This window comes from Cibotium barometz, chromosome 50 (genome assembly GCF_041138505.1).
Source record: "Cibotium barometz isolate CiBa-2024 chromosome 50, ASM4113850v1, whole genome shotgun sequence".
Taxonomy (NCBI): Eukaryota; Viridiplantae; Streptophyta; class Polypodiopsida; order Cyatheales; family Cibotiaceae; genus Cibotium; species Cibotium barometz.
Genome location: NC_141095.1, coordinates 12130280 through 12202368, shown reverse-complemented (window position 1 = coordinate 12202368; position 72089 = coordinate 12130280). Strand labels below are relative to the sequence as shown.

Here is a 72089-nt window from a genome sequence, read left to right as displayed (position 1 = left end):
AATAACAACATCCCTTCATTGGAGTATACCAACTACCTATCTAATAAAAAATAACATCCCTGCTCACTTGCATCTCATGAGTCATGGGGTTATAGCATCTTTAACCTTTCTGCTCTCAAGGGAGTATCCAATAAAGAGACCATTTTCTGCCTTGGGATCGAGTTTTTGCTTCTCACTAAATCTCGCACATGTACATAGGCAATGTGGCGGCTAAACACTTTCAAGTGTGCCAAATTTGGTTTTCTGTGTCATGCCATAAACTGTTGCAAATGGGGGTTTTGTTCATAATATAAATTACAGTTGCTACTGCTTCAACCCAAAAATAATGAGGTATTCCTTTCTTATTATCAATGCATACACAATTTCTACAATATACATGTTCTTCCTTTCTGCAACCCCATTTTGTTATGGGGTGTACCTACATGTGGACTGTCTCTTTATCTCATTCTCTATTACATACTCACTAAATTAATTGAAGATATCTTCTTCCCCACCATCTAATCTTAGGCATTTTATGTATATACCTTTGTCTTTCTTAACCATTACCTTGAAGCTCTAAAAGTGTATAACACTTCACTTTTCTCTTTTATGAAGCAAACCCATACCTTCCTAGTGTGGTCATCAATAAACGATACATAGTAGTGGAATCCTAGTGTGGTCATCAATAAACGATACATAGTAGTGGAATCCTTTGATTGATGTCACTTTTCTTGGTCCCTAAACACTAGAATGTACCACATCCAAAGGTCTTTGACTCACATTCCTATCATGTGGAAATGTATACTTAGACTATTTTTCCAATTGGCATTATATTCCATCTGCTTAAAATTGTTAGAATTCGTGGTGCTCATTCTAGATCAACTATGTGGAGGAGAGAGACACAAAATATAAGAAAATATCTTGCTTTTTTAAGTTTCTCAAATACAACTAGGCTTCTTGATCCATACCAAATGCCTTCTAGCTCCACCTTTAAATAGGTGAGCTAGTGGACCATAAGTCCATTCACACACACACACCCTTCTCTTCCCCTTTTACATAACCTTAGTCTCTTAATAAAAATTTGGCAAACTTGTAACAATGCTTTGGGCCTACATATTTTTCACCACTAGATATCGACATGACCAGTATGCTTATACCAAATGTCAATGTCTGTAAACATCACACATGTATAAACATTAAAGCCTTTACATGTACCATGTACAAACATTAAAGCCTTTACTTGAAGCATATTTACATCCAATATTAACATTTTGCCAATTAGGTTGCCCTTTGTAACCTCACGGCGTTGGTTATTAAATTCTTCTACATAATATCCATGAGGGTTAAACCTCACTTGTAGACCTCACTTAACCATTTGTCCAACAGACACCAGGTTCTTTGGAACATGAAGTACATCAGCTAGGTACTTCATTTTTCCACTTTACATAGATAATGGCACCTTACCAACATGTGCAATAGGATGAATAGTATGGTTTTTCCATTTTTTACATTTCTCTAAACCACTCTCCACGATTGGTTATGTACTTAGAAGCAACCAAAGCCACTCTCCACAATTGGTTATGTAGTTAGAAGAAACCAAAAAATTATCCACTCTCCACAATTGGTTATGTAGTTAGAAGAAACCAAAAAAACATACCATATATCTTTAATGTTAGGTGCATTTGTAGTCATGGAACTAAACATATGTTGCATCATAAAAAGCTCCTCACTTCTATCTTATGCTTGCTTGCTTAAAGGTGCATGGTTCTCTTATTGTAGCTTTTTAGTTTTAATGTTATTTTGCTTTTTATAGCACTCCTTTACTATATGACTTGGTTTGCCACAATAGTAACACTTAATGCTATTTCCACTATGATTTCTTTGCCATCTACCTCGGCCTCTCTGGCTCCCCTTGGCTCTAGAGTGGCCTCTTTCTCATGTTTGTATGTTAGATTCCTATTACTACTACCACCCATGATTTCTCTTTCAAAAATGGCTTGCACCTTGACCTCTAGATGATGATCTCCCTCTACCTCTCTACCTGTGTCCTATGTCTGTAGTATAGAAGGCCTGCTCTTACATATTTCTAGAAGATGATTTACTCTTGACATTTATCTCCTCATCAATAAGAAGGGCTATACCATCCTTGAAGTTTGGGAAGTTTTCCTACGTAAATGTCTAAAACTGATCATGCTCTTTAGTAAGCCCATGCTCGTCCATCATTAATATTCATCTCATGAGCATGAGTTTCTCCAATAGAGATGAGGGAATATATAAGCCCTTTTACTTTCAATGAGTAATCACTATTCTCCTCTACACATTTTGCAGCTCTTACTTTAACTATAACTTCCTTACCTTGGTACTTATGTTATATAGTTTAACCAAGGTATCCCATGCATCCTTAGGTTCACTCCTATATATGATCAATCATAGCATTTGTTGACATGCTAAAAATATGCAATATGCTACTTTACTAGCTCTTTCATACCATCACTTAAAGCCTATGCCTGTGAGGAGTGACATTTTTTTCCGGAAGCTTCGGCTCCTTCTCATCACCTGAAATAATATCCCAGTATTCTTTTCCAATGAGGAAGTTTCTCACCATGAACTTCCATGATTTGGAAGTCATTCTTATCCAACTTCTCGCTCACAATCTCGGATAGACTCGAACATGATTACTTGTAGCAACTTACCAAATAGTGGTTGTAAAAACTTCTACACTTATAATAAACATGCAATCTCCAAGACAATAGTACTATAAATCTATTATACCCCGCAATTATATATGAACAAGTCACATAAACATACATAAACTAAAAAGCTACAAATCTCAGATTCTCTGCATAGACTACCCTCCAACCAAATTTCTACAATAACTTTGCATTGAACTAGAAATTGGTCATACAATACAGTCAAAATCGACATTGTAAGAGAGTGCCTCTAAAAATCTTGCCAGAGCCAAAACGGCCTCAAATCCAAATTTTGAAATCACAAGGCCTCATAAACCATCGCCCATATAATATAATATCCTTTTGCTTCACTGCAAAGGGTGGCTTAAGATGTGATAATGCACTTTATTGTTGTGCCTGCTTATTACTCTTACCTCTACAGAGATTTGCTTCCAAATCAAAGGGAAAGAGATGGAGTTACCCTTACCCATTTACCACTTACTTTTCTTATCTCTTACTTGCCTCTTGAGCTCTTTACATGAACCAATGCTCAGATACCATGAGAAGAATGTGGTGGAGAGTGTGAGCTTGAGCTTCTTTTTGCAAGCAAACATACACACACAAGAGTAGAAAAGCACACAAGAGAGATGAATGGCTGAATTTTATTCTATTCTCTTCTCTTCTTTACAACCATAACATAAAGATAATAGTACATACTATAAGGGAAAGTACTCTCCTACTATAAGATACAAAGTTTGGTTCATAGTGTGAACCCAATTACATCTGTTAGCACCATAACTATGCCACAACTCTAGTAACACACATCCTCTAAACCATTGGTGGCATATCACCCATAATTTTACCATAATACCCCTTTCACCAGGAAGGGTGGCTCAAGATGTGACACTGCACCTTACTCATGTGCCTATTGTTCTTGTCTAGTAGCTACTTGCTGTAGAGATTTGCTTTCAAATCAAAGGGAAAGGGATAGAGTTATGCTTACCCAAGTACCACTATCTTTACTTGCCTCTTCAACTCTTCACATGAACTAATGCTCTGATACCATGAGAAGAATACAGGGGAGAGGGTGAGCTTGAGCAAGAGCAGCCAAGAATACAAGAGAGATGGATGAGACTAAAATTTCTTCTATTTTGTTCTCTTCTATACAACCATAATATAAAGATAAGAGTACATAGTATAAGGGATAGTACTCTCCTACTATAATATACAAAGGTCGGTCCATAGTGTGAACCTAACTACATGAGCTGGCATGTTATAACTATGTCATAACTCTAGTAAACCAAAATGGTTGTCACATAACATATCACCCACCATAACCCCACCAACCATGCCAATGGCGTAAGTGCGGAGCTATCATTTTGGAATGTAACCCATATCCATGCTAGTTGAGCTCGATATCTTAATAAGAATGCATATACAAGAGTTGTGATCTCCAAACATGAAATAAAAGAAGAAAGCAATACATGCTAATGGGAATAATCCATGGAAAAAGAGATAGATGTGAGGATTATAAATACAAAGTGGGCAAGCTTGGCATCATAAGAGATGGGAGGCAAGCCTAGCACTAAAGGTACACATGAAGATAAGGTCCATAAGTTGTGTAGGGGGCTAAGAATCAACACTTATAAAAGCAAGTTAGAAGCCATGAGGCTAATAATGCATCAAAAGCAAAGACTCAAAAGTAGCATATAGGATATAGGAGAGGGCTCGTGGGTATCCATAAAACATTTGGGGAGGGAGGTTTGTCCTTGTGTATGGTCATGTGAGAAGCCCAAGTATGGGGGTTGAGGCTCATCACATATAAGACTTTGGGGCAAGGCTGGTCGGTTAGAAATAAGTGTATTGGAAGGTGAGGTGGGTGGAAGGAAGGGTATTGGAAGGTGATGCCAACCACTATGAGGGGGGCCCATGCTACTAGCACATTGGGTAGCATAAGGCATTAGGCACATAATCATGGCACCCAAAATGTGGATGTGAGGGTAGCACCGAAGAGTGGTCATCATCAGCATTATGTATACAAACAAGGATCACCAATCTGAAGGCCATATAGAACAGTGGAAAAGTGGTGTGAAAGATGCCGAGGGAAAAAGTAGTGTAAAAGATACCAAGGGGCAAGGTGAGTGATTGTCACATGGCATTGTGAGAATTGGGCACGATTGAGGGTAGTATCGGAGAGTGGATGCAAATGTATATACAAAAAAGGATCAGCAATGTGGAGGCCACATGGAGAAGTGTGGTAGAGTGGTGTGAAAGATGCCAAGGGACAAAGTGAGTGGTCGTTAACGTGGCATCTAAGAAGATGGGCATGGTGAGGCTACGCATTTAAGGCTAGCTAGTAGGTTGTGGAGTGCTACGACTAGACATGGCATGGGAAACAATATGGATGGGCCCCCACTATACCCCTATGGGCTAGGGTGGCATGAGAGTGTGGTTGAGTGTGGAATTTGAAGAGGAGGGTGGGATGCCAATGTGGTGAGAATATTTTTTTTAAAAAGTGTGAAAGAGGGGATGAAAGTGGCACAAAGGGTGAGGATTTTGGCACAAATTGGTGGGCAAAGTGGGTTGAGTGTACCACACTTTTATGGGAAACGTGGGATGAGTGTGCCACACCCTCCACACCTTTTAAGGGGTAGGGTGGGATCATCACACCTTTTATGCAAGAGTTATTGAGTGTGGCACAAAATGTGGTGAGGTTGGTATATAACGTGTGCAAAGGGTGGTGAGGGCACAATGTGCCACTAAGTCAAGGTTGAATGGACACGAGGTGGGAGTAATGTGGTGTGCCACACTTACTAATGGGTACATAAAGCTAAAGGGCATGCTAATGTGGACCCACCATAAGGTAGATGGTGACCCATAATAGATAAATAGGAGCAAGAGTGGTCAAGTTGTGACATGTTGGGTGAACACTTAGGGATCCATGTCAGAGTGGCATGGATCCCTAAGTGGCATGGGGTGGCATGGTGGTGCCACAATTGCTAGCAAATGCCATAATTGGCATGTAAATAACCTTTTGTGGTGACAAGCTTGTCGAAAGTTGACATGCAAGGTGTAAGATGTTAGTGTGACTTAGGTAGTATCTTGATGACGTACTAGTGCAAGGTGGTAGAAAGGGTGGGAGGAAGGAGTAGCCCCAAATAACCTCAAATAAGAGGAAGGAGAGACAAATGTAAAATTACATTGCTAGAACCAAGTATCTCCATATCAGATGTAGTCCCCATGAAAGGCTAGATGATTTATCACTCTTCATCGATCCTTTATAATTGGTCTTAAGAACAAGAGGATTCATGACCATCATAGGTCTACATCTTTGATGAATGTTGCCACCAGGAAATACACCTTGTAGACAATTTACAAGATAAGGATGTGTTGTCCACCCAAACCAAGAAATGGAGAATGCATATAGCAAAGCTTCAATAGTAAGGATGCCCAACCAGAACCAAGAAGAGTCCTAGTCAAGGACATAAGCATGGACGAGTTGGTAGAAAATATGCTCAAACACTAGTAGTGGTAGAGGGGAACCTCAAGGTCAGCCCTGGTAGCCAGTTCCTCAAGCTGGACACCCAAACTTATTTCCAAAAACGAGATATGGTTTGGTGTGCAATTTACCGTCAACATTGTACACATTACAGAGTCAATGTTACTAAGGCCTAGACATCAACAATATTGTGCTCATTACCAATGCCACGAGAATCATGATACATAGCTCATTATTGGTACCAAGGAAACCCTGTAGGGTGGAATCTAACACCATGCTCCCTACACCAAGATAATTATTAGCCTTGCCAACCCACCAGTCACTCCTCATCTAGCATGAGCTTTACTAGTTCTTGCCTATCATAACCACCACCCTTTACCAAGAGGTATGGATAGATCCCTTTAATTTCCATACCCACCTCTAGTCATACCACCTCAACCAGTTCCTCCAAGAAATGCACCAGCAGTAAAACAATACTTAATGACTCTACTTATGGAGATAAAAACCCAAGAATAAGAGGAGTTATGAGATCTTATGAACATCAAGACCCATATGAGCAAGCAACAATATGCTCCTTTATGAATATCTCAAATAGGCTCCAACTTTACATTGTTATACCTCCCTATTCAAAGCCATGGTGCAACAAAGAGCATTTGACCAGAGCATTTGACCTCAACAGTTATGGCATGTAGGCCCCACCCTAATGCTTTTAATGTAAAGGCTTATACCATATTACGGAGTGTCCTCTCACAAGGATTGTGCACTAAATCCCCCGAGTCAGATCCAAGCACTTTGAATCTTGTGCCCAATCCCAATATTATTCCTTTGGAGGTATATGTTACAAGTGAGGATTTGACCATGCTTATAAGGACTATCCCAACATAGTGATAATCACCCTAGTTGGGGAATCCACTTCAATAAACCTTAACTTGTTGAGAGTAAAAGGTGGACCTTTTCATATAGTCCCCCTTAATCACATCACAAAGATCCATTACAAGGTGAGGGCACTAGCCAAGAGAACATCCAAGGCTATCAATAAGTAGAAACCTCAAGCTTTACACCTAAAAGCAAGTAGCTAAAGACCCTTAAGTGCAAGCCCCAAAGGTTATAGTAGTAGCCCTTGAAAAGGCTAAAGAACCACAATCGAAGATAGTAAGTGAAAACATAATGCACAATCAATTGTCAAGGACAACAATGTCATGACTATCAAAAGTAGTTCAAACAAGGGCTTCGAAGCATCCATTATGGAGAAAGCGAGCAATCTCCCACTTAGACTAGCTCTTCCCAAATAGGGGAATTCCATTGATTACGTAAACCTTTTGAAGAAACTCAATGAGTAACCCAACCCATTGTTGGAGAAAGAGCAAATAAAATAAGCCCAGGAGCTTGTAAATAAGTAAGGTTAGGCTATTCTTGAGCACATGGTCAAGTAGTATGAACTCTTGGATGAGGGAGTAGATGCGCTGTAGACACACATGCACACATAGTCGTATCGAGCTCAGAGAGAGAGAGAGAGAGAGAGAGAGAGAGAGAGAGAGAGAGAGAGAGAGAGAGAGAGAGAGAGAGAGAGAGAGAGAGAGAGAGAGAGAGAGAGAGACCAAAAGCGATAGCTGGAAGTAATGAATGATAATAACATGAAATGACTGGAGTACATGAGTACTAGTAGCCCTAACCCTAGGACACATGCACACATAGTCATATCGAGCTCAGAGAGAGAGAGAGAGAGAGAGAGAGAGAGAGAGAGAGAGAGAGAGAGAGAGAGAGAGAGAGAGAGAGAGAGAGAGAGAGAGAGAGAGAGAGAGAGAGAGACCAAAAGCGATAGCTGGAAGTAATGAATGATAATAATATGAAATGACTGGAGTACATGAGTATTAGTAGCCCTAACCCTAGGGCTGATGTGGCTTACACACTAGAGTGTGTTCACACGGGGAAAAAACCCCTGCCAATATAGGGTAAACAATGCCCATGTGTAGGGTAAATAGTGCCCATGTGGGTGTAGGCACTAGGACTTCCAAGGCTAACAAAACCCCCTGAAGTGAATGGTGTGAACGTGTACATGGTGTAGGAAACTACCCTGGTAGAGGTAATAAGTTTAAAGATTTGTGAAAAGCCTCAAACTTTTCCCTGGAAAGGGACTTGGTAAAATTATCTACCCTATTGGCATGTGTAGGCACATAAGTCAAGGAAATCTCTCTTGCATGGAGGCAATCTCTCTCTCTTGCATGGAGGCAATCTCTCTTGCATGGAGCCTTTCCCTGACATAATGATAATGCACCTCAATGTTCTTTTTTCGTGCATGAAATGTTGAATTTCACACGACTACTAATGCGCTCTGACTGTCCATGAAATGGTGGTAGAAGATGGCTGTCTAACACCAAGATCTGCCAATAGATGGTAGAGCCATACACACTCCACAATAGTTGTTGTGAATGTTGTTGTACTCAACTTGTTGTGAATGTTGTTGTACTCAACTTCACAACTTAAAGTGGCTACTATCAGAATAAAATAGTTACCAATGTTGACACCTTAGTGTCAAAACATCATGCCCATTCACTGTCAGTGTAGGCAGATAAGCATAAAAAAGACGCAAACATTTCACTGCTTGCCAATGCTGAGTGCTGGGGTAATGCTAAAATCTGCTGAACTATGACACTACATACTGAATATCAAGACGGGTAGTGCATAGATAATAAGGCATCCGACAATTCTCTGATAAGGGGCAACATCAAAAGCTTCTCTGAGATAACAGTATTCCCCCTTGAATTGGTATAAATTGGATACCCAAATAGTGCAAAAGCCCAATGTGTGAAACAGCAAATGCATGCTAAACGTCACAAGAAAATCATAAGGGCCAATTTCTACTAAATCTGCTGATGATTGTCAATAGAGAGAAAGGCTAAACTGTTAAAACCCCAAGATATCTCTAGATAATTGTCATGCATAAACATGCATAAATCAGGCATAAACCCATCCACCCAACCACCCCCGAGCCCAAGGGATGCACACATGAATTATAATGAAGTACCTCATACCTTAACCTTGATATCCCATACCACCAAGAGGTATGACTCCAATCCAGCAGCATGTAGCTATAGTGTGAAATGGCATGAGAGTAGATACAATCCTCTACACAAGAGAACATAACATAACCTAGCCTCCATAACCCCCCTTGAGTGTGCCCCATGCCCCTATTATATAGGAGGGCCCTCAAGTGACTCTTGACTCTCCATTTCCCATGTGTGACCCTTGGATGCCTGACCCTAACCTCAACCCTTTAGGTTAGTCCTAACCCATGCTCCACTAGAGCTTGTTCCCATGCTCACAAGCCTAATGTGGGTTAGCCTTCTAGTATATGCACATATAATGTGTACATAACATACTTCCCCTCTTTCAAAACATTGCACTTTTGCAATGGTCTTCCCGGAATACGAAAAGCCAATAGTTTTGGGCAAATGAAAAGACAAAAAAAAAACAGAATGTGAAAGATCAAAAGTTTCTGGAATTCGAAAGGTCAAAAGATCCCCAAAATTCGGAAAGGTAATAGGTTTCCCGAGAAAGCGGAAAGCCAAAAGGCTCCAAGAAAATAAAATTTCAGAGAAGTTTTTTTCCCCTCAAATCTCTTATTTTTTCTTTTTTCAAGTTTTTTTGAAAAGCATTGAAAAGCTTTTTTAAAAGTAAAAAAAAACTCCTTTTTTTAATAATTATAGCTTTAACAAGCTTTAAACTTCAAAGCTTTTATAAAAAAAATTAGGGGGAGGGCCGATTTTCTCTCGACAGTTGGCAGCGCCGCCCACACCCCCCCGGGCGTGTTGCGATTAGCATGTAAGATAGAGGAGAGCCTCTCTCCTCTCTCCTCTCTCCACTCTCCACTCTCCACTCTCCTCTCTCCACTCTCCACTCTCCACTCTCCACTCTCCACTCTCTCTCCACTCTCCACTCTCCTTCTTCTTCAATCCAACCTTCTCTCTCTCCACCCCCTCCTTCTCTGTTAATAAAGAGGAGGATTAAGCTTTTAATTAAAATAACTTAATCATAATTAAAATATAATTATGATTAATATTTAATCAAATTGTGCCTTTTAAGAGGTGTTCACACACGCGGGAGAGGAAAATAAAAGAAAATTTCAGTTTTGAGAGGAGAAAAGAATCCCACGCACACGGGAGAGCACTCAATGCATCAATTAGCTACCCCATAATTTCAGCATAAATTTGGCACAAAAATTGATAGCATCTCCGCGATGAAAAACCCGCCAAAATGCATAAAAATATATTTTTAACCAAAAATATGCTCTAAAATTTTATAAAAAATTCCCAAAAATTGTAAAAATTCAGGGAATTTTTACAATTTACCACAAATATCTGCACTAAAATGTGCGGTATTTTGGTAAAAATTTCATAAATTCTTATTTTAAACCAATTTTTTTTGAAAAAAATAGCATTGCTCACGGAATTTCCCTGCAACATCGATTCGTCCATTGAATAGAAGAAACACGCGTTCCAACTGCCATATCAATGATCCACGTGTGTAATCACCAAAATGAACCAACAAAATATTTTTTTAGTAAATATTAAAATTTACTCTAAAAATGCTAAAAATTAAAATAAGAAAGTAAAAACAACAACAATTAACTAGAGATTGCTCTGATATCACTTTTAAAACCCTAAGATCTCTTTAGATAATTGTCATGCATAAACATGCATAAATCAAGTATAAACTCATCCACCCAACCACCCCCGAGCCCAAGGGATGCACACATGAATTATAATGAAGTACCTCATACCTTAACCTTGATGTCCCATACCACCAAGAGGTATGACTCCAATCCAACAGCATGTAGCTGTAGTGTAAAATGGCATAAGATTAGATACAATCCTCTACACAAGAGAACATAACATAACCTAGCCTCCAGAACCCTTCTTGAGTGTGCCCCATGGCCCTATTATATAGGAGGGCCCTTAAGTGACTCTTGACTCTCCATTTCCCATGTGTGACCCTTGGATGCCTGACCCTAATCTCAACCCTTAAGGTTAGTTCTAACCCATGCTCCACTAGAGCTTGTTCCCATGCTCACATGCTCACAAGCCTAATGTTGGTTAGTCTCCTAGTATATGCACATATAATTTGCACATAACATGAACACATGGCTGTAACTTGATTAACATGCTCGAAAGAAACAAAAGGAGAAAGTGGCTCCTCATGTAATGTAAAAGCAACAAGGGCTATATTAGCCAAATGAGATGCATGTCCATAAGCATCCTGTGTCTAGGTGCTTTCAACAGAGCGGGAAATCACAATGGCTGCATTCTCTTCAATTAATACATCACCCATGGCATCCTGATCAAGTGTGGCTACTGACCTAGAGCAATATGGAAAAGTTGGGTTGCTGAATTGACTGATTGTCAGCACAGCCAAAGCAGGCTCAATTGAGTCAGCAATAAGCAGAAGATGTAAGCATTGTGAACAATAGCAATGCAAAGGCTATCAAGGTCAACTAAATGCCAATACATCATCAAAGAAATCTTCAATGGGGAAGCCGACAAGGTAGAATCAGCAAATGGAAAGCTGATATAACAATCTGTGGGGGGGGTACAGCCATACCATGAGAGTATAAGGCAACCTCTCAGTATGACAATATACAAGAGGTGTAATACCACATAGATTGATGTAAATAAACCTTGATTTATGCATATTGACAAGGCAACCAAGCTAGAGACAATGTAATAATCTAACTCCATTAGCATCCATATAAATAAGTTACAAAGGTGAGGTAACTTGAACAAGGAGTTGGGAAAAACAGTAATACATCTCATCAAGTAAACATCATTATATACATGTATTTCTCCAAGACATAGCACAACTGAGAGGTCAAATGCATAAGTGACCACATACATCACCATCAGTAATACATGTGTTCCCTCTCAAAATGTAATAGCCATAGAATCAACTCTGTTAAAATAATTGCTATAAGGCATAATTAGCTTAGGATGGATCATCACCAAGATTAATGTCATGCATATAGTAGAAACCGACAATCCTAATTCAAAATACCAATGAGCATCCGATAATGACAAAGAAGAAGGAGACAAATCATTTTATGTGACTGTTAAAGCATAGCCATCATGTGCAAATTTGGCTTCATCTGCAGCATTGTCAATTGTGGTGGTAGCAAGACCTTGCTGCTTCTTCTGCTCACTCTTTTTTGCTTCTGGAAATCCTTAATGACATGACCAAGTTTCCAATAATAGTTGCATCTCTTCTTAGATTTCTCTTCTTTGGGCTTAGAAGAATCTGAATGGGCAGGTGCTTCCCTGAGGTTTACGAGAAGAAGCGCCAAATTTTCCTTTGCCATAATAGGAGGTAGAAAAACCTTGATCAGAAGCAAGCATGTTTTCAAACATTTTACACACAAAAGGAATGTGCAAACTAAAGTATATTTCAGTGTCACCGAGTTTTGTTGTTTTTGCTGTTGTTGCTATCTATTGGCTTTCCTTTTGGCAGTGGACTACTATGTCTATCGATTGGCAATTGGAGCTTCCCTAGCTCTTGGAGAATGTGTTCCTCATAGTTACTAGGACGAAAGGTCCGGAGGAAGGTGTCCTTTAGAGTGGTCCAGTCTATAAAGTGGTCGATCAAAAATTGACTGAACCACTTATTTGCAGAACCTTAAAGAGTGGATGGAAAGAGTACCAAGAAGGCATCCTCTCGCTCAAGACCTTGGCTCTTACAAATGGAGGTGAACTATCGGATGTGGTCATCCACATCCTCAGTGGATGATCCTTTGAATGTGGGAAGCTTGACATTGACTTGACCCAACATCGTGGAAAGGGGTTCTATGCCAGGAGGATTGGCTGGACCAAGAGGGGTGGCTTGGCCTCCCGCATTGCCAAGGGTGGGCTTACCAAGGTTAGCCGCCATAGGGAGGGGTGGAGGAGGTTGCGTTCGTTAGCTTTGCCTGGATAGTTCAACCTTTGGCTTTCCTCATTCAGCATTCAACTTCAGTTTTTCTCCATCCGCCATTCAGTTGTGTCCATCAATTTTTCCTAGTTAGCAATTCACCCTTTAGCTTTCAACTTTTGGCATCAGACTTCTGCTTCCATTAGTTGCACCAGTCGACTTTGCCTGGTCAAAGCCGTCGTTCCATCAGCATTTGGATTTCTGCATTCAACCATTTAGGTTTAAGCAATCCATATTAAGCATTCGACTTCAACATGCAAGCCTTTCAACTATTCACCTTTTAGCAGTCAGGTTTCAGTGTTTGGTTGGGTTTACTTTCTTGGCCAAGTTTACTAAATTTAGCGTTCTGCGTTTGGCATTCGGATTTTGGATTTTCACATTTTGGCATTCGGCATTCTGCCTTTCTCGGTCGAGTTTACTTTCTTGACATTCTATATTCGACATTTGGGTTGCAGATTCAGCATCAGTTGTTTTTGCATGTAGATTTTGATTTGGAGATTCAACGTTAGCCACTTTCGCTTGTAGGCTTTGATTTACAGAATCTACGTTAGCCCATTCTGCCCTATTGTTTCCATGCCATCATACTTTGCCCTATTGATTCCATGACATCAGCTTCCATCAGCTTTTGACCTACTACTGATGCCACATTATCTTCCGACCTACTAATTCCACAACAAAGTCTACACCTGCATATTCTGCATCAACTGACTCCACTTGCAGCTTCCAGGCTACAGATTGTTGATTTGGTAAGTTTGCACATACATTGAGCAGACATTTGAGGTACTCTGAGTCACTTGAAGCTACTACTTGTGTCAAAGCTTTTGAAAGCATGTGTAGTGTGCGGGGTTGCCCAAAATGTACGGCAACATAAAGGAAAGCTTACCGATGTACAAAAGGAGGCAAAAACCCTAGACTTGTGGAAGTTGCAAAGTGCAAGAGCTTACCCAAGCTTAAGGTGGCAAAAATGAATAATACTACGAGAGTGTACCAGTTGCTTCGCTGCCTCAAAGATTAATGGTGAGGAGCTATTGGTTATGCAACCAAGATCTGAAAAGCATCATAGGAGGCCGTGCCAATGAGGAGGGCGGCCAAGTGAAGGAGCAGTAGGAGCCAACACCAACATATAAAAGGCATCAAGGCCAATAGCAAGAAGTCAAGGTGAGAGCAAGTGCAAATGTCGATGGGCTCTGACAATCAAATACAAACACAGGCTCTAAAACCAAGACTCTGAATCACTACTTTGATACCAATGTTGGATGAGGGAGTAGATGCTTTGTACACACACAAACACATGCACACAAAGTCATATCGAGCTTAGAGAGCGAGAGAGAGACCATACGCGATAACTGGAAGTATTCGATGATAATAATATGAAATGAGTGGACTACATGAGTACTAGTAGCCCTAGCCCTAGGGCTGATGTGGCTAACACACTATAGTGTGTTCTCACGGGGAAAAAACCCCTTGCGAAAATAGGGTAAAAGTGAGGAATTCCAAGGCTAACATGAACCACTCACCTTGCTCGAGCATTTCCTTGATCCTACTCTAAATCCAAGCGTAGAACCTATGAGGGATCCTTAAGGTGTGCCAAAGACCTTGACCAAATCTATAATCATTCTTAAGAGGTCATAAAAAGAGTCAATTCTAGAGCTTCTAACTTGAATCGATTTACCTAGCTATACATTACTAGATGTAGTGAAGGAGGATTTAGTGGGAGGTGAAAGTTGGCATTCCATGCGCCATCATAGTCCTCATAACATTTTCTTTGAAGTGATTAGCTATAACTTCATATCATCCCCTTTAGAGGCACTGCATCTAGGCTCCTAGGCAATGATCAATGTTAATACCCAAAATATCCTTTATTTTTAACTTTTATTTATCCATATTCAATCCATGTAACACCTAAATATACCTTATTTCATTCCAATTTACCTATTTTACATATCTTTCACAATCCACATCATTATTTCTTTTTTTCTTAATAGTCATTAATTATTTTAAATAATTAAAGATAATTATTTTTACCATTCAAAATATGATCCACATGATTTTTCCACTCATGCCAAATAATTTTCAACCATTTTCCAAACTCTTATAATATTTCAACAGCGTTGATGTTTTTACTATTTTTACCATTAACATTGCTTAGCCCATTGGTGGTGGTAAAAACAAGCTAGGCACCGTTGATGTTTTTTTTGACATCATTGATTTTTTTTCCAGTTTTTACTGTCAACATTGCCTAGCCTGTGCCAAGCATGTTCAAAGCCAAAGTTGTGTTTCCATATTCCTCAACATTCCCTTACACTTGGATGAATATTTATCCATCTAATCACACATCATTCATTAGCATATTTATCCATTACCAATCATACAAGGTTCATTAGTATCTTTCCCTAGGCCTAAAGTTTTAAGTGGTGACACTAGAAATGGTGACAATTGAAATGTGGTATGAAGAGTCATTATATATCATGGGACACCCCTTTACATGAAGTGGAGGTTATGGGACATGGGAGTCATGACTTTTGCACGTTCTTGGATGTGGTTGAGTGTGAGATACACATACAAGGTTCATTAGTATATTTCCCTCGGCCTAAGGTTTAAGTGGTGACATTAGAAATATGGTTATGAAGAGTCACGATATGTTATGGGACTGGCCCTTCACGTGAGATAGAGGTTATGGGACATGGAAATCACAACTTTTACACATTCTTGGATGTGGTTGAGTGTGAGATATGCATACAAGGTTCATAGTATATTTCCCTAGGCCTAAAGTTTTAAGTGGTAACACTAGAAATGTGGTATGAAGAGTCATAAAATGTCATGAGACATCCCTTTCACATGAAATGGAGGTTATGAGACATGGGAATCACAAATTTTGCACATTCTTAGACATGATTGAGTGTGAGATATGCATTCAATCCATTACCTTGAGTGATTTTTCCCTCTTTGAGCCCAAATCCTATCAATACTATGCATTCCTAAGGTAGATTTAAAGGTAAAGCAATGGAGAACTGAAGAATTTCAATGCAAATACCAATCATTTAAATCCAAATTCATGAAGAAGATGATCAAAACTATGATTTGTGAAGTAAAATCATAAACTTTATTGATTCAAACAAAAACTATAATTCCAATGCAAACCCATTGTTTAATGAACACAAATCCATGGAAGGGTTCAACAATGATGAAGATAGTTGTGTTCTTATTGATAATTGTAATTCATCCTTTGAATTTGGCTATCAATATAATTTCTCTTGATTGATTATTGGTGAATAAGATATACTTTCTTACATAAATGTTGCTTAAGAGAGTACTAATCAGTGCACATCCCCCTTACACGTGTTACCAGGCCCAAGCCCACCTTCGAGAGAGTGCAAACAATGTAAGTGTGAATATCAACCCGTAGCATATATCATAACCTTATTTTTCTTGGAGGTTTGAGTCCTAATAAGTTCTAAGAAAATTCTCAACTTTCGAGAGACTTATCCAACTAGATGAATGGGAGTTCAATTCTGGAGCCTCTAGCTCTAGAACCAATTTACCTACACCCTGCATTGCTAGATGTAGTGAAGGAGGATTTACTAGGAGGTGAAAGTTGGCATTCCATAACCCATCAGTCACCATAACATTTTCTTTGAGGTGATTGGATACAAATTCATATCATCCTCTTTAGAGCCCCCCATTAAGAGGCATTGCCTCTAGGCTCCTAGGCAAGAATTAGTGCACATCCCCCTTACATGATGCTAGTAGGTCTAAGCCCACCTGATTGCAAAAAATGTGAGTGTGAATATCGACCCGTATTATGTCTCACAACCTTCTTATCCTCAAAATTTGGAGTATCGATAAGCTACAAGGAAATTATCAACTTTGGAGAGACTTATCCAACTTGATGAATGGGAGCCCACACAGCTGAACCTGAACCTAAAGATGAAGAGAAAGATAAAATTCATGGATTTGGAAGCTCAAGGTGGATCAAACACAAGTAGAAAATGGTTTAACTTAATCTAAGTACTAATAAAGATTAGTGAGAAATATTTAAAAAATGGCACATTGAGGGTATGAATTAAAAGCACACACTACTGCATTATCTTGGGCCTCTTTAAATACGCTGAGAGAGTACATAATTAAGATCTTGGCTTATCCCTAATTGTGCTTAATTAGCTACCAAATCATATCTAGCCTTCACCTCCCTATAACTTGTGGCTTTTGTGATGCATTTGTTGACTTTAGCTAGCCTTCTAGCCCACTTAATCTCCATGAAGTCCTTCTAGCCATGTTTAGACCTTTTTTGTTCATACTTGAACCTCCTCTATGCTTAGTTGGCATATCAAACCACCTCCTACCTTTTCCTAAGGTTTTTATGCTCCCCCTTTATATATAATTGTTGCATCCACAACACTTGACTCTCAACACCCCCCTCAATGTTGCACCCACATCACTTGACTCTCAGGACTCCCCCTCAATGTGATGAAGGCCTATCACCTTACATGTATAAATCGGACCCTACACTCCTAGTCCTTTGCTAGAGTAGTCCATATCAACTGCTTAATGAGCTATAAGTAGGCTTGATTTGACACTTTATGCATGGGAGGTTGGATTACAACCTAAGGTAAGATCCATGCTCTTTTACAATGCTTTAGAAGAGTTGTTAGGTGTTGCTTTGTTCTTGGGAAGCCTTGTTGCCATCTTCTTTAACCATCATGTTGGCCTCTTTGGCTTGCTTTTTATGCTAACAATCTTTAGCCATATGTCTTGCTTTCCCACAGTAGTGACATCTGACTTTGCTCCTAGTTCCTTGGTCCTTAGTACTTTTGAGAAGAATGCTTTCTCCTCATTTGATGTAGCCATGCTAGTCCTTACTTGAATCCTTTTGTCTTCCTCTAGTAGTGTTGCCAACAATATTTAGCCATATGTCCTACTTTCCCATAGTAGTGACGTGACTTTTCTCTTAGTTCCTTGGTCCTTTTGAGAAGAATGCTTTCTCCTCACTTGGTGTAGCCATAACAGTCCTTGCTTGAATTCTTTTGTCTTCCTCTAGTAGTGTTGCTTCCACACCTTTAAGTGTTGGATCTGGGAGGTTCTTCAAGGTAGAAACCAAAGGACATAAGCCCTCATAGGGTCATTCTTTTCAATAGGATGTGGCTATGGCATCCTCTTCTTCTCTATAGGAGCCCCAATGATGTCAGCCAAGTGCTACATTATGCTTTTCATTTTGTTAAGATGTGTTGGGATTAATTCACTTTCCTCTACATCTAAGCCAAAGTATTGAATTTTTAAACTTATCTTTGAATTCCTTTGATTGGCCCTAAATAATTTGTCCAATGCATCCCAAGCACCATCCCAAGCATCCTTAGATGTATTTTTTGAAGCAATGTTGTGGATAAAACCATCTCCCAAACGTAGCATCATTATAGTTAATCCCTTTTCATCTCTACTCAACCAAAAGTTATTTTCATCCCCACCACTAGTCTCCAAACACTTCTCTCTTCCACTAACAATTCCCAAAGTGACTCTCTCACAAGCATGAACTTTCTTTTCACTTGCCATGTATGTAGCACCTCTCCATTAAATTTTTCTATGATAAATTATGTGGCCATGATTCTTGCAAATGATTTCAGGAAGTTCTTAGGAAGGGAGAAGCTCCAATGCTAGTGTCTAGTCCCTTACAATGATGGATTAATGCCAATGTCTAGTCCCTTACAATAATGATTGAATGCCAAGGGTTAAACAATCATTAAGGAATTTAAAGCTTCTCTTTCACCCTATTTTGGATTGGATGATTGGGACATCAAATCAAGGGTCAATTACAAAATGGTGATATATAAGTGTTTAGCTACTCCCTAATGGTCCAAAAGGTAGTGTTAATTACTATATTAATCAAGGTATTTTACTATCATAAAATGAATGATTTGATGATTTGGAGCTCAAAACCTTGATGGTAATGCTTCAAACTTGCATAAGCTAAACAACCACTTGATAGCTTCAAATATAGCTCTCAAAATGATGCAAACTATGAGATTTACCCTTTCTTGCTTGTTGCAGTTCTTGCCGTCTACTACTGTCATGGATTTGAGCTTCATTTGATGTCGTTTGAAGTGCTTCTTGATGCCTAGACCAAGATAGGGTTAGATGCTATCCAAAGTCATCGTTTGCAATATAAATGATCATAGCACTTTATTTAAGGTGATTTGTGAGTTTGGAAAGAAGAAGTAAAAAATAGGACTAGTGCTAATGATAAAGGTAGTCCTATTGTTACTAATGGCATTTTTTGGGCTTAGTGTGAATGCTAAGGAGGAGGTGGAAAGGCTCTAATACCAGGATAAAGGTAGTCCTATTGTTACTAATGGCATTTTTTGGGCTTAGTGTGAATGCTAAGGAGGAGGTGGAAATGCTCTAATACCAAGATAAAATTTATTACTTTGGAAGCTCAAGGTGGATTAAACATAACTAGAAGCATGGTTTTGATATAATCTAAGTACTAATGAAGATTATTGAAAGATTAACAAAATGACACAATGAGGGTATGAGGCACACACTATTGCATTAGCTTGGGCCTCTTTAAATAGGTTGAGAGAGTACATGTTTAAGCTCATAAATGATCCATAATGTTGCTTAATTAGATCCCAAATCATTTATAGCCTTCACCTCCCTCCAAGTTAGAAAAATGCATATCTTCACATCCATATGATGTACAGTCCCTTAGCTGCAACCATTTGATGTAAAGACCATTCCTTAGCTGCAACCATTTGATGTAAAGACCATTCCTTAGCTGTAGCCAATAGCAATGTCTGCTCTCATGGTTTCCATCATAGCAATTGGGATGAAGGTCTACTCAGAGTTAATGCCATGTGTTTATGTATACTCGGCAACCAATATTACCTTGTACTACCTACTACTAATAGAACCATCTGAGTTATGCTTCACTTTGTAGACCCACTTGCATCCAATTACCTTCTTTTCCTTAGGTAAAGGTAACAAATCCCATATCTCATTAGCACCTAATGCAGCCACCTCTTCATTCTTGCTTCTTCCCAATGCTTATGTCCAAGTGTCTCTTTAAACCATGTGGGTTCTACCTTTTATATAGCTTTGACCATATATGTATAATGATGGGTTGTATACCCACCGTATATGCATAATGATGGGTTGTATACCCATCATATCTCAACCTATCGATAGGATATCTGACTTTAGTAGACTTGTATATACTTGGATCCCTACCAGATGTTCTCAACAACAACTTGCTTGACTATGGTCTCACAATAGACTCATTGCTATAGAAATTTCCAAGTCCACTAAGAGCGTATGATTGTTGCTCAATATTCAAGGCACCCATTTGATTCTTTGTTTAAACATCTATAAAACCAAATTTGGCACACTTCAAAGTGTTTGGGTGTATTTCTTACGTATATGTACAAGATAAGGTGAGAAGTAAGTTGGATTCGAGGGTAGAAAATTGTATATTTTTACTTCTCACCTCATCTGGTACATGTACATGAGCAATGCACAAGTGTGCCAAATATGATTTTTTGCTAGTAAACTTTTGTTCAGGTGTCATGCCATGAACTCTACATCGGGCATCCTATTTATAATCTAAGCTACAGTTACTACTACTTCAACCCAAAAATAATGAGGGCATCCATTTCTCATTCATTTAATGCACGAGCAACTTTTGAAATACACTTGTTTATCCTTTCCTGCAACCCCATTATGTTGTGAGGTGTACTTGCATGTAAACTGCCTCTTTATCTCCCTATGCTTTCTCTAAATTCATTAGAGATATATTCTCCCCTACCATTTGCTGACCTTAGGTATTTTATATGTCTACCTTCACCTTTCTTTAACATGAAGCTCTGAAAGTAAGTAAATACTCACTTTTCTCTTTTTGAATATACCTACAATTTCCTAGTGTGGTCATGAATGAAAGATACATAATAATGGCATTCTTTGATTGATGTCGCCTTTTTTGGTCCCCAAACATCAAAATTCAACACATCCAAAGGTCTTTAACCTCCCTTTAGCCTATATGCTTATTACACATAAATACATGCTTAACATAAATATATGCTTATTACACATAAATACATGCTTAACATGCTTACCCAATTGGCATGCTTCACATACTCTATACATTTCATCCACTTTGAACTTTGATAAACCTACACTAATACTTTGAGCTTGCATATTCTTCAGCCACCCGTGAATATTGACATGTCCCATACATTTATGCCAAATATCAATGTCTATAATCGCACATATACCATGTGCAGGCAAGCATGCTTACATCTAATGTAAACATCCTACCACCTCCGTTTCTCTTTGTAACTAAGTGGCATTGATTATTGAAATCTCACATTAACATCCATGAGGGTTAAACCCCACTTGCAGATCTTGCTCAATCATGTGCACAACATGGTTCTTTATTATGTTTGGCACATGAAGCACATCAACAAGATACTTCATTTTTCCATCCTACAGAGACAAAGAAGGGGCTTTCCTACTATGATACGCAATAGGGTGCTCTCTATATCATCACATCATGTTTTTTACATAACCTGATTTTTCAATCCCTTAATTCTTTCAACCACTCACCATGGCTAGTTAAGTGATCAAACCACCTAAATCAACATATCATACATCTCCTAAATTTGGTGCATCTATAGTCATGGAACTAAACATATGTTATGTCACAAAATGTTGTTCACTTTTATCTTCAATCTTTTTACTTTTAACGGTGCATTGTTCCCTTGCTGCTGCAACTTCCCATTTTTTTAATCATTATGTTTTTAATAGCATTCCTTTGCTATATGCCCTAGTTTTCCATGTAATAGCACTCATTTTTTATAGTAGTCCTTTGTTAGCCCTAGTTTTCCATGTAATAGCACTGTATACTATTCCACTCTAATTAATCCTATTGTTCTTATCCTTGATTCCTATTTCCATATTGGCCTACAATTTGGCCCTCTAGATGAAGATATGTCTCTACCTCTATATGTGTTTATATAGTTTGGAGGATTTTCCGGAGTTTCATGATGTCTAATGTTAACCTTCTCCCATGACCTTTTAGACACATTGATATGCTGACCACCACACCAATTTCAACCTCCTATGGCCATGGGCATCGGGATTGCCACATTTCACTCTTATAAGTCCTATTTTGTATATTTGGCATGCGCGATCACTGATTGTCTATGACACACCATGGAATTAGTTGGTGAGAGCACATGCTTCAGACTAGGCGTTTGCACAAGCCTAGGTGACCTTGGGTACTCAAGGAACTATTTTTCAACTATGGCCGGCCATGTATGAACACTATGGGCTAGGTATAAAGGCCTATTTGTAACACTCACACCTCATTATCTTATATGCTCTTATATGAATACATTGTGTGCTCTTGCTCTCTACTCTTTCACCTTCTTATATGCTCTTATATGCTCTTATATGAATACATTGTGTGCTCTTGCTCTCTACTCTTTCACCTTCTTGCCTATTGCTGCTTACCTAGTGTAGGCTTGAGCTCTTGTGTGATCATCTATGCACGTGTGAGTGTGTTTGTGAGAGAGGTAAGTGCGATCGAGCTACGAGGTGTTTGCGGTAGCGACGTGGAGGTTGAGCTCCCGTGTGCTTCTTCCCAATGTGATCTATGAGTCTACAATGAGGATCAACCAAATGCAAGCGTGTTCACAAGGTGAATGACACACCCCGCCGACTCTTTGTGTGCTACCTATGGTAGATTAGGTCTCAATTAGAGCTCTTGTGTGCTCTCGGGAGCGATACGCAAGTTCCCCATCGATTAGTTAGCGTGAAGAGCTTCCATAAATGGCACCGCTGCTATCGGGGAATAGCATGTCAAACTAGCCATATTGCGTCTTGAATGCATTGTGTTTGACCTCTTTTCTTTGATTCACTAATGAGGCTACTGACGAGTTTGTAAACGAGTTGCATACTAACAAAAACTCTCCTTTAGCTCACAAATTATCAAAATTGAGAAAAACAAGCATTGCCATCATGTCCCGAGCATCCAAACTAGTGTGATTGGTTGTATGTGTGCATATTTTGGCAGCACTTATGCTTGATTGGGTACTTGATTTAAAGAAGATTGTAATTGTAATTTTTGGAATTTTGTGCAAAAAAGAGAACACAAAATCGCTCAATTGAATCCTCAATTGTTGGAATTGGATAAAATGAACACCATAATTGGGTTTGAAGTGTTTGATGTATTCTAATTTGAACTCTTAGGGATCACAATTTCTGGATTTGCTATTGCATTAGGAGGTGGATTGATATCTCTTGTGTGAATTACAATTTCTGGTTTCTTGCTTAAGGAGTGATTAATCCTTAATTAACTTCTTAACCCTTGAGATAAAACAAAAGGCTCTACCTACAAACCTTGGCTGCGCAAGGCTGCTAGTGGTTGCTAACTGCCATCCACAAAAACATTTTTATTAACCGTTTTTTAAAAAAGTACATGCTCACACACATCACCCGGCTTTTTATTCCAAATTTGGCTATTTTACTGTTATTTTAACTCAAAAGTAACAAAATTCAACCCTTACACATAAAGGCTTGATAAATTGCTAGTCGATTTTTTAAATTTTCAACCGTTACAAATACATGTAAATGCTGTTTTTGACAATTTTAATTTTCAGCCCGTTATTTACAAATACATGTAAATGCTGTTTTTGACAAGCATAAAGCTGTAAGCAAAATAGCACGCAACACAGGGAGGTTACCATCGTGGACATCTCCACAAGCATAACCTGCAAAAGCATTTTAGAGGCTTTGGACCTGCACTCATCTTTAAATAGGCAAGCGATTTACCAGCTACATCCTTTCCATTCATACGGTTAGATAGTGGCACTTTTTGCATTACACCAGTTGTGTGATAGGCCATTAGTAGCCAGGTACAAGCAAAATGCTCCACAATCTTGAATGGTCTGATAGAGGTTTTGTGGAATCTGATATAAGAGCATTGTGTTGCTAATGACTCGACAATCCACATCACGTCATGGGAGCATCTCTGATCTAAGGTAGCACTTAGCTAAAAGAGGGAGGGTTTAAAAAGTCATCCTGTGCCTCATAAGGACTCTGCTCCCACATAACAACCCACCACCACATTTAAACACCAATGGAGGATTCTGCTCCCACATAACAACCCACCACCACATTTAAACACCAATGGAGGCCGATTTGGTTTTTGTCTTATCATTAATGCATTAGTATTTGGCATCTTGTCTTATCATTAATGCATTAGTATTTGGCATCCTTTCTTCAATTTAATCGATGTCTTGTTATAGTGGAACCTTTCAGATGTTGATGCCAACCACCACATCGATTTCCACCTCCTATGGCCATGTCGAGATTGCCACCTTTCACTCTTATAACTATTTTGTATATTTGGCATGCATAATCTCACCGATTGTCTATGAGAAAGGCCTGCCAAGTGATCAGTTAGTCAGAGTACATGCTTTAAACTAGGCGTTTACACAAGCCTAGGCAACCTTCGATACCTGAGAACCTATTTTTAAACTATGGCCGGACATGTATGAACACTATGGGCTAGGTATAAAGGCCTATTTGTAACTCTCACACCTCATTCTATTTTATTCTCTTGTGTGAATACATTGTGTGCTCTTTCTCTCTACTCTTTCACCTTCTTGCCTATTGTGCATACAATGAGGATCAACCAAACTTAAGCGTGTTCACGAGGTGAGTGACACACCCCGCCGGCTCTTTTGTGTGCTATCTATGGTAGATTAGGTTGCAATTAGAGCTCTTGGTAGTGATACACAAGTTCCCCATGACACTTGGTTTGAGCCTCCATCCGATTAGTTGTTGTGAGGAGCTTCCATCTAACTTTTTTGTAACATCCACATCCAGTTTAATTAAGCGGGCAAGCACCAAAGAAGAGGCAAGTGGAAGTCGTGTTGAGATATCAAGCTCAACTAGTGTAGGTATGGATGACACACAAAGATGACACCTCCACACATGCCACTGAATGGTCTGTGAGTTTATGGTTGATATGTTGCTAGTGGTTTATAGGTTGTATGATAACAACCACTTTGGTTTACTAGAATTATAGCCTAGTTATACTGCAAGCTCATATAGTTAGGTTCACATTACTTGTTCATACTATTGACCTTAAATGTTTTAGTAGAAGAGTAATTCCCTTATAGTATATACTCTTACCTTTATTAGTAATTTCCCTTATAGAATCTACCTTTGGGATTTGGTTGTAGAGAAGTGAAGAAGATACTGGAAAATTTCACCCATCCTTCTCTTTCTTGTGGGCTTGTGTGTGTGTGTGTGTGTGTGTGTGTGTGTGTGTGTGTGTGAAGAAGTTTGTTTGTGCAAGGAGCTCGATCTCATCCTCGTTCCCACATTCTTCTCATGATATAAAAGTGCCAGTTTGCGTAACAAGCTAGGCAAAGGAAGTGATACACAAGTAAATTTCAAAAACAAATCTTTTTGCAAGTAGTTGTGCTAGTCAATGATATTAACAGTAAGTATAGTAGGAGGGGACACTATCATATCTTGGGGAGCCTTGTTCTCGGACGAAGCAAAAGCATAGAGTATATTATGTTTGCAGTTTAAAGGACCGGGCTATCATTATTCGAAGTCATTTCAGACCCCGTTTTGGCTTGCAAGGTTTTTGTAGACACTCGATAAAAGTGTCAAGACAGTGACATTTTTTAGATGTGCAGTGTTTCTGTGTAGGTTTTGCACATTGTTGTGCAGAGTGGTTGATTTGAAGTACCTACACAAATTTTAAGGATCTCCACATGTATGATAGATGTATTTTGTGATTGGTTCATTCACATAAAGTGGTTGCATATGTATCCACTAGACACGCAGGATTATTGTGAGTCTATAAGTTAGTGCAAGTTTTGTTTCTCCTCCAAATTCCTTATTTGGTGTAGGTGAAAGTTACTAAAATTAACAATGTTTGACAGTCTATACCAAATTATAAGCAACAAGAAGATGGACAAGAATAACTTCCAAGCATGGAAGTTCAAGATGATAAATTTCTAAATGGGAAAAGGGTATTGGGAGTTTATAGGAGACAAGAACAAGCCTCACTTTCTATAAAAAATCCCACTCCATAATAGGTACATGGCATGACGTAAGAGAGTGAGCAAGGTTACGTATTAGCTCTCCATTACTGTGTCTGATTCTATAATTGGGCATACACAGAATACAATGACATCTAACAAGATTATATATTGGCTATCCATTAGTGTGTCTGATTCTATAATTGGTCATAATAGAGAATATAATAATTAATACTAGAAAGAGGGTTAGATTATAATAAACAAGAAAAGATGAAAGTGAGGGTGTTGAAAATAAAATCTTAGTAGGAGCATGTGTAAAGTGGATGAGGCTATTAGGATTATAAACATTGTATTTGGCATTGGTTGAATATGAGAAAGGTTTGGTTATTGACTTTGTTTGCATCTATCTTTAGTTTCACGAATCGATCTTGCTTTATCCCTTAGCTCTTGGCTATGGACCCCTTCCACCCTTTTTGAAGCTCTTCAAGTTTCCACTCTCATGCTGTCTATTTTAACATGCTATATAGAGCCAGCCCCTCCATGTGCTCTCTCTCTCTCTCTCTCTCTCTCTCTCTCTCTCTCTCTCTCTCTCTCTCTCTCTCTCTCTCTCCTTATGCTGTCTATTTTAACATGCTATATAGAGCCAGCCCCTCCATGTGCTCTCTCTCTCTCTCTCTCTCTCTCTCCCCTTATGCTTATTTCACTTGATCTCCTTTGCTTTATTCTACCTTAGCAACTTTTACGAGAGCAAATTTACAATCTACACATAGAAGTAACAATTTGAGAAACCCTCAAAGTGCCACAAGGGAAAGAGCATTGTTTTTAAGTAGGTCTTAACAATCATCAAAAGCAAGAAAGCAAAACTCAAAGTGGCTACAAGGGATATATAATTACAAGAAGAAGTGGAGAGGTCCTTCATCCCTTGTGGCAGAGGTCATGGAGATTAATCCCATAGGCGATGGCGAAAAGGGTTAGTGGATATATAGTTATTACAAGAAGTGGAGAGGTCCTTCATCCCCCCTGTGCACATTTTTGTAATGGGGAGACCTCCACAAGGTCGGCTAGGATAGGACCTCCACAAGGCCGGCTAGGAGAGGACCTCCACAAGGCTGGCTAGGAGGTGGGGACTTCCTAGAGCCAGCCCTATGGAGGTCCCCCCTTAGGGTCGGCTAAGAGGGGACCTCCACAAGCTAAAAGGAGACCTCCACATGGATGGCTAGGAGGTGGGGGGACCTCCATATGGCCAGCTAAGAGGTGGGGGTTCCCCCAAGCCCTTGATTATAGGTTGACACATCTATTTACTAGGCAAAGACCTTATGCTATTGATCTGTGGGTGGTTCTGGAGGAAATCCCTTCATGTCACTGTATTTCAAGGCAAAAACATCGTGAAATTCTTTGAGCAAGGCTATCAATTCTGGAGGAAATCCCTTTATGTCACTGTATTTCAAGGCAAAACATCATGAAATTCTTTGAGCAAGGCTATCAATTCTTCTTCTTGTGGGTTGAGGTCTTTCGCCAATAAACATTAGCTTGGGTTCTTCACTTGGGCTAAAAAGATTTGCATCTTTAGCCAAAACAAGGAGGCCCTCATAAGAGGCATGAATATCTTTGCTTGAGCTTCCTTGTCACCATGCCGTAATGTTATAGTACTTAAAGTACTCATGCACTTACCTTAGATCTTCCTCTTGAGGATCAGTGAGTTCTTTGAGTTCTCTATCTCAACCTTAACTTTGCTGAGGCAGCTTGGTAGAACTTGGTTTGGTTAGAGCTCATGTGCTCTCCTTGTCACATTTATTGGCCACCCCACCACCACTATCTTGGACTGAAAGGTGATCTTGTTTTGATGTGCTTCCACGGCTTCAATGTAGCAAAGCAAATGAAGATTTGTCTCCATTAGGGAGAAGATATTTCTTAGGCTTGCTATTTGGTTTTCTCCTTTTCTTGGCCGGGTGATTGTGGGCGATGCAAAAGTTGATCCTTCCATGGAGGTATTCTTGCTAGATGAATCACTAGGCTACTCATGGTTCAAAGTCATTATCTGCTCCTAAAAGAAGATGCACCAAAAGCATGAACAAGGAGGTTATTCAATCCCATCCAGCCTTGTAAACCTTGTTCCAATCTTTTATGGAAGAGTGTCCATGGTTGTTTGTGAAGACATAAATCCAATCCTCCAGGTCAGAGAGGTTTGTAGTCCTGGTTCTCATCTTCACTAGGCAAGAACTTGTTGCAAAATTTACACCTATTGACTGAAGCGGTTTGAATAGTCGTGTTTGGCTCGTTGACGAGAATTCCCCAACCCATGGGATGAATCTTCCCTATCTATTTTCAAGGATTGGTTACCTTTGCATATGTAATGCGATTGGTTTCACAATTGTGAACTAACCTTGCTTCTCTCACGTAAGACCTTTTGAGGAGATCATGGTGTACGACCCTCTTCTCTAGAAATCTATCACCACAAATGTGTCATGGAAACTTAGCTCAAAGGCCCTAATCTTTGCATTGTGAAGGATGCCTGGCTCTATACCCATGAGCAAGCTTGCCCACAAGACCACGAGGCTTGTTTCTACTAGTGGTAGGCTTCCCGAACCCTCCTAGCAATCCTCATCGGTGATTATGCTGACACCAGCACCGCCATCCAAGATTGTAAAGATCGTCATTCCTTTGTACATGACATGACATGTAACACAGCATTCGTTGCTGTATTACATGTCATGTAACACAGCATTCGTTGCTTTCAAAATATCCCTAGCTTGTTCATGATGGGAAATTTTGGCTATCCTTTGGTTTTGGTTATGGAGGGAGAGTGCTCAATGTGGCACGGCTCCTCCTCCTCCTCTTCAGGTCAGGTTCAACTATGTGGGCTCTTAGGTTCAACTATGTGGGCTCTTAGGTTCCCATTTATCTAGTATGATGCCTCTCCAAAGCTGAGAATTTCCTTGTTGCAAAAGAGAACTTATCAAAACTTGGACTTTCGAGGACAAGAGGTTGTAAAGCTCGCCTACTTTGTCATGTGGGTGATATTCACACACTCACTTGGTTCGTACTCACTCTAAGGTGGGCTAGGACCTACCAATGTGTAAGGGATGTACATTGATCCTTCCCTAGGAGGCCATGCCTTTGAAGGGGAAGAAATGAAGTCGTTACTAATAAACTTGGAGAAAATGTTACGGTGATTATGATGATGACTCATGGAAGGCCAACTTTCAACTCCCATTGAGTCCTCCTTCCCTGCATCTAGCAATGTTAGATTCTGCTGGAGATTGGTTCTAGAGGTAGAGGCTTTGGAACTTGATCTTTTTATGGCCACTTGAGAATGGTTATAGCTATGATCAAGGCCTTTGGCACGCTCTTAGGTTCCCTCCTAGGTTCTATGGAGATTGGTTCTAGAGGTAGAGGCTTTGGAACTTGATCTTTTTATGGCCACTTGAGAATGGTTATAGGTATGATCAAGGCCTTTGGCACGCTCTTAGGTTCCCTCGTAGGTTCTATGTGATTGGCTTTGGTACAAGGTATGGGATTCACTCAAGTAGGGTTTGGTGGTTCATACTCAACCACTAGCTTGGACCTTCCTCATAAGCTATTGGGTTTGTTTCATTCTCTCTTTTTTCCAACACACAAGGTTAGGGTACTCCTTACGTTTATTCAAAAGGTTTTCTCTGTTGAGATGTCAAGCTTAACCAGAGCTGACACTCACAACATGCCTAGGTGACTGTTCTACATTTACAGCACTAGCGCATTTGGTAGTAGCCGACATGATGGATCTTCACTAGTGATTCTACAACTGGACTACACCTACATAGTCCACCATGGCATACTTATCTTGCTATCCCACCTACTTAGAGTGTTTACATTACAGATCGCTCTTGTATACAGTACTCTAGTACTTATGTTGGTTTTCACTTATCTTTTGTAGACCTCTTTTGAGTAGAGAGAAGAAGATTTCAGCCTTCCATCTTTGTGTGTGTGTTATCCATTGTTGTATGAGTGTGTGTGTGCTTGCAAGAGCTCAAGCTCTCGCTCCTCCCCCAATCTTTTCATGGTATCAGATCTTGGTTCAAGCTAAGGAGCTGAGCGGCAAGCAAAAGAAGCTATGAAGGCAAAGGAAGCGCTACACGGGTAAGAGCATCATTGTCTCTTCCCCTTCTTATTTAGATACGACACCCCTTAGGTAGCTCTAGGAGCTACACATCTCCAATTGAGAAGCTATCTTTGTAGGCGTGGAGGTACCTATGTGGTGCAGAGTACTTTAAATTGATGTTCTACGGCCAGATTTATGTTTTGGGCATGTTTCGATCTCTATACGACCACAAGGTGTTTTCAAGTAGTTTTGAGAAGTTCTAGTTGAAACTATGTCTGCTCAAAACCTGGTTATTTCAGTGCAGTAGTGCATTTTGGGAGTGCAGACAATGTTTGTATATGTATTGTTGACCTTGGGTGCATATATATATACTCTAGTCACATCTGGAGTGCGGACAATGTTTGTATATGTATTGTTGACCTTGAATGCATATACATATACTCTAGTCACATCTGGTGACATACATGTGTAGATGTACCACATGTGACCTTGGGTGCATATACATATACTCTAGTCACATCTGGTGACATACATGTGTAGATGTACCACGTGTGTTGACCTTGGGTGCATATACATATACTCTAGTCACATCTGGAGTGCGGACAATGTTTGTATATGTATTGTTGACCTTGGGTGCATATACATATACTCTAGTCACATCTGGAGTGCGGACAATGTTTGTATATGTATTGTTGACCTTGGGTGCATATACATATACTCTAGTCACATCTGGTGACATACATGTATAGATGTACCACATGTGACCTTGGGTGCATATACATATACTCTAGTCACATCTGGTGACATACATGTGTAGATGTACCACATGTGTTGACCTTGGGTGCATATACATATACTCTAGTCACATCTGGAGTGCGGACAATGTTTGTATATGTATTGTTGACCTTGGGTGCATATACATATACTCTAGTCACATCTGGTGATATACATGTGTAGATGTACCACTGTGGCAGTCATAGAAGATACGACTATGTTACAAGTTGTATACATAAATTGTTTGTTTGTAGATTATTATTAATATTGGTTGTTATTATTATTAATAAATTGTTTGTTTGTAGATTATTAATATTGGTTGTTATTATTTGTAGGCAAACATGTGTGACAGACTCAATCAGATTGTTGTTTGCAACAGGCAAACATGTTTGACGGACTCAATCATATTGTCAGTGATGAGAAGCTAGAAAAGAACAACTTCCATGCTTGGAAGTTCAGAATGACCAATTTCTTAATGGGTAAAGGATTTTGGGACTATGTCAAAGGAGACAACGAGGAGCCTCTAGAGTTGCCTGAAGAGAATGCCACTCCAATAGATGTAAAGGAATTCAATGAGACTGGAACCAAGGTGCAAGGAAAGTCATGTATTAACTTTTAATCTGTGTCATTGACACAATGATAGAACACATACATGATGCCAACAATCTAACAATTGACACAATGATAGAACACATATAGGATGCCAACACTCCAACAATTGCATGGTAACCAACACAAACGCAAGGAAACTATAGCTAAAACAAGATCTGCATACTGTGGAGAAGAAAAGCATGTCTATCAATTAGTATGCCTTAAATATCATGGGCATTGTTGAACCCCTTGGGTCTATCAATGTATCAGTAGTGAGAAGATGATAATTTAGTGAGTGTTTGTCTGAATGGACTTGGCAAAGAGTACAAGCCATTCAAGACCTCCATTGTAGTCAAGGAGAATGTTCCTAACTTTTGGGACTTAGTATCTATGTTGATCATAGAAGAAAAGTCTTTGGGTTAGGACTCTTCTTTACAAAGAAAGAACACATCAGAATAGACCTTCTACTCGAATTCAGGTAGAGGTTGTGGTCGAGGCCAAGGTGATGACCGACATAGAAACCAAAATTATGGACAACAACATTCCAATGGTTCACAAATAGCAGCAATTATACATAGGTGGAAGAGGCCAGTCTCAAGTAAGGGGAGCCAAAGAGGCCATGGTAATTGGAACAAACAACAATTAGGAACAAGTTCTAAAAATTGTTATTACTGTGGCAAAGTAGGTCATTTTTCTACAAAATGTCACAAGAAGCAGAGTGACATGAAGAATGGGAAATTGCAGCAAAACAATTATGCATCTTCAAGCAAGCAGGCTGAAGATATATATGAGCATTTATTTTCTATGCAACACATACAGTGACTGCAGATGTATCCACAAATGTTAATGATGTATGGTGTGTGAATCGGGAGCCTCTAACCACATAGGTTATCATAGTGAGTGGTTTAGAGATGTGAAAAACTTAGAAAAACCAAGTTATGTGAATTCCAAAATGTTGGGGTTGAAAAACAAACAAGTTTGTAGATTAAGTGCTTGAAGTTAGATGGAGGGGGATAATATTTCTCCAATGAGTTCAATGTGTAAGCATGGAATTCAGAGGAAATTTACATGCAAGTACACTCTACAACAAAATGGTGTTGCTGAGAGGAAGAACATGCACATTGTACAAGTTACTGCTGAGAGGAAGGACATGCACATTGTACAAGTTGCTCATACAATAATGGTGGTTGAGAAGAGCATGCTTCTTCATTATTGGGCTAAAGCTATTATGACTACAATCTACATTATGAAATGGACCCCCACAATAGTCGTGCGTGGTATGACTCTAGAGGAGAAGTACAAAGCATATTTGTCACACGTGAAACGGACCCTCACAACAATAGTGCATGGTATGGCTCTAGAGGAGAAGTACAAACTGGATATGTCACATGTGAAACGGGCCCCCACAAAAGCAGTGCAGGGTATGACTCCAGAGGAGAAGTTCAAACCAGATTTGTCACACGTGAGTTTTTGACTACATTGCATATGTACATATTCTCGATGAGCTACATAGTAAGTTAGATCTAAAGGCTAAAAACGGTATTTTATTGGTTGCTCCCTTGAGCAAAAGGGATATAGATGTTACAACCCTATCATACTTGAGATGAGGGTGAGTAGGGATGTTGTATTTGATGAGATAAATAGCTGGTATGCTGATGTAAAAGACTCGATTGGAACTGATGCACAAGAACAGGTGGTTGCACAAAATGTAGGAACAATCATAGTCGTTCAGTGGACCGAGAGAATCCTCTAGCAATGGGTATGTTGATAGACCATGGAGTGGCAAGCTGCGTCAGAATGTCAGTCCTACAAATTCAGCAGGTCACTAGTCACTATAATCCACTATATTATCATTTCCAATAATTGCTCTAGATTAGGTTTACATCAAAGGTTTCACTATGGTGAAACGGTCTCTAATTCTTCTTAAAGTAGGTCGTGAAATTGATTGAAGTAGGTCTCTAATGCTTCTTGAAGCATTAGAGACCTAATGCTTCTTGAAGCATTAGAGACCTAATGCTTCAAAAAGTAGATCCTAATGCTTCTTAAAGCAAGTCCTAAAACTGATTTTAGACACGTTTGTTCCACTTAACCTACAAAATTTTAGTTTTGTTTTTTTAGTTTGAGTTTTTTGAACCTTTTTTTTGCTAGGATCATGTCTCTGGGGGCTCACACCTATAGACTCATGTCTTTAGGCTTTCATGTCTCTAGCTTTGCACCTATGGACTCACGTCTTTAGTCTATCACATCTATAGACTTATGCCTTTAGACTCACATTTATAGTCTCGCACCTTTTTTGCACGAAATAGGATCACACAAATATAGTGAGCTAGACTCACATCACAGAATCACGTCATGCTTGGTGGGCTCATGTCTCTAGGCTCACCGGTGTAGGGTCATGTTCATGGCTATAGACTCATATCGTATTTGTTTGAACTAGGCTCTCATATTTTAATTTTATGAAATAAGCCTACCTAGGTGGGCTCATGTCTCTAGGCTCACCGGTGTAGGGTCATGCTCATGGCTATAGGCTCATATTGTATTTGTTTGAACTAGGCTCTCATATTTTAATTTTATGAAATAAGCCTACCTAGGTAGCATAAAATTTTATGGAATAGGCCTACATGGACACAAAGTTTAATGAAATAGGCATGTGATGAAAAGGTTAGTATATAATTATTGTAATAATTATACTTTAATGTCTCAATAATTATAAAGAATAAGAAGTTTCCTTAAATACGTTTACTTGTATCTGGCTGAATTAGAGCACTTTCCTAAGCAAGTGGTCAAGTACCCCAACCCTGTGTAGAATGAAATAAACCCAAGAACTTATGAGGAAGGTGCTAGCTGAATTAGAGCTCCTCCTTGAGCAAGTGGTCAAGTATGAACTACTAACCCTACCTGAGCGTATCCCAAACTTGTACTAGAGCCAATCATAAAACCTAGGACGGAACCTCAGAGCGTGCCAAAGGCACTGAGCCCATGATCATTCTCAAGAGGCCACAAAATAGCTAAGAGCTAGTTCTAGAGCCTCTGCCTCTAAAACTAATTCAACCAGACCTTGCATTGCTAGATGTAGTGAAAGAGGACTCAACGGGAGGCAAAAGTTGGCCTTCCATGGGTTATCATAGTCACCAAAATATTTTCTCCGAGTTGTTAGTGATAACTTTATTTCTACCCCTTCAAAGTCATCACCTCATAGCGTAGATTTAGTGCATGTCCCTTATATGTTGGCAAGTCTAAGCCCACCTCAAAGCGAGTACAAACTAAGTGAGTTCAAATATCCATTACACGACATAGCAAGCTTTACATCCTTCTTGTCCTTGGAAGTTTGATTTTTGATACATTCTGTTTTGCAAGTAAATTCTCAAGTTTGGAGAGACTTATTAGACTGGATGAATGGGAACCCAAGAACCCACACAAACTTATTAGACTTATCAGATTGGATGAATGGGAACCTAAGAACCCACACAAATAAACATATGAACTTGAACCTAAAAAGGAAGAGGATAGTTGTGCCACACTGACCACCCTCCTAAGACAAAAGGACAGCCAAAAGTGCTCGTGAACAAGTTGAAACACTACTTTGAAAGCAATGAAATGAATGTCATCTTACCTATCATGTACAAAGGAATGATGTTCTCCACGATCTTGGATGACGGTGCTGGTGTCAGCATAATCACTAAGGATTGTTGGGAGGCCTAGGGAAGTCCACCACTCTCATAGACACAAGCCTCATGGTCAAGCTTATCGATGGGACACAAACTAAACCATTGGGAGCCCTTCAAGATGCAAAGATCAAGGCCTTTGGGCTAAGCTTCCACCACACATTCATGGTGGTGGATTTCTAGAGAAGAGGGTTCGTACACCATGATCCTTGGAAGGCCTTACATGGTGGCGAGAGAATGGTTCTCATGATTAGGAAACCAATCTCATTTATATACGCAAAGGAAACCAATCCTTAAAAATAGACTTGAATATAGGGAAGACTCATCCTAAGGGTCAAGGCATTCTTGCAATGAGTTTGACACAACTGCTTTTAGTCGATATCTATAGAGCATGCAACACTGATGCTTATAACATGTCAATTATTTTCTATGGAGCTTGCAACAAGATGTTGGATTGTAAAGATGAGGACCAAGAATATGAGTCCCTCCTAGAGCGTGGCCAGTTCGAGGACTCTATTCATATTCTTACGACCATGGAGACTCTTCTACATAGGTTTGGGACAAGGTTGCACAGTTAAACGGTACCAAAATCACACCTCGTTTGTGCTAAATTTATTGGAAACAAAGCTAGTAGTGGAACTAGCCTTGGTCGACATGAGGGCCAGTCACAACATCATGTCTTGGGATACATGAACCTCATTAGGCCACCCACCCCTCGCACCATCTACAAGCCACCATCGATGAGAAATTCCCCCTCAGTATTTTTGAAACCGAATTTTACATTGGAACCAAATTTGTGTCTTGTAAGTTTTATGTGACCCTCCATATACCCCCGCCCCCCCCCCCCCCCTTGGCACCCCTTGAGGTATGATGAAAGAGAGCATCATCCTCGTCGGGAGGGAATGAATTACAGCCACCACTGATGTGGTTGAAGAAGAGATAAATATCAAAAGGAGTTATTTTCTTTAAAGATATTTAGAGGTTCTTGCATGTTCTAAGAGGATCTAGGTGATGGGTTATACCAAGGAATATGCTTTTAGTCCCCCCCATCCAAAGATGTACCTAGATAGTTGTTGATGTTTCTTTAAATATCTTTAGAGGTTCCTACATATTCAAAGAGGATCCAAATGATGTATCATACCATGGACTAGGCTTTCACCCACCTTTTCCCCCCATCCAAAGATGTACTTAGATGAAGAGGCTTGGTGCATGTGCTAGCTATTGTGAGTGCCTATGCAAGATGTATGAAAGTGTGTGAAGCCCTTGTGAGAGTAATGCATGGGCTATGAGGGTTGAAGGTGTGCCCATGTGTTTTCTCCTTCTAACTTTGTCCAATCTTGACTCTAATTTCTACTTGCTTCGACATTTACCTTTCATCTAGATATTGGGGAATCAAGGTCATGAAGCTTATACATGGTGCTCCTCTTTGAGTTGACAAGTTTTGTATTGGCCCCGAGCCCATATAGAAAAGAGAAATGCTGGACATAGGGCCTTGGCATGGTAGTGGTACTTACCTTACAACTCTAGTGTTGGTGTTCGAATCCAGAAGGTCTAGCGGGTGGCTACATGTCTCCCACGGTATTGCCTAACTGGTCTGACACCACAGACTGCTGGCTTGCCATTCTGCTGATGAGAGGGAAATCAACGAGAAGCAATTAGTATCGGGAAGATTGTCGATATTATGCTATCGTAATCACTCATTGTTTGCAAGATAGGAAAAGTGCCAACACTAGTTGTATAAGAGCAAGAGTATAAAAAAATAGTTAAAAAATCCAAGAGTTTCTGAAAGTCATACTATAAATAATGCTTTATCCCTCTATCAAAGGGCCTCTACATGTGGCAGGCATACATTGGCAGCCGCTCACGTTCTCTTTCACACGTGTCACTACTGCATTCGATAGCAAAGATCCCACCAGTTTTGTAGAAGGAAGTGATGAAGGGCTTATAGGAAAGCCATCAACCTAATTGCCCTGCATGATGTCAAAGAGTATCTAGCATGGTGTTAATGGGTTTCCAAAACCTTGTATATCCATCCTCGACCAAGGTGATGACCTTATGGCCTTGGAAGTATTTGACCATGCCATAGAGGTTAAGCTACTGGCAAAAGTTTGGGCCTTAGGCATTCCTTTTTTATCCATTGGTCCGATGGCACCTCCTCAAGGATGAGGATAATGAACTCGAAGAATCGACATGTGGCCATTATGGTTGAGTCAGCGAGGACCTTTGTGTAGTAGAGATCATTGAAGTTTTGTATACAAAGCCACATCATCTCTGTGATGGTGAGTGGTTTGGGGCCGTCAATGTAAGGGAAGTTGTAGATAGGCCCTTTGCCATTAATTTGCAAGAACTTGCGCACTGGGACCACCTAGGCATGAACCTTGGGTTGATATGAGGGAGTTTTCTCCTCCTCCACACCACCCCTCAGTGGCACTTCCATGACGAGCACCCCATGCAGCCACCCAATGCAATTTTCAGGTCAAAAAAGAGGTGGTATATTAGCATTGTTTTTTCCCTCATAGCCTAATTTACTTTTCCTATGTAAAAAATTGATTTCATTAATGCTAATCAAATGTTCTTTATACATGCATTCTTTCTAATTCTGTGTGCAGCCTACAAGCTTACGCAGGCGGGTGGTCAAGTTTGTCGTGGCAAGGAAGGTGCAGGAGGGGCAGGCACGAAAGGAGAGTCGACTGAGCACGAGGACGGGGTTGGTCTGGCTTTGTGGAAACGTGTGCTTTCATTTGTGCGCCTATCCATGCCCCATCTCTCCCCATCGCCATCGCCATAGCCAAAAGCGGGCTTCACACACAGGTCAGTCTATTTTCTCATTCCCCCTTTTATATATATTTTCCTTCTTCTGCTCATTCGCTTCTTTGCCATTCACTCCAGCTTTCCTCTTTTGCTTTTGGGCGACGCCATTGTAGCTTCTCACTTCTTGGGTCCTCGCCACTTTGCATGCTTCTTTTTTGGGCGCTCGGTTCTCTCTCTGCCTTGCTTTTCGGCTGTTGGGCGATTCCAGCCCAGCGGCTGCGCTTCTGGGCGATGTCCTGTCTTTCTTGCTTTCTAGCTTTTGGGAGATGTCGGACTAACGCCTGCGCTTCTTGGAGCATCGCTCTCCTTCATATGTTCCCTTTAAAACACTCAGTATCCTTTCAAGGTCCTGTTTGATGCACTCACAAGAGACTGCCCGTAGTTCTACTATGGAGGAAGGTGGGGATGACGTCAAGTCCGCATGGCCCTTATGGGAAGGAGGAGCCATCAAAGAACAGAAAGGACCCGACCTCTCTCATCTTTGATGGGTCTTTGATGCGCCTCTGATCTTTGATGGGCCCTCTTTCCGCACGCATGGGGTGTTAGCCTTGGACCTTTCACAATCTTCGCACATTGTCTTGATTCATATTTGTGCAAATTTGTTGATTCGATACAGGCTCAGTCAACCAAAGCCTTGCCTGTTTCGCGGCGATCTCGCACAAGTTCCATCCGCAAATCACGCTTGGGGCCCCATCCTTTTCTTACATCTGTCTATGTAAATGCATCATCTCCCTCCCCTTCCACCTACACTTGCTATGACAAGCTCAATCAGAAGGTAATTGTGTACTCTCTGGATGAATCTTGGAAGGGGGTCCTTCTGCAGAAAAGTGTTATGCCAAACAATCTGGTTCTCTCGACAAAGAGGGAGGTTCCTCAGGATAAAGGCAATTGCAGTGCATCTCATGGTAGAGAAGTGTCAGTCTTGAAGCTTGCAAGCAATCCTCAAGAATGGATGATGGCAAAATGAATAATGAATTGAAGATCTTCCAGAGAAGGGACAAACAGAGGGATGGATTATTGCCACCTGAACGAGATCTGAAACGTGCAGATAAGAACACAAATATTGAAGAAGCTTCAAGTGAAGGCAGTCCGGATTTTGTTGCTTTTGGAAAGTCATCGAAGCAGAAAGCTTTATCGCAGAAGCGCTGCCACCTTGCTTATATTAAGGGATCAAATAATTCGATCAGAGATGGAGATACTGACAGGGTTAGGTGTAAACTTGGTTCTTCAAACCAAACTCAAAGCAGTGGGCGAAATACATCTTCAATGTTCCTTAATGATGACAATGATGAGGATGCATGTGTTGGCCGTGCAGATAAGGGCAGCATTTCTATAGACCAACATCCTACAAGAAACATAAAGCCTGAGGATAACACCGAAAAGCAGCCAAAATCAAAACATGGACATGGGCCTAAGGGATCTGGGAGCAAGGTTCTTGACATGGCTAGCAAGAAGAGCCTTTCACCAAAGCTTGCTCAACACTTGAATGGGGGAATGCATCCTGAGCAGAGGACAGAAAAGAAGATAGGGTTTTCTGAAGGAGCAAGTCCTTCTTTAAGAAAGTTTTCATGCGTACCTGAGGCTAGAAGACGGAGGGACCACCTTATCCTTCTGGTTAGTTTGCTACATTGCTGAAATATTTTAAGTACGAATGGGTGTTATTAATAATCTGATTTGCAGGAGTGCTAAAATTTGTCGTAGGTCTACATTTTCTGTTCCAGGCTGACATGGGCACATAAATTGTACACCGGGCTGCTGAACAGTGCTGGATCCGTGAGCTCTAGAATGCTGAATTTCAGATCTTTTTCCGTATGGGCACTACTTCTTGGTTCGGATGATAGACTTCCTTGCTTGGTTTTATAGACTTTCTCAAGAATTGTGAGATGTACCAATGAATTATCTTATATTGGGGTCTCATGCTTGTGAATATGAAGCGGAAGCAAATGGAGATCACACGAGAGAGTAGACAGCCAAGAGAGATCCAACACTTGAGCCAAAAACTGAAAAGTATTGAATGAATTATGAATGAACAATGTCCATGCTTATATACACATCTAGAGAGCCGGTCAGCCTATAGGACTGGAGGAAAAATGTCCATGACTAATAAAAATGTCTAAAATAGCCTAAAAAATATGGGGGAAATCCCTAATTACATCAGATAAATATATGGATAAAAAGTGGCATAAAATGGGCTGGAGATGAGATGTCCAACACCTTCTCGCAGCTCTAGTACGGGGTCTGACTCCCATATGGGTAAGGAGCTGATTGATAGTATCTCGAGGAAGAGGTTTGGTGAAGAGATCAACAAAGTTGTCCTGAGAAGGACAATACTCCAGTGTAATGATGTTGTTGGCGACCAACTCATGAACGAAGTGAATGTGGACCTCAATATATTTGGTCTTGCCATGGAAGGATGAAGTTCAAGCCAATGCCAAGGCACTCTGGCTATCCGTAAGAATACGGATCGGATAATCCAAAAGTACGTCAAGATTGCACAACATCTGGAACATCTTGAACAACCATAACAACTCACAACAGATATCTAGATAAGCATGGTAGTCAAACTCAATAGAAGATAATGAAACTGTATTTTGCTTCTTGGATCTCCAGTAAATAAGACCGGAACCAAGAGTGAAGCAATAACTAGAAGTGGATCGTTGAGTATCCTTATCACCTGCCCAATCAGCATCAGAGTATCCAACAAGCTCAGTACCTCCTCTGAAAGAGAGACCATAGTCCAAGGTACCGGATAAGTATCGGAGAACCCTCAGAGCGGCCTGCCAATGAGAATGTCGTGGAAGGAAACTGAGTGAGAATACTGACACGGTACGAAATATCGGGCCTGGTGTAAGTCAAATAAATAAGAGAACCAACAAGCTTCCGGTATTGTGTATTGTCCTTGAAGAGGGGAGAGCGATCATCATGGGAGAGCTTGGAGTTAGGATCCATGGGATACACCTTACCCTCATGTCCGAGAACCTGAAAAACTTGAGGTTGTTCAACATACACCTCCTCATGTAAGTCACCATTAAGAAAGGCAGACTCAACATTCATTTGGTAAACCGGCCAGCGCTCATGAGTAGAAATAGCAAGAACTAGGAGCAAAAATTTCCTCATAATCCACACCCTCAATCTGAGAGTACCCCTTCGCAACCAATTTGGCTTTGTGTTTGTCTAGAGATCCATCTGCATGAAACTTGGTCTTAAAGACTCACTTGATCCCAATGACCTCTCAATGTAGAGGCTGGTCCACAAGCTTCCATGTTCGATTCCTCTCAATGGAATCAATCTTGGCCTCCATGGCTACCCGCCACTCAGGAAGAGCAAGAGCCTCTTTAGCTACAGTAGGCTCATATGACTTTATCATTGTACTCATCAAGGAGAGGTTACAAGAATGACGAAGCTATTGTAATCTCTGTGCCCATGTCAAAGATTGTGCTGAAAAATCAGCAAGTTGATGAAGTTTCATATCGGAGAGATGAGAATCACGGACAGTGGTTTTCAACCACCGTGGAATCTTGGGGGCAATCCTACGTTGCATAGGAGTAGGAGGAGGAGACGCCCGGGTAAGATGAAGTGGAGGTGGAGAGGCAGGGGGTTGATGGTGGTGGAGTTGGGGTGGCTGAGAAAGGAGGAGGGACCTTGATGGTAAGGTCGGGATGAGGGTTTAACAAAGTGAATATCACGAGAAATCACCAAGGATCCTGACTCCAGATCCCATAATCTGTAAGCTTTGGAGGAACTGTCAAAGCACCATATCCTTTCTGTGCAATCCGAAAAACGGAGAGGAGATTGCTGGAGAGCTTGGAAACATGAAGCACATCCTGAATGGTAGAAGGCTAGCCCGGGGAAGAGTTAAGTCGTACACTACCAACCGAAGGGCCTCCAAGTTGAAGGCCTATTACGATCCTCAATACTGTATACAAGGTCTTGGCAAAGGCCTTGAGTTTGAGGATCCAGCCCTTCCTGGGGGAGTTGATTCATGCTACTCAGACAGGATTTGTCAAGGAGCGCAGTATCCTTGACAACATCTTTACTTTTTGGGAGGCGACGGCCCGAGCTAGGTTTCTTGGCGAGGACTTGGTCGTGATGCTTCTCGATTTTGAGAAGGCATACGATAGAGTTGATTGGGGATTCTTAGAGGGCACTATGCTGCGCCTGGGCTTTGAGCCAGGATGGATCAGAGGGGTGGCAGCTTTGTATTCCACAGCTCGCAGCCAGGTGCTGATTGCAGGAGGTCGGGGGCCGAGTTTTGAGCTGACCAGATCAGTCCGTCAGGGGTGTCCTCTCGCCCCTTTCCTTTTTCTCTTCTTTGCGGAGGCTATGAGTATGTATTTGACGGCAGAGGAGGTTGGTTTGAGAGGACTTCAGCTCCCAGTCCGGGGGGAGGATTTGCTTGATGCAGAGTTTGCAGACGACACGGGCTTATTTTTGCATGGCCAAGAGGCCAATCTTATTCGGGCAGAGCAGTCGCTCCAGGTTTTTAGTGCAGCTTCGGGAGCATTGATCAATTGGCGCAAGACAGTGGCCTTTTGGATCAGTAGTGCTCCCACTCCGGCATGGAGTCCGGACCCCGGTTTTAGATGGATTCCTTCCGGCACAGCAGTGCGGTATTTGGGATGCCAGATTGGCCTCGATTTGTCACCCGAGCAGCAGATTGCCCCGCTTCTTCTGAGCATTCGGAAGAAGCTATTGTATTGGAGTACAGCTCGACTATCCTTGGCTGGGAGGGTGGTGGTGGCAAATCAGGTGCTGTTAGCGACTATGTGGTACATTACGTCTTGCTGGATTTTCTCGAGCTCTTGCATCAGCCAGGTACAGAGGCTGATCAGGAACTTTCTGTGGTCTGGGCGGGACGGTCAGCCAGCCCGGGCAAAGGTTGCATGGGCAGTTATTACACTTCCGTTGGCTCAGGGCGGTTTGGGCATTATAGATCCAGTCGATCAGAGTAGAGCCTTATTGGGGAAGCTTATTGTTCGGGGGTTGCTTCCAGGCGCTGAGCCTTGGAAAGAGCTCCTCTTGCAGCGACTGCAGGCCCGGGCGCCTCCTGCAGGGGGTACTTGGGCACCAGAGATTCGCTGGATATTCATAGAGATGAGGAGGACAGGCCTCAGTAGAGGATGGGAGGACAGATTTGCTTTGAGTATCCTGCGAGCTTGGGAGCTACTGAGACCGGGGCTCTCTCAGCGGCCTCCGTCTTGCGTTGAGGAGCGGGCCAGGCAGCCGCTCATCTGGAGCCCAGCGGTTCGTACAGAGCAGGGTCATATGCTGGGTTCTCGGCCTCGTCTAGCCTGGGGACCTTTAGCGGCAGGCCCAGCTCGTAGTTTTGGAGACTGGCAGGCTTTCTGCAGTCTACCAGAGGAGACCCAGGTGGAGAGGCTGAGTCACTTCAGAGGGGGGTTGATTATGAGGGATGATATTCGGGAGGCACTTACAGAGGAGTGGTTCACACCTCTCGAGCCAGTGGCCCCACGGTGGATGGGTGCCTTCACACAGTTGGAGATCCTGATTGCTGTCAGAGCTAGCACTGAGGATGGCAGATGCCTCTATTATGAGATTCAGGATGAGGGCCGACTCCAGAGAGTGGAGGTGGAGTCGCCTTTGGTTGCAGAGTGCACCTTTCAGAGGATTCGGGTAGTGGCTGCCGCTTCTCGGAAGTGGCATATTGACCCCGACCCTGCTGACGTGCTCCCGGATTGGCGCATATGGGCATATGCAGCGCGCCCCTTGGCCCGGCTGCAGTGGGACCCCGGAGAGTACGAGTGGCATGATCCTTATGCATCCCTTGAGGCCACAGAGATCACATTTTTCCAGTATACTGTTCGGCTGGGACGGCATATCTTGACGGCGAGGAGGACGGTTTCTCCAGCGGCATCGGGGCATTGGCGATTGCAGGGACTATCACAGGAGTTCCTGGAGGATTTCTGGGCTCGGCTCTGGGCTAGTCGACAGGCCCGCAGGATCTCGGCTTTTCAGTGGCTGGTCGCCCACAGGGGCTCAGCAGTTGGCACTTGGCTTGTTTACAGCGGTCTCCCGGCGGCCTGCGTCCGATGCGGCCACCCTATGGAGACACAGCGACATTGCCTTTGGGACTGCCCTCAGGCTCAGCAGATTTGGCTGCGGATGCTGCGTATTCTGGCCCCCCTCTCTCCAGAGGGTATGTTTACGTGGGGTGCCGCTGCTTGGTCGACTTCGTCAGGGCCTGCTATGGGCTATGAGATGGAGCAGGGCAGTCAGGCCATCAGCTTTATTAGGGGCCAGCCTCGCCTGGTTCCGGCACCGGATTACTCGTCCGCCAGCTGGACACAGGAGAGGGATTTACGATGGGAGCTCCTCAGCAGCCTCACCATCTGGTTCACCTGGAGGGCCCGGTGCTTCACGGCCTTTGAGGGGAGATTGGAGCCACCAGCAGAGACTGTTCGAGGGCTTTGGCAGGAGTTGATCCACACCCTGCGAGGACAGTACGACCGCATCCGGGGAGACTCGGATGAGGCGATCTTACGGCGCCAGGCCTTTCATACCACTTGGCGCTGCGGCCCGTTCTACACCCTACACACGGGATCCCCCCGTTGGCACTACAGGCCTCCTGTTTGGCTCTTCCCCCCCCCCATTGTATGATTTAGCCGTTCAGTCCTTTAGACTGATGTTTGTATTTTGCAGCACCTAGGGAGAGTCTCCCGGGCTGCCATGATGTATTCACTGCTCTTCTCTCTGTTAGGAGCAGGAGAGATCTCTTTTGTAGCCCTACGGGCGTTTTTTACATAACTAATGAAAGGATCTTTTCTCGGAAAAAAAAAAAAAAAAAAAAAAAGGGCCTCCAAGTTGAAGGCATCACCAATGGACACCGTCGAAGAGCTGGGACGAATGTCATGAAGAATGGTCTTGTCAAAAAGTCATGTGAATAGAACACCCACTATCAACCACCCAATCTGTAAGACGTGAGGTGGAAGGAACAAGAGAGTTAGAGGGAAGCTCCTCAATACTGACGAAGACAGTCTCCTTGGTGGAAGAGGATTTTTGAGTTTGGTTGGTGGATGAAGAGGTTTGATTGGGTGTCACGTGCATCCCGCACTTGGATGCCATGTAGACATATCTGTACAGTAGGTGCAGGACCTGGGATGGAAAACTGGTCCCATGTGAGCCCAGTCTGGGACAAGTCAGCAGCCAGGGTTCCATCCCCAGAGGTCAGGTGTGCATTGTCCTGCACATGAGTCCAAGTCAGGTGTGCATTGTCCTGCACATGAAACAGTGCCAATCCGCGCCGTGAGTCCTCCCTCTGGAATGATGTCAGTGAGTCTGTGTATCTAGTAAGATACTGGATGCTGGATCACTGTGTAGACAGTAGGGTTTGCATTTAGGAAAAGGGGCCAGTCCTTAGGGCTACCCCAGGAACTCATGTGGGCATGGGGAAAATGTAAGACAACCCCCATAAGGGCCAGGAAGGCCCTAGCTGTACCCACCAGCCATGGGTAGGTCATGGGAGGGCTGTAAGACAGCCCTAGGGGCTTTGCAAGGGTAGCCGACTGGTTATTGAGCCCTAGGAGGGCTGTAGGGCAAGCGGGGGGCAGCCCATACAGGCTGCCCAGCCTCCAGGATATCAGGCGCACAGTGCCCAGCCTCCTTTGCCCATGCGCCGAAGCCAATATTCAGTCATGCGCAGCATTATTTAATCATTTTACTGTATATATTTAGTCGTGGAACAAATCTGGGACAGCCGACTGCATTTAAGCCAGCAGACTGGTCTTCCTAGAGGGTATAAATACCCCAGCCCACAATTCATTCATTCATCTCATCATTTGCCAAGTGCTGAAGTTGAAGCAAAGCCAGGACAGCCTAGATCAAGCTAACGTAGAAGGGGTGAAGGATTGAAGGTCAAGGGCAGAGATTCATCTCCGCCAAGAAGGTTCAGTGGGTCTTTTATTTCAGTATTTTACATCATTCTAATAAAAGCAAATACACCATTCATGGTGGGGGTCCTACAAAGGGTATTCGGGACCCAATACTGTGTCCTCTTCTCCCTCTCTCTCTCTCTCTATTTTTCTGCACATCTACATTCAGTTTTGTGCGTTAATTTTCGTCACGACAAGTGTGCTGATTTCTGAGCATTGAAGTTACCGATCTCCCCCGAAGCCTCCGCATGTTACAGTGGTATAGAGTCTACTTCAAGTGCAATTTTGTGCGTTAATTTTCGTCGCGACAAGTGTGCTGATTTTTTAGCATTGAAGTTACCGATCTCCCCCGAAGCTTCTGCATGTTACAGTGGTATCAAAGCCTACTTCAAGTGCAAAGATTCAGCAAGAAACCAGAAATTTTTTCTCGCTCGTGTGGTTGGTTTTCAGACTCCTGTGGACTACCCCATTCGGAGTGACTCCTGTCCCTCGAGGGATGGTTGGTTTTCAGCCTCCGGAAGTCTTCGGAAGTCTCCCGCACACATAGTGGATGGCCAGATTGCGCTCTAGAAAGGAAGTGCGTTTTCCTGCTATGGCGAGCTTCGACGATGAGAGAGACCAAGAACCTTTGGACCAGAGTGCACCGGGCAGCCCAGCTAGGGCAACATGCTCACGATTGCAGCGGAGTTCTTTGCTTGAGTTGCACATGCGTGCATCGGAGATCTGACAACGAGAAGACGAAGCCATGCGACACGTGGAATATGAGCGTTACCTTGCAGCTTTGGATGCTAGATTGACGCCAGCGGCGCTCTTGAATCATTTTACCGAGAAATTGAACTTCAGTAAGTATAATGATAAACTCGACCCCACAACTCTTTATTCATGGTTGCATCAGTTTGAAGCTTACTTTGCCGCAGTTAGAAATTCAGATAATGACAGAGTGATCTTAGGTAGTTGGTACTTGGAAGGTGAGGCCATTCCTTGGTGGACCCAGTGGGCTCATGCCCACACCAAATTAGGTATGGCAGCTTATGTGTGGGACGAGTTTGTCCATGACCTTAAGTAGCGGTTTCTACTGCCCCATTACCTTGAGCGACTGGAAGACGAGTTTAGGGGAGCGCGTCAGAACGTGCAACCAGTCCTTCAGTTTGCCAATAGAAGTTCGACTTTATGTTTGCAATTTGGCTTATCTGATTTGGACAAGAAAGGACAGTTTTTGTATGGCCTTGACACGCAAATCCAGTGGGAAGTGCGTATGTTTAGGCCAGCCACCTTCGAAGACGCACTCTCACTTGCGCATAGTGCTAAAATGAAGCATAATGGTGGCAAGCCCAAGACTTCCCAGCCGGCTACTCCCAAGGCTACCGCCTCAGGGGGGAAAAGGCTAGAACTAGACGGGGTCTTCCCCAGGACAGAGCACGGGAGCCTCTGGCTCCGAGAACTCGAACAATGCGTCCAAGCTTACGCCAGACCACAAAGCGGAGGCAGGCAAGACGGGTGGCAAGTTGAGTGCTGAGGAGATTTCTCAGTACAAGGAGGAGGGTAGGTGTTTCTTTTGTCATACGAAAGGACACACATCTTGGGAGTGTCCTAAGAAGACTACCGCTCCAAAGACCGCTGCCACAATCTCCACAGCTTCCGTGGTGAGCCTAGCTCCCACACAGACCCCAGTGGCTGTCCCTAGTTCTTTAAATCCCAATGCTTCAGTTGGAGCAATCATTAGCCGGGAGCTTGAAGATAAGCAGAAGGGCACCCATGACCAGGAGTATGAGCGCAACGAATTGCTCAAGACCTTTGGCTACATAGGTGGTTAGAGAGTCGTCGTCTTGTTTGATAGCGGCAGCACGGAGGACGTGGTCACGGAACAGGCTGCTCGACGTGCCTGTTTCGTCCTGATTTCGGTGGGAGGGCCAGGAAGGCCTTGGCTGAACCCACTAGCCATGGAGGGGCTGTAGGACAGCCCCTAGGGGCAGGCTAAAGGCAGACATTCAGGAGAAGCAGCCTTTGTATGGCTGTAGGGCAGGTATGGGGCAGCCCATACAGGCTGCCCAGCCCTCAAATTGTTTGCAAAAGCCTTGTCCAGCCCATCCAGTATCAGGCGGCGCAGGATGGCCAGCCATATATGGAACAATGCGTAGCATTTTATGGAATTTATGTGATTTTTTTCAGCATTAAATGCTGAATTATTCAGTCGTGGGACATTTTGTCACATGCACTCTGCACTCAGCGCATGGTGACAAATTGGCTCATCATCAGCAGGCAACAATTGTACAGTATTAGAACCCAGTAGGATGATATTTGTCGTACGCCGTGACCCCATTGTACATCCTCAGTCCAGGATAAGTCAGGCACGAGCTACGTAGGTCATTCCTCAACCTTAGCGGGTCAGTCAGTCAGTCAAGTCCCTTAACCCACTTGGAGAGAATCATTCATGCATGTAGAGTCAGTAGAAGCCTTAGGGTTTGCATCAGAAAGCACTTTGCATCCTGCATAATATGCATTCATATGCCTGTGCATCATTTAGAACATCCCAGAAGCCTTAGGGAATTTACTAGGATTTATCTGGTATTTTTCCCATGTTTTATAGTATTTATTTAGCATTTATTGTCATTTATAAATATAAACTTTATTAAATGACCAGCCAACTTGACCAACCTCTAGTTAGTATAAATAGGCTTGCATAGGGCTTAGTTTCTCATTCAGTCTTCAGTGTGCTAACAGCTGTCCTCCTCAGCCCTAGGAGTTCCCTTGCCTTCAGCACTAGACTAGTCTCATCCAGCCCTTGGAGAGCTTGAGTTTACTTCAGCCAACCTTGGTTCTCCAACGCATGCTATTCAATAGTCCCTACAGCCATAAGCGCATCAGATCAGCCCCAATTCAGCATAAACACCTGCGTTTTCTGCATGTGAATGAGCCGCCTACAGTTCAGTCACACTGGCAGCCTGCGTTTACAGATCTTCAGCCCCTTCAAGTCAGTGTTTCTGTCCAGCAGCAGCCCTGTAGCTTGCGTTTCAGTCCAGCATTAGTTCTATGCCAGAATACAGCCTACAGCCCTGCGTTTGCAGATTTCCAGCAGTCCTTTCATGCGTTTTCAGTCCTACAGCAGCTTACATCTGTATTCAGCCTTCAGTACATCATCCAGTCATACACGAGCCCTCTGGTGAAGGTAACACAGCATTCATAAGCATTTACAGCATTCTAACATAGCTTAGAACAGTCCACCATCTCCTTTTCTCAGCCTCAGGTGTGCAGCCCTTCCTCATGCCCTTGGGAAGAGTGCATAGGCTCGAGATCAGTTCATCGAGGTGTTTCTACAGCCGTGTACAATTCAGCTAGGCTTTCGATCCTCCGAGATCTTGCGTTTGGCTTATCTACAGTCCACAGTCATTCTCTCTAAAGAAATAAAGCAAATACTATCTCGTTATCGGGATAGGGGGCCCTTCAGTGGGTAATTCAGGACCCAATCTGGTGTACAGTTCTCATCTCTCTCTCTCATCTCTCTTTAAAGTTTGAAGTATTAAAGTGGATTGCTAAACTCACGAAACTCGGGATACAGAAGACGGTGTGAGCATTTGTGTGACAGGATCTTCCAATACAAAGACTTCCGCTGCATATCACATTGGTATCAGATTCAGATTGTCCACACACACCGTATCCTAGCGTGGGGGCATCCTTGGATGGTTAGATTGCGTTCCCGCACACGACCACCGACTTCAGCATCATGTCTACAGAAGAGAGTACTCATGAGCCGGAAGACGTCTCCCCCAAAGGAAACCTTGTTCTTCCGCCTACAGCAGACACCATAGCTCTTCTTAGAGCTCAGAACCAGCTGCTGACATGGAGCGTCTCCAACTCTTGGAGGCAGCAGCAGCATGTCCTTCTACACCTCCAGCAGCACCCGACTACATCTCCCTCTTCTTTCAGATGGAACAACAAAGGAGAGAGGATGAGGCCCGAAGGAAAAGAGAAAGCAAAAAGACGGGACTATGAGGAAGCCCAACGCAGGATCGACGAAGATCAGCGTCACGCTGAACTCGCCGCTCGGGAACACCAACGTGAGCTTGATCGAGAACGTATGTTACTCGAGCACCAATGGGAAAAGGAGGCCATACACTTGAGGTATCAGCAGCTCTCCTCAGTCTCCCCAGTCATAGGTGTCACCAGCCCAGCAGTCCGCAGCAGCATCAACCACCATCATTCGCAGTCAACCAAACTTCAGTAAGTATGATGGTAAGTGTGATCATTCATCAGTTAATCAATTTATTCATCAGTTTAATGCTCATTTTCCATTAGCTAGGATCACAGACCTTCAAGACAAAGTCCACATAGCGGCTCCCCATCTCACTGGTGAGGCAATCACTTGGTGGCAGCATTGGTCTAGTATTCATACAGACTAGGCCACAGGTGTCACAGCCTTTGACTGGGACATCTTTGTCCATGACCTGAAGACCAGATTTCTCCCGCCCCAGTACATGACCGGTCTGAAAGACGAGTTCTATGGACTCAGACAGAACGGATCCCTTCAGTTTTCCGGTAAGGTTATTACTTTAGCACAGCAGTTGTTATCTGAGCAGGCTAAGATGGAGCAATTCATTCGTGGATTGGACTCTAACATTCGTCGGTTCACAGTTCGTAACTTTGAACCAAGTACATATGACCGGGCTCTGACTCTCACTTAGAATGAAGAAATGAAGCTTAACGGGGGCAAGCCCAAGCAGTCATCTCAGTCCAGTACCAAAGCCCAGCAGCAGCAATCAGCTGCACAGACAGGGAAAGGTAACGCGTCTTCTAAAGATGCTAAGAAGGACAGCAGTAATAGCTCCACTTCAGGAGGTAAGAAAGATAAAGAACCTAAGAAAACCCCTGATGAAAAGGCTAAAGCAGGCATTACTGGAGGTTATCTTCCTCCAGAAGAGCAAAGGAAGTACCAGTCAGAAAATAGATGTTTTTTCTGTCATATTATAGGGCATGGTAAGAAGGATTGCCACAAATGGCAAGCGACACAAGCCGCCAAAGCTCCTTCTGCCACAGTTGCCACAGCCTCCCCAACTCCTCCAGCCCCGCCTACAACCTCAAATGTAGTTCAACTTTTACCTTCCATGCATCCTATGCCACCCGTGGTATTTGATGCTAAGCAGGAGAGCGAGAGCGATGCTGCTCAGAAGAGCCTCATCCGAGCTTATGGCTCTGCCCAGGGCCGACAGTTTGTAGTTCTTTTCGATATGGGTAGTTCTGAAGACGCCATCTCTCCCCAGTTGGCTAATAAATTGAACTGCACATTAGTCCCATATCATCTGGATGTGGACGGGTTTAGTCTTCGCACCCACATTTCCCAGAAGGCACAACAATTTGCCTTTGAAGTTCAGAAGGCCTCATTTCAACGAGATTTCATCGTCTCACCTCTGTTGGGGTGTGACATGATCTTAGGAATTCAGTGGTTCCGTCAGTATGAGCCTATTCCTGATTAGGGGCAGGACACTTTTACTATTTGTAAAGGTTTTCCTGAGCCTGCCATGATTCGTGGGGATAGAAGCATTCTTGGCATCCCATTGATTTCGCATCTCCAGGCCAGACGAGCTATCCGCAAGGGAGCAAAAGGAGCACTCCTTTATGTTTGTGCTCAAACAGCCCCTCCCTCATTAGTAGCATCCGTTACATCTTCAGTCCCTTAGTTAGCAGACCTCCTATCCAGACACCAGGACATTATGCTTAGGGATGATCTCCCGCCCAGTCTCCCACCCTCTCACCTTGAGGACCATCACATTGATTTGGTCCCTGGATCAGATCCTCCTAGCAGGTTTCCCTATCGTCTTTCCAAGACTTTAGAGGGCGAGTTAGAAAAGCAGTTATCTAAGCTTCTCCGAGCCGGATTCATTCGGCCTTCTTTCTCCCCATTTGCTGCACCTATCCTATTTGTCCAAAAGAAGGACAAGTCTGCACGCCTTTGTGTAGACTACAGGGCATTAAACAAACTCAATATCAAGAATAAGTTTTCTATGCCATCGGTGATGACCTCGAAAGGTTCGTCCCATGATACTAACTTTAATACAAGTGCTTTTGAGGCAGCTTTCTAGAGTGCACGGAATGCATCAAGTGCCTTACCTATAACTGAGACTTTCTGCTTGCGAGTCTTCACCCCCTTGAGCAAGTCTATAAGAGGTGCTGCAAGGTTGGAAAACTGATGGACATGGGTACTATAGACCTGACAAAGACCTGGAATGTCCCAATCTAAGATCTCTTGAACCTTTGATGGATCCAGCCTAATCCCATCGGAACCGATGATGTAGCCCAAATACTGAACTTCCTTAGCACCAAAGACAGACTTTTTGGCATTTATGTAGAGCTAATTATCTCGCAAAAGTTGCAAGACTTTCTCCACATCTTTCTCATGTTGCTCCGCAGTGGTTGAGAAGACTAGTATGTCATCAAGGAATATGAAAACACACTTCCCAATGTGGATTGCGAAAATCCTAGACATCATCTTATTGAACGTTGCGGGTGCATTTGTTAGCCCAAAAGGCATGACTACGAACTCGTAGTGACCATGATCTGTTCGAAAAGCTGTTTTTGGAAAGCTTCAAAAATGCGGACCCGATGGTAACCACTCTTGAGGTCGATCTTAATGAAAAACTCAGCACCGTCTAAACGCTCCAAAATGTACTCTATCCTGGCCAGCAATGTAGCCATAGGTGCAGTCCTCCAGCAGGACAATCGACCTGTGGCATATTACAGTAGAAAGTTGGATGTCGCCGAAAAGAATTATTCGGTATATGACAAAGAGCTTTTGGGTGTGATCACAGCGCTCAAGCATTGGAAGCCTTTTCTTTATGGAAAGGCTTTCACAGTGAAAACAGACCACCAAGTACTTAAGTGGCTTCAGACTATGCCAAGTGCCCAGTGGAGTGATCGACAGGCCAGGTGGAGTCAAATCTTCCAACAGTTTGGAGGTATGATTGAATACATCCCTGGTAAGCATAAAATAGTAGCAGATGCTCTTAGTCGAAAGTCCAGCATCCAGGCAGTCCACGAATCTACCACTCTCGAAATCACGGGGAAAGACTTAGATAGTATGAAAGACCAATATGTCGACTCCCCTGAGTTTGGTACTCAGTACAGTTTGGCCCTCAATTCTGAGCCTGGCCACTATTCAGTACAGAATGGTTGGTTGTTTTACAAGAACCGTCTCTGCGTTACTCGGGAAAAGCGTTCCGCTCTTCTCCACGATGCCCATGACTCCTTGGTTGGAGGACATAGGGGTATCAACAGTACCCTCGAGAAATTAGAACGGTCCTTTTATTGGCCTAAGATGAGGCGTGATATCTACGCACATGTACAAGCCTGTAAGATTTGTCAAAAAGTCAAGGTTCCCCATACAAAGAAGGCAGGTTTACTTCAACCTTTGCCTATCCCCGACGGACCTTTCATCGACATATCTATGGACTTTGTAGGATCTCTACCAGCATTCACCAGATCCCGTAACACTCAGTGTTTTACCATTGTGGATCGCTTTAGTAAATTCTGCATGCTCATCCCATGCAAGCATACGGCCATAGCCGAGGACGTAGCCCGTCTGTTTCTCAAGCATTGGTATCCAATTTGTGGTTTGCCTAGCACCATAACATCAGATAGAGATTCCAAGTTTACCTCGCATTTCTGGAGGGCATTATTTGAAAACTTCGGAACTAAGTTGCAGTTGTCTAGTGCATTCCATCCCCAGATAGATGGCCAGACAAAAATTTATAACCAGTTGGCCTTTGATGTTCTCAAGTCATACTGTCATGACGAGCAGTCCAAATGGGAACATTATCTTCCTTTGGTCCAAGCTATCTTGAACGACACTCATTCATCCAGTGTCGGACGGACTCCATATGAGGCAGCCTTTGGTCGCCGTTTTTCTTCTCTTTTGACGTGAATGGTGTCTCCATCTTTAGAGGCTAATAAAACCATGGAAGCATTTTCCGAGATCATTGAGTCAGTCAAGGACCGCTTGACCAAAGCTCAGGAAGCATATAGAAGACAGGCAAATAAGTCTAGACGAGATGTCCACTTCAAGGAAGGGGATTGGGTCTATTTGCGTATCATGAAACAGAGATTGAAACAAGTGGGCAAACGTTGTCCCAAGCTTTCATTCCGTAGTTTTGGCCCTTTTCCAATAGTTAAGAAGTTAAGTGATGTCTCCATGAAGTTGAAGTTGCCTACCAGTTGGACAATGCATGATGTTTTCCATGTTTCTTGGCTAAAACCATATGTTAGTCCAGAAGTGTTTGATGTTTCAGATGAACAGTAGCCAGACGTGGTAGACGAAGTAAAAGTTATTGAGCCCGAGCAGATCCTTCTTCATCGATGGAAGCATGGTTCCGGTCGACGGATACGTCAGTTCTATACGAAATTCCGAGATCGAGGCACCCACGAAGCCGTATGGCTAGACGAGGAGTTCTTCCAGGAGTACCCCCAGATGCTGTGTTATTTTTCTATGATCTCTCGTACATTTGGTCCTTTTGTCCTTTTTCTCTCACATGGTATCAGAGCTGTCATCACAGAAAAGGGGTTGTAGACCTCAACAACACACAGGATGGATCGTCCATACACACTTTCGGAGGACCAATTCTTCTCACCAGAAGTTTATTCTCCAAACTCTTATTTGGACCGGACTACTTGGAAGCCATGAACCTGCCGCCAAGCTAAGCAGGATGGAATGTCACATGCACTCTGCACTCAGTGCATGGTGACAAAAGGCTCATCATCAGCAGTGCAACAGTTGTACAGTATTAGAACCCAGTAGGATGATATTTGTCGTACGCCGTGACCCCATTGTACATCCTCAGTCCAAGATAAGTCAGGCGCGAGCTACGTAGGTCATTCCTCAGCCTTAGCGGGTCAGTCAGTCAGTCAAGTCCCTTAACCCACTTGGAGAGAATCATTCATGCATGTAGAGTCAGTAGAAGCCTTAGGGTTTGCATCAGAAAGCACTCTGCATCCTGCATAATATGCATTCATATGCATGTGCATCATTTAGAACATCCCAGAAGCCTTAGGGAATTTACTAGGATTTATCTGGTATTTTTTCATATTTTATAGTATTTATTTAGCATTTATTGTCATTTATAAATATAAACTTTATTAAATGACCAGCCAACTTGACCAACCTCTAGTTAGTATAAATAGAATTTATCTGGTATTTTTTCCATATTTTATAGTATTTATTTAGCATTTATTGTCATTTATAAATATAAACTTTATTAAATGACCAGCCAACTTGACCAACCTCTAGTTAGTATAAATAGGCTTGCATAGCGCTTAGTTTCTCATTCAGTCTTCAGTGTGCTAAGAGCTTTCCTCCTCAGCCCTAGGAGTTCCCTTGCCTTTATCACTAGACTAGTCTCATCCAGCCCTTGGAGAGCTTGAGTTCCACCTCTATCGCAAGCCCACTCATCAATGTAAAACCTGTCGATGCGGGAAAGGTTAACTCGTGTGGCCCGTCTATCCGAGCGCGAGAAAGATAAACTCCCCTGCAACCTGCCAAACTCCGAGAGAGTCCACGGATCCTGGCCTCTCACCTGCAGCACTAGTTCCTCCCAGGCAACGAGCTCCGGCCCATGAATGGTCTCCTGGCTGCCCCCCATCCTGTCCTCTGCATCCTCCAGCATGTTGCAATCCCCCCCTAGGCACCAATGGTCTGCCATGGGGAGGGACTGCCTAATGGTGCTCCAGAACTCAGCTCTCCCGGTCGCCCCATTAGGGGCGTAGAAGTTGAGGAAGCCAATGCGGTCTTCCCCAACCCGAAGGATGATCCACTGCGCTCGACCCTGGACCAGAGTGCCAGAATCCACAACCTCGGATAGAAGCTGCTCGCTGACTGAGATGCATACTCCACCCTGGTTCCCCTGGGAGCCATATGCCGGTGACCAAAAAGTGTGACTCCTGCCTGGCAAGATCTTCCCGCAAGTGCGGGTACGCCCGGCAGAAAGGTGGTGCTCCTGGATGAAAAGGATATCTATGGGTCCTCCAACGAGAGCCCTCTGGATCTCCTGGCGAAGTCTGCCCCGACCAATGTAGCAGCGAGGTCCACCAAGACCCTGGATGTTCCATGAGAGGATCCTCATGGATGAGCTATGGCAAGTGAAGCAGCCGCCACTGGCTCACCCCTCTCAGCCGGCCTGGATGAGCTGCCCTCCACTCTGTGATTCTTGGGCGCCGGCTTGGAGGGAGAATAGTCACTATCTGTCTGAGTGCGGAGTCTCTCCAAAAAGAGGGTGACCTGTCTCTGTGTCCAGCCCCACTCCACCTTCGCCCTGTCCAGGGCATAGGCGTGAGACCAATCCTCTGCATATATGTATCTAAAGGTAGGCTGCATCCTCGGGGCAGCGTGGAGGAGAATCAGTAGCACCGCCTCAACTGAGGTGTGGACCGGATCCGCCCGCCAATCTCCTATACCAAACAAGCTCATGCGGGCTGAGTGTAATCGGGTCTGCAATAGGTCCGTGAGCCCCAAGTCACTGAAGTGGTGAGAAAACTCCAGTATCTGATCACGCAAGACTTCCTCTACAGAGTTGCAATCCCATGCTGTGTCTGGGGCAACACTGAGAGGAAAGGAGAAGGCCACCGTGCTGCTCACCACTGAAGGAGAACGAGAGGGATGGCACACTACGCAAACTCGCAAGGGCGCGACCAGTGTCTCGAACGGGCCAGCATCCAGCTGGAGACACCTGAAAAAACCGTAATCCACTGGGAGCCCCATCACTCGCGGGGGCCCCCTAGGGGAGGCTAGAGAGAACTCTGTGGCGGGCGAAGCTAGGATCGCCATCTCCACCGGCCCGGAGTGGCGGTGGAACAACTGCTGAACTGAACTCTGGCCTACCCAGCTGCGTTGCCCCGGGGCAGTGGGTGGTCTGGAGGAGTATCCTGGAGAGGCCGAGGGAGGGATGGTGGCTCGCGGAGAGGAGGGGGGAGAGCGAGGAGAGGATGGAGAGGCATCTGCCAGAGGAGAGGTGTCAGGGGGGGCCGCCGGGGGAGGCGGGAGGGGGGGGGCTGGGGGGGGAGAGGGGAGAGGGGGGGTGGAAGGAGTGCTCTCCGAGTGAGGGGAAGAGGGGCCGGGGGTCGCAGAGTGCGGCCCGGGATCCTCAGGAATCTGCTCCATGGAGGGGGCGGGGCCCCGCGCGGGGGGAGGCGAGAGCGGGGTCTCCACGTGGGGGGCTCCACCGGCGGCCTCAACGGGCACTGAGACTGAATCCTCGTCCATCGGGGTGGGACCTGCTGGCCGCCTATCCCTGACTGGAGCATAAGTGCGGGTAGGTGCCTGGACGCCAGTCGCCTGTCCGCCAACCTGTGCTGCCTGCTGGCGTCTGCGACGGTCCCTGCGGGCCGGGCGTTTCCGCCGGCGAACCTCCTGCCATCCGCCAGTCTCCTGGGTCTGCGCGGCATCCTCCGCCGGGGCCTGCTCGTCAGATGATGGCGCCTGCTGAGACGAGCCAGGGATGTCCAGTCTCTGAGGTGGATGGCCACCCCTCGGGCCTCTTGAAGGGGGTCCAGAGGCGGCAGAGCGTGAAGGATGAACCCCCTTGCGGGGACAGGCGCGTGCGAGGTGGCCCATTTCCCGACAGATGTAGCACTGGCCAAGGAGGCCCGAATACTCCACGCGCTGTATCAGATGTCCTCCAGAAAGACAAGGGAGGAGGATCGTCTTCGGGAGGGACTCCGGTGACGGAACCACAACACGAATGGCCGGGAGTCCTGCTGCTCGAGCTATCACTGAAGCCGTTGTCTGAGGCGTCTCCACCACCTGCCCGAACGCCTTGCCAATGGGTGACAAGAGGGGCAAGTACTCCCTGCGGAGTCCAAGAAAGCAGATAGTGATGGGGAAACCTGTCACGCCTGCTAGCAGGTCAGAAGCGGGGTCGAAACCGTGAGTCCATCGCGCCAGGAACGTCCGGGATGAGCGGAGGGCAATGGGGCTCCGAGCCAGCACCGTCTGAGCTGCCTGGGGGGACTCGAAATCCACCTGGTAGTAGCCACGTCCCAAAAAATCGACGCTGACGATCTTGGCAGGCACGCCAACGAGGCTGCCTTGCAGAACGTCGCGAAGCTCTCTCCACATCGGACGGCTACCCACTATCTTGCAGACCAAGGAGGAGGCCTCAAGAGTGGATACTGTGGAAACAAACAACTGATGATCTACATCTGTGAACTCCAGACGGAGACCGGAATCGGCAGGGGTAGTCGGAGCGGCTTCCATGGAGTCCTCCAGAGGGAAAAGGCCAAAGACCGGGGTCAGAGACACAGCCCTACGAGGAAACGGCGAGGCGGAAGGAGAGAGGATAGCGGGGGCGGAGCGGGGGGGGGGGGGGGGGGGGGGGGAGGGAGGGGGGAGCTGAGGCGGGGGAGCTAGCGGTGGGAGGAGGGGCGAGACGGATGGGGAGGTGAGGGAGAAGGCGGGGGGGGGAGAGATGGCGGGGGAGGAAGCGAGGAAGGAGGCGGGGGAGAGAGGCGGAGGAGGTGGCGGGGGACAGGCGGGGGGGGAGAGGGGGGCGCGCGACGGCGAGAAGCAGCAGGGGGAAGGTAGACTGGAGGGGGATGAGGAGGAGCTCGCAGGAGCAGCCACCAAATTCTTCTTGCCCGGGATATGCAAAATCTGAAAATGGAAGGGGATTGGGTTTATCTTCGGATTATGAAGCAAAGATTGAAACAGGTGGGCAAGCGATGTCCAAAGTTGTGATTCAGGAGCTTCGCACCTTTTCCCATCAGGAAAAAGATTAATGAGATGTCTATGCAATTAAACGTACCTCCGAGTTGGACTATGCACGATGTGTTTCATGTCAGTTGGTTAAAGCCATATGCAGGTCCAATCCCTTCAGAAGTCAAAGACGAAGCGGAACCAGATATTGTTGATGAAGCAGAAGTTATGGTTCTAGAATGGGACCCATGAAGCGGTATGGCTCGACAAAGAGTTTTTTGAAGACTATCCGGCGTTATTGACGGATTATTTGGAGGCTATGCAGCTTCCGTCAAGTTAAACAGAAGGGGATGTCACGTGCATCCCGCACTTGGATGCCACGTAGACATATCTGTACAGAAGGTGCAGGACCTGGGATGGTGAACTGGTCCCATGTGAGCCTAGTCCGAGACGAGTCAGCCAGGATCCATCTCAGTTGTTTGAGGTCAGGTGTGCATTGTCCTCCTGCACAGGAGTCTAAGGTCAGGTGTGCACTGTCCTGCACATGAAACAGTGCCAGTCCGCGCTGTGAGACTCCCTCTGGAATGATGTCAGTGATTCTGTGTATATGGTATGGTAGCGGATGCCAGATCACTGAGTAGTTAGTTAGGGTTTGCTTTTAGAACAAGGGGCCAGCCCATAGGGCTACCCCGGGTCTTTGTGTAGGCATGGGGATAGTGTGAAACCACCCCCATGAGGGCCAGGAAGGCCCTAGCTGAACCCACCAGCCATGGAGGGGCTGTAGGACAGCCCTAGGTGCAGGCTAAAGGCAGACATTCAGGAGAAGCAGCCTTTATATGGTTGTAGGGCACGTATGGGACAGCCCATACAGGCTGCCCAGCCCTCAAATTGTTTGCAAAAGCCTTGTCCAGCCCATCCAGAATGAGGCGCATGATGGCCAGCCATATATGGAACAATGCGCAGCATTTTATGGAATTTATGTGATTTTTCTTCAGCATTAAATACTGAATTATTCAGTCGTGGGACATTTAATGCTAGCCGCCTGGACTTCAGCTGGCCGACTGCTCTAGGTGGAGTTGTATAAATAGGAGAGTCCATAATCCCATTAGTTCATCTCATTTCTCACCAAGAGCTCAAGCATAAAGGGGCTAGACAAGCCAAGAAGGTGCTAAGCAAAAGGGGTAAAGGACTGCAGGTCAAGGGCAGGGAATTCCCAGCCAAGAAAGGTCAAGGATTTCTGTATTTTCTTTTCAGATTCACATCATTCTAATAAAGCAAATACACCATCCGTGGTGGGGGCCCTATAGAGGGTATTTGGGACCCAATACTGTGTCCTCTCCATCTCTCCCTTTGTCTCTCTATTTTTTGCACATAGTCATTCAGTTTGTGCGTTAATTCCGTCGCGAAAAGAGTGCTGATTTTTTGAGCATTGAAGTTACCGATCTTCTCCGAAGCATCCGCATGTTACATTGGGTGGTTATTGTTGGAAGGTTGGCGATTTCGAGTGTGTGATCTATGGCTAGAAGGTGCCTTGGATTATCCCATAAGTGGAAGCATGGGAAGTTGAAGAGCCATATATAGGCTAGAGTGGCACCTTGTCATAATCATCTCCTCCGGCCGGTGTTTTGGGGGGTAGCTCACCGGGAGATGGGAGCTTGGTGGAGGGATGCTGCAGTGCCCGTTGGGGGTGTTCATGGTGCTCGATGGTGATGCGTCTCCTACGTGCGTTAGTCTTCTGCTGCGCATTCTGACATGGTCCAGAGCCCGGGCGTGTGTGGTCCTGGGCGGCTCAAGCGCGTGTGGTCCTAGGCGACCCCCTCGCGCCTCGGTGGCTTGCGGAGCTCGAATCAAGGGAGGGTGTTGGAAGGTTGGCGATTTCGAGCGTGTGATCTATGGCTAGAAGGTGCCTTGGATTATCCCATAAGTGGAAGCATGGGAAGTTGAAGAGCCATATATAGGCTAGAGTGACACCTTGTCATAGTCATCTCCTCCGGTCGATGTTTTGGGAGGCAGCTCATCGGGAGACGGAAGCTCGGTGGAGAGATGCTGCAGTGCCCATTGGGGGTGTTCGTGGTGCTCGATGGTGATGCGTCTCCTGCGTGCGTTAGTCTTCCGTTGCGCATTCTGACATGGTATCAGAGCCCAGGCATGTGTGGTCTTGGGTGGCTCAGGTGTGTGTGGTCCTGGGCGACCCCCTCGCGCGCCTCGGTGGCTTGCGGAGCTCGAATCGAGGGAGAATGTTGGAAGGTTGGCGATTTCGAGCGTGTGATCTATGGCTAGAAGGTGCCTTGGATTATCCCATAAGTGGAAACATGGGAAGTTGAAGAGCCATATATAGGCTAGAGTGGCACCTTGTCATAATCATCTCCTCCGGCCGGTGTTTTGGGAGGCAGCTCACCGAGAGATGGGAGCCCGGTGGAGGGATGTTGCAGTGCCCGTTGGGGGTATTCATGGTGCTCGATGGTGATGCGTCTCCTACGTGCGTTAGTCTTCCGCTGCGCATTTTGAATTTTTGACAGTTCTGTCATAATGTAGAGCCACTGAGTTATACAGAGCTCGACGCCCCAAACCCCATGGCCCTCGCCCACGGCCATGCCACCACAAGAAGATCCGGGCCATCATCTCCCATCATCACAGGACCTTCTCGCGCCAGCTTGAGCCCATGAGGGATGTATTAGGGTGATATGAGAGCTCTCTGCTCATGTACCTAGATCAGATTTTAAAGTTCTAGATTTTTTGTTATCTTTCTTTATTACTATTTTGTACCTAGGATGATGTACCTCATGGATATGATGTAACCTTTTGGTGTCTCATAGGTCATTTTGGCCTTTTGAAGACGTTAATACAACTCTCTCTCTCTCTCTCTCTCTCTCTCTCTCTCTCTCTCGTACATTCTCTAGTCTTTTTTTTCTTTTGTACCATGATGAGATTACATGGACACTATTGTATCACTTTTGGTCTCATAGACCCACCAGGTCTTTTCAAGACGTTTAATATAACTTTCTTTCTTTCTATCTATCATAGCTGGTGTAAGCCCAGGCTGTGAGACAGATTCAACCACATGTCCAAGGGATAAAGATATAGAGAGAGAGGGGAGAGAGAAGGGAATAGGGATCTTGCACAGTACACCACACTGAGCGGGGAATAGGCCCCGTCCCCTTTCAGGAGTTTATTCAAGAACAATCCACGGGCATGCTGGCCAGGATCAATACAACAATGAATACAAAAGCAAACAAATATGCCGTTGTAGAATCCCAAGTTGAAGTCGGTGTTGAGGCACGAGAACTCTGATGCCGAGCACACCACGGGGATGACCCACCCAAATCCAAGTCTAGATCCAAACCAAATCCAAGCCCAAGTCCAAGTCCAAGTCCAAATATCAAATCCCAAATCTCAATGGTGTCCAAGAAAACTCAATACCCAATCTGTAGGAAGATCCTCAAGAAGCTCTTCGAAAAAGCAAACACCAAGGTGCGGATATATGAGTCTAATAGCCAATTCCCCCTGTTGAGGACCCGGAGGAAATGCTGGTGGCGCTGGTGTCTATGGGCAGCGCTGCACATGCAGCGGATCTGGGCGGCGGCGGCCGGGCAAAGCTGGGAAGTGGCAGCTCTCGCTGGGCAGAGTTGGGCGGCGGCAACTCTGAGCAACGGCAGCCGGGCTAAGCTGGGCAGAGGTGGCGCAAGGAGGTGAAGCCAATGGTGAGGTAGATGATAAAGATGATGATCTCCACAACTTTATGCACTTGATGCCAAGAGAGAGACTCAAAGTGTCTTTTTATACTTGGGGAGAGCCTTGCTTTTTGCCACAAACAATACTTTATGCTTTGCTTTTCTCTTTTTGCTTTAATATTTTAATAATAATAAAATATTGCTCATCTTTTACCAAAGTTCTTGATTTATTGCTTTTCTAGCTTCAGGGCCTTGCTTTTTGGCCCTAGAGCTACTTTTTGAAAAAGTGGCTTTTAGCTTTTTGATCCAACTTAGTCCCCTCTTTCCAATGATGCCCTTGGCTCGCGGTCAACTATACCTTCTATTGGAGTTTCTCCTATTGGTTCTTGGGATGTGACTACTAGCTCCACCTCTTTCATGAGCTGATCCCTAGCCTTGCGATATTTATGCTTTTCAATGGCTGGTTTAGAATGTTGAGATATCAAGCTCTGTTGGGTATTTCGGAGTCTAGTAGTGTGTCCATTGGTGTGAACACCCCCTTAGGGTGTGAACCGCCCTTATTTCTGGATGTATACACATTGGTGTTTTTTCCTCTCTTTTTTTCAGTTCTTCCATGGCTCAGTATATCCATGGTCGTTCCCATCCTCCCTCTACTTGCACACGTGTTGGCATGTGTGCTTTTGTGGTTTGCTTGTGTAGTAGTTTACACGAGTTTTTAATTAAGAGATCCAAGTTCAAGTCCTGTCCGTATGCTGCATTTGGCATAAATTGTGGATGACGATAGACCATGCAGAAGAAAATGTACCAAAGGATTAAAGAATAAGATGAAGAGAATTCTCTTTGAAGAGATAAAAAAGCAGCGCAGAAGTAGTGCAGCAAAAGAGTGATCAGAATCAGGCTGTAGTGAGATGCCATGGCCACGTATTGGTTTTTTATGATTTCAAAGAATAAAATGATAATCTTTTGATTGCCTTAAAATTCGCAGAATTGGCAGGTTTTTGCAAATTTGAAAATATTTTTGGGTGCTGAAGTTTCTGTATAATAGCGTGAATTCATTGAGGATTATTGGGTAATTTTGTAATGAAACCTTTTTATATAATGAAATGTGTCTCTTATAGAAATTGTTTTCTTGAACTTGTATATTATCAAGGTGTTTTTTTCTTATTGTAAAATTTGTGTGCCATGATACAGGATACCTTGGACAATGAAGACAATAGCTTCACTACAAAATTCAAGGAAGAAATTCTAGGAGAGGTGGTGAGTTCTTTGTATGCTCAAAATAGTCCTGAATCTGAGGAAAGAGTCGCTAGAAATTGTGGATCAGGTACTTCAAAGACATCATCAGATGTAACTGATAGTGTGAGTCCGCTACTGCCAACTGTGCGCAAAAGTTCCAGAGTACCCAAGAAGCGCATATTGGATGGTGACGTAGACCAGGTACCTGAACCTAAGAGATGGCAAAGGAAGAAGATTGAAAATGCGCCCAAGGATGATCAGATTAATAATGCTAAACAGGATCAAGCAAACGATCTGGTTGGTGATCATCAATTACTTAGTGAGTTTCATCCCCGTCACAAGAGGCAATGCCAAAAGAGAGAGAAACCCCACGGGCCGGATTCGGATAAAAAGGAGCTTCTTCTCACTGCACGGCAACGTGCATTGAGAATCAGTAAAGAAGGTGGAGACCCAGAACCTGGCGCCAACATAGAGTTTCCCAATGTGTTGATGCCAGGCTTGTCCAAAAGTGAGATCTCGCCCACTCGCTCCATCAAGAATGTGGCTTGTTGATATAAAATAAGTTGGTTGGCATGCAATTGATGTGTTTTGCTGCCTGTTTTGCAGAGCAAGGGGGAAATCTCACTGAAGCAGAGCAAGCTCTTAAGAAGGAAGAGGCAGCAAAAAGGCGGAAGCAGCAGTTGGAGACAAAAGAGAAAGAGATTCAGGTTGGTTCATGAATACCCATATGCCACCTGCCTCACATACTAAGCTTGTTTCTGGGTTGATTTGCTGAGTTTTCCTGAGGTTTCTATTTTTGCACAGGCAGTTGCGATACAGAAGGTCTTAGGACAGGAGTCTTCGAGGAAGAAACGTGAGGAGAAGCTGCAGAAGCAAAGGCAGGAGATCCAACAGGTGTTGATCAAGGCGGCAAAGTTCTTTCAAATTTTTTTTTTTGAATCTGCCCCATTGATCTCATTGTCACTGATTTGCATGTGTGTTATTGGTTTCCAGGAGAAGCAAGCCGCATCTATGACTCCTGCAGTTAACAGCATCAGGTGGGTCATGGGTCCATCAGGCAACATCGTGTCATTTTCGCAGGATGTGGAGCTGCCAAAAATCTTTTCAGGTCCTTGTAGGTAAGCCATGGTATGTATGGCTTTCTTTCTGGATCTCATGGGAGAGCAGCCCATATGCTGACCCTATTTTTACCATTGTGTGTTCAGTTACCCCCAAGAAAGAGAGAGATGCGCTGGGCCTTCATGCAACAATGCATATAAGTACCGGGATCCCAAGACCCAGCTTCCTCTTTGTAGCCTCCAGTGTTACAGATTAGTACAAAGGTCACCCATTGTCGCGCCAGCGTAATAACCTAACCCGACTGCTTAATGGACAACCAAGTAGCCCTATCTTCCTCTGAAGGCGAATTTAGCGATTCTCTTAGGAGGCAGTGTGCATATCCTGAAACTTTCTGGCCAGGCTGTACTTTGTGTGCAAAGAGCACGTGAGCATGGATGGACAGAGATTGGATTTGGTGGTTGGAGGATTTGGCCTAATTGGCATGTAAACACTTTAAATGAATCTGGTGTTATAGTTTATGAAGAGAAAAGTGTACATCTTGAATGCCTTAATAAATCTAGAGCAAATTGTTTATTGTTTATAATGCCAGTGTTGCTATGCAAAGCTATCTCAATCGTATGTATGATATGTGCAAAAGGTTGCATATTCAGTGAAACACAAGGACGTGTTGTAGTGAAAAGCAAGGATGTGTAGTGATGTTTGCAGCTGTCTTGTGGCTGTCGAATGGACTTCTCTTCACGAAACAATGCAGCCCAAACTACCTACATGTAGAGAGCCTTTTGACATGTCTATATCTTGGTACACTAAAAAGAGAGAATGTTTCCTGTTGTGCTAGGGCAAGAGACATGCAATGCTGTAGTCCATTGCAATAGTTTTCTCCCTTGCAAGTGAGAAATATGTAAGTTGTTTTCCCCTTGAGAACAGCAGACTATGAAGTGAGGCATGAGCTGGGGAATTTAGGTCCCCATTCTCAATAATGGCTTTAATCCGGTGTATGATGACCTAGGACTTGTAACGATTTAACACTACTTATCTGGTAGGTAAAGATCTCTTCTAGTGGCTTCCAGGTAGTGGGGTTCAGGACTACTTATCGGTCCCGACTGCATACTTGTCTGACTCCTTAGATGTGACCATGGGCATTGAAGTCGAATGGTTAGGGTGTTCAAATTTCCCACGAAGTACCCCCACTAGTTTCTAAAATCTATTTTCAGTTCCAACCTCTCTTGTGATACAAATGAGCCTCCTTATATGTTCTTGAAAGAGTACTTGGTACATGATGTGATCGATTGGTCTTTGATTGTCACCGAGATTCCATATCAGCGTACTGGTTTGTTGCTTTACACTGAAGATCCAGACACATCAACATGCTGGTTTGTTGCTAATGACATTGAAGATCCAGAGACTTGCATCTTTATCTTTTCCATCCCTTGTATGTGCCCTGATTCTGAGGCAATTAAACTCACTGTGATTTAAGCAATGCAAAATTTTGTTTTAAACGGGTAGTAGTATATCACTCTTCTTTGACTCTTGGCTTTTGATGTTGAGTTCTGTCTTGGTCACTGATCGTAGGCTGTCATTGGTGAGCCCGCCTGAGGGCAGTTTGGAGAGCCCGCCCACACACCCGACCGAGGGTGGAGTTGGGAGCGCCAGCTGGCAGGGACCCCTCCTCCAGAGACTGGGCTACATTGACAAGGCGATGCAAGGTCAAAGAAAAGTAGATCTTTGTTGTCTTCTTGTTGGAGGAAATCTGCTATTGAAGCTGACATTATGGTTGTCATTACACTGGCTCTCCTAGCCCATGATATCCTCATTTCACACTGGTCCCTTTCATACAAGGGACCCACTTTCATTAGTAGTGTGGTGGCTCATAAAAACAAAAGACTGTAGAATTCGGCAAATGCTGCTGTTAATATTAGGGTTCAGATGCAAATCCTAATTTTCTACATCGGCTAATCTTTTAAGCATCATTGTGCGAATCTACTGTGACTTCAGCTAATCGTTAGATACCCTAGTTTTATGTAAGCCATTGACAAGTTTCAAGCTTATTTAAAGTCAAAAGCCAAAGAAGCGTAACAGCCGGCCTAGCTCAGTTGGTAGAGCGCAAGGCTCTTAACCTTGTGGTCATGGGTTCGAGCCCCATGGCCGGCGCACGCTCATCCTGTTCGACCCTTTATCTTTTTCTTCTTGAAAAGAAAAGTTTGCAAACAGTTTTTCCTTCGCGCGAGAGAGACGTCATTTTATGGCCATGAGTTTTCCAATAAATAAAAAATGCCCAGGAATTTTGCTCCTTCAAAAAGGGGAAGATGTAGGAGGATGTTACTACATTAATTTTCAAAAAGAGAAGATTCTTTTTACAAGGAACTTTTTGTGTGTGTGTGTGTGTGCGCGCGAGAGAGAGAAGCAAAAGACCCAAAGGGTCTAAAAGACCAAAATGATATGTACAGTGTCCATGAAATCTCATCAAGAATGAAACAAGAAAAAGCAATAGTAAAAGGTTAAGATCTCAAACTCTGAGATTACACAAGATGAAAAATCCAGATTTTAGTATGCACAACAAGTGATGAGATATGGGAGAGTTGGATAAAAACAATCGATCAACCTTGTATGTCAAGCAAGGGCCCATCTAGGATGTTCATCATAGGTGATACAAGAAGGCTAGAGATGTTGATAGTTTGTTGTGAGGATGAGGCTGCTCAATGGCAGCCTAGGATCTCTTGAATCTGGGGTTGATGAGTTGGGGGTGGTTAGCTAAAGGCTAAGATCTCAGACTTTGAGATTATACAAGATGAAAAATCTAGATCCTTCTATGCTAGGTATAGGGTACAATAAGTGATGGGATATAAGAGAGCTGAATAAAAACAATCGATCAACCTTGTATGTCAGGCAAGGGCCCATCTAGGATGTCCGTCATGGGTGATACAAGAAGGCTAGAGATGTCGATGGTTTGTTGTGAGGATGAGGCTATTCAATGGTGGCCTAGGATCTCCTGAATTCGGGGTTGATGAGCTGGGGGTGGTCAAGATCCGATGGGACAAGGGCATCTAGCTCTCTAGAGTGTGTGTACCAGATCTGATGTGACTCCCATGGGCCTAATCTGAGGGGGCACTGTGGTATAGGCTCCATATCCACTGTGGTGGGCTTTGGTGCCTCCCTATCCACCCCCCTAGGCTGGAAAAAACTAGTGATGGTAAGTTGAGAGGAGGGTTGTTGGGGGCCGCTTGACACAGTCTACATGTCATGTCCTCTTTGGGTGTGTGTTCAGCTCTGCTAGTCTCTATCCTTAGTCTATGGGGATGATACCCTAAGCTGGCCATTGGCTATCCTAATAGCATGGGACATGAAGGCATCGAGATAACTTGTTCTTTGTATGAAACCATCTGCTATGAATCTCAGAAAATTATCTCTGCAGTAATGCATCTTGGTAGGCAAGGGCCTAGTGTGTGATCCATGTGTTATGTGTGTATAGCCCTAGTACATCGTATCGGATCACCGGTTCCTATAATGTGTAGTAAGCCTAATGTATGGGAAATCTGGATGATACTGAAACGGATGGAGTCGGTCCATCTATAATCCATGTGCCTGAAACAAGGTGAGTACTGTGCCATACCAAGATGAATGCTCTCCTTGATGACTTGTGCAAGTCAGGGGAGTCAAAGTGGACCCGTCTCCTTCACCCTCTGTATATAGGTGACTACCCAAAACAAGGCCTCCATTAACATAGGAGCTGCAACAAACTCTACCTAGATGATCTAGTGGGGAATAGATGGCTTGATGCATATCATCCTCATGATCTAAGGACACTTATGTGCTGCCAATTTGTCGGGGATAAATTTGGTGCCCAAAAGGGAGCTACATACATAAGTGTCGGGGTGACTAGGGTGTCAAAAAGCCAACCCTTCGTATTCGGCTCCTGAAAAATGAGCTTGGAAACATTGCCTTTCCAATAAGGCTAGAGTTGCATATCCTCTAGTGAGTCTATCCTTTGTTGCCTAACTCATAGAGAAGCGTGGACTAGTGAAGGTAGCTCCAAGATAGGCATACGAGTGCACCACCTTAACCCCGCTACCCATGTAAGTGATATGTGTATATGTGTATATGGCCTGCAACTAGGTAGGAGGTGTGGAATACCATAACCTTGGTTTTCCCAAGGGTAATTAAGAGCCCCCTCTGTGCAAAAATCTTGTAAAGTATCCATGTGTTTCTGTAGCCCTGCCTTAGAATCTACAATAATTACAATATCATTAGTATATAAAAGGACGGAAACAAGAATACCTCCTAGAAAAGCTTCTCTACCTTCGATTATATCAATGAAGTCTGAGATCTCATCTATGTAAAGTCCAAAGAGGGTCAGAGATAGTGGGCATCCTTGTTTCACTCTAATGGTGTTATAGATCTCGTCAGATAGGCCTCTCGGGCATCTCACTCAATGACTCATATAAGGTATTAATAGCCCAGATCATGTCAAACGGGACCCTGAGATGCTATAAGTGCTGTAGGACAGACGAGCTTGAGGCACTCTATCAAAAGCTTTGGAAAAGTCCACAAAGCAATAGTATAGTCAGCGGCCATCTGCCTTGGCCTGCTCAATGATAGCGTGAAGCGCGAATATGTGATGCAGCGTGGAGAATGTGCTCCTGAATCCTGGCTGCCCTAGTGCCATGTATCGCTCTCTCTGCTAGTGTGTTAAGCTCAGACTCAAGCATAGATCCATAGAGCTTTGCCAAGATATGGCCGATCATGATGGTTCTGTAGTTATTAGGATCCATGGGGTCTCCCACCTTATGGGGATGGGCACAATAAAGTGTGATGACCAAGTGGGGGGAAAGCCCTCTGAGAGGGCCCTATTAAACATATGGGCTAGGATGCGTGCTAGGGTGTTGCCTGCATATGAGAGGTGCTCAGCCCAAAAGCCCCTTGTAATCCTATGATCAATGGTTCTAAAGCCTGCGTACAACCTTCACCACCATGTCTCCCATGAAGAAGGTGGATGCGTGTGTGAGGTCGATGTGGGAGGGGGGTTGGTGGGGTATGTGGTATAATGCATGTACATATGAGTGCCAAATGTGTGGGTCTGTGATGGGGGTCGGTAAGTGAAGTTCACTGATCCTACGCCAAGCCTCATCAAAATTCCTACTGTGGAAGAGTTGGTATAAGTACTCATGTTGTTTATGACAATGTTCTCGTTTCTTGTTGCGACAGTGAGTAAGGTATCAGTTAGTCTGTTCAGCCTCACGCTTCTGGATTGGGCCAGTAGCTAACACATGTAAAAGACGTGCACATGTGATTCTGCATTCATTGTCATACCAACAATTGTGAGGCATGGTACCTATGTGCAAGCTTTGGTGGTGCATTGACAAGTGTGTGGAAAACTATTGATGGCCGCATGATTGTTATGAGATGGAGGTGAGGGTGATGAGGTATACATCCAAGAGACAATGGTAGAGCTGATTTGCATAGATAAGATCACAATCATGGGTGACATGGATTTGGGTGTAATGTGAGATGGGCGGTGCCTGGTGTAGGTGGTGTGCAGATGAGGGTGAAGCCAGGGTAGGTAGTTGTGGTTAGCACCAAGCGAGCATGGTAAAGACAGGTATCAGTGAGGCTAGTTCCGGTGATCCCATAAGATAATTGACTGTGTTGGAGCCCCCCTTGTATGGAAAACTAGTAAGCCCTCTTGATGGGGCCACCATGCCATCCCATTATAGATAGCGAGATTGTGGCATGAGCCAAGCTCTAGGAGGCATCTCCCATAAAAAGTGGTGGCTCCATGGTCTTGTGAGATGTTGCAGCCCTATGCCATCCTTGTATATCACCTACAACCTAATAGGGTCCTCAAAATTATATATCTATATTTGCTCACTCTTGGTCCTAGCATTGAAGTCCCAAAGTAAAAGGACCTCGCCTAGTCCCAAGAAGCTAGTGAGATCCTTGGAGAGAGATGTGTATGGAGACTCCTCTGCTCCTATGGTGCATACCATGAAGAATCCATGACAAAATAGCATATTGCCACATAAAAGCATCTTGAGGTTGTAATCTATAACCGAACCCACATGTAGCAGGCCTCCTCATCCCTCTTGACTATGCTACCATGGGTTGTAATTGTGTTCTAATAAAATTTCTACTCCTCTTTTTCCCCTCGTGCGTCTCTATGTAGAAGATGATGTCGCCTTCCCCCAATAATGTCTGACCACAAAGTCCCATTGCAGGCTGCCATCCTCAGATGTGTGGTCCCTATTTGGGAAGTCTATATGTGATGATGACCTTGCCATCTCTATAAGCTATCCACTTTCTTGCCTTACAAACTTCAAGCACCTACGGCATGCTTATTTTTTATGCTCCACTTGTGTGGGAGTGAGGTCATCACCAAGATAAATTTTCTCACCCGAGCGCTAGCTACTCTATGATCTACGTATGCTTGGATCATGCCAGTTCATGGTGTCCTTGAATTTGAGAGTAGTGGGCGGGCATGTGTGGTGTCCTTACTTTCTCTCCATGAATCCATATATGGTGTGCCTTCTATGCCCATTTTCCAACATAGTATGGTGGTGTCTACCTTGGCAGACTCCCCTTCTTATAGCCTAACCACCCACACATGTAATGCTCGAATCTCCCTTCTTTTATTCTCCTTAATCGTGTCATGAATAATAGTGGGCATGTGTGGTGTCCTCTGTCTCTTGGTGACCTTTGTCCACTCTTTCTCAACTTCTTTCTTTACTACTATAGCCCACACTCGTTCAATCTCCCTTTTGGTCTCCACAATGTTCTCCTGAAGCTTCACCTTAAGGTCTGCAACTTCAAAGAGGATGGAGAGCATGTGTGGTGTCCTATGTCTCTTAGTGACCTCTGTCCACTCTTTCTCAACTTCTTTCTTCACTAGTATAGCCCACCCTCATTTAATCTCCCTCTTGGTATTCTCCACAATGTTCTCATGAAGCTTCACCTTAAGGTGTGCAACTTCAGAGAGGATCGAGGGATTGATTTCTCCTTCTTCCTTCTTGAAGTCTTGTATCTCACTTCTATGGAAAGGAGAAAGTTGATAAACAATGAACTAGGTGTGGTGATTGGAATTTAGACTATCTAGATCAATTATCATGTGCTTAAAATCTAGGAGTGATTAATGACGATCTCACTCCAAAAAGATAGTGAGAGTGATTTAATAGGACTCATAGCAAACAAAAGCAAAGAGATAAATTAAAGTAAGGCAAAAAGGAGAGCACAATTGCAAGCAACACACCAAGGGGAGCACAAAGAAAGAAGAACCACAAGAGCACTCAAACCCAAATCTCTAATAAGCAACAATGCCATTCTATTCGGTGTAAGCACCCTACCCCCACACGTAAGAAATCCTAACATCATTCTGTGGTTGTAGATTATTTTCGAACTTGTTTCAAATGTCTTAGTCAATGCGCGCGCAGGCACATGGATGTGTAATACTTTCTTTGTATGCATGCACTGCATTTATACAATCCTCCTCTATTATCTTGTAGAA

At 43.7% G+C, this 72089-nt stretch overlaps 1 protein-coding gene and 1 non-coding gene across 2 annotated transcripts; both read left to right on the top strand.

The window, feature by feature from the left end:
• Positions 1 to 37847: 37847 nt before the first annotated feature.
• LOC147609803 (uncharacterized) lies at positions 37848 to 65148 on the top strand. The gene is made up of 7 exons (XM_086787072.1): positions 37848 to 38072; positions 38689 to 39686; positions 63494 to 64046; positions 64145 to 64245; positions 64343 to 64432; positions 64532 to 64656; positions 64744 to 65148. Exons 2-7 carry the CDS (start codon positions 39021 to 39023, stop codon positions 64883 to 64885), a joined length of 1677 nt encoding a protein of 558 aa, XP_086643198.1. The 5' UTR covers positions 37848 to 38072; positions 38689 to 39020; the 3' UTR covers positions 64886 to 65148.
• A 1524-nt stretch (positions 65149 to 66672) lies between these two features.
• Positions 66673 to 66745, top strand: TRNAK-CUU (transfer RNA lysine (anticodon CUU)). Its single transcript has one exon. It is a non-coding gene; the product is annotated as a tRNA-Lys (tRNA).
• Positions 66746 to 72089: the final 5344 nt, after the last annotated feature.

Coding starts and splice junctions, on each gene's coding strand:
- LOC147609803 (XM_086787072.1), top strand. CDS start 39,021: ATGGATGATGGCAAAATGAATAATGAATTGAAGATCTTCCAGAGAAGG. Junction 64,246..64,342: donor CAAAAGAGAAAGAGATTCAG/GTTGGTTCATGA, acceptor ATTTTTGCACAG/GCAGTTGCGATACAGAAGGT. Junction 64,657..64,743: donor ATCTTTTCAGGTCCTTGTAG/GTAAGCCATGGT, acceptor TTGTGTGTTCAG/TTACCCCCAAGAAAGAGAGA.